At 44.0% G+C, this 72,089-nt stretch overlaps 1 protein-coding gene across 9 annotated transcripts; it reads left to right on the forward strand.

Moving 5' to 3' along the window:
- Positions 1-28,499: 28,499 nt before the first annotated feature.
- Positions 28,500-54,167, forward strand: wdr31 (WD repeat domain 31). Of its 9 annotated transcripts, none has more exons than XM_041194609.1 (10): positions 28,500-28,758; positions 29,635-29,797; positions 36,996-37,125; positions 37,575-37,649; positions 43,127-43,271; positions 43,884-43,984; positions 45,785-45,852; positions 47,766-47,907; positions 49,368-49,530; positions 52,754-54,167. In XM_041194609.1, the coding sequence occupies exons 2-10, from the start codon at positions 29,751-29,753 to the stop codon at positions 52,912-52,914; spliced, it is 1,032 nt and encodes a 343-aa protein (XP_041050543.1). In that variant the 5' UTR covers positions 28,500-28,758; positions 29,635-29,750; the 3' UTR covers positions 52,915-54,167. The 9 variants fall into 9 exon arrangements, with proteins under 9 accessions (XP_041050543.1, XP_041050545.1, XP_041050550.1 ...); XM_041194611.1 differs by having other exon boundaries at positions 28,500-28,719; XM_041194616.1 differs by lacking the exon at positions 29,635-29,797.
- Positions 54,168-72,089: the final 17,922 nt, after the last annotated feature.

Consider the following 72,089-nt stretch of genomic DNA (forward strand, 5'->3'; position numbering starts at 1 on the left):
TCCACTCCGCTTTCATGCCCACATGTCCATCCTTGGCTTGCTGCATTGTTCCAGTGAAGCTCAAAGCAAACTGGAGGAACAGCACCTCATCTTCCGACTAGGCACTTTACAGCCTTCCGGACTGAATATTGAGTTCAACAATTTTAGATCATGAACTCTCTACTCCATCCCCACCCCCTTTCCGATTTCCCCCCCTTTTTTTCCCAATAATTTATATAGATTTTTCTTTTCCCACCTACTTCTTTTATTTTTAAGTGTATTTCCATCCATTGTTTTATCTCTACCTTTTAGCCTTTTTTGATTCCTTCACCCCACCCCACCCCCACTAGGGCTACCTGTACCTTGCTTGTCCTGCTTTCTACCCTTAATTAGCACATTCCCTAGATAATATCACCATCTTCAACACCTCTTTGTCCTTTTGTCTGTGACATCTTTTGGTTATCTCCACCTATCACTGGCCCTTTATCCAGCTCTACTTGTCCCACCCCCCCACCCCCCTTAAACCAGCTTATATTTCACCTCTCTTCTATTTTTACTTAGTTCTGCTGAAGGGTCATTCAGACTCGAAACGTTAATTGTGCTTCTCTCCGCAGATGCTGCCAGATCTGCTGAGTTTTTCCAGGTATTTTTTTTGTTTTGGATTTCCAGCATCCGCAGTTTTTTGCTTTTATTTTAGTGGTTTTCACAGGAACAGTCTCTGAAGCCTGTTCTGTGATTCAATTAGATCATCAATGACCTGTCAAAACAGTGGCATTAAAATCCCAACAGCATACAGTAATTTACTTGACTCTACATTTAAATGACCCCCTTCATCTGTCCCCTTCAACCTGATTTCCGCAGATTAGGGAGACGTACAATTATCCCCCGTATGTCAATAAGTCAACAAAAAAGGAAGCTTCAGAAATCCCAGGTTAAAAGTGCAGAAATCTGACCTCCCTCATCTCTTGCCACCCACCCCTTCCCCACCCCCTTCATGGACTGCATGTGTTCAGCAATCTAGTTTGTGTACTTTTGGCATGCTGGAGAGTTAAAGTACACTGTGGGGTAGCACTCCAGAACAGCAGCAGTTTGTCAGCTTTCAGGGTGGCAGTCTATGTAGATATTTGAACTGATTCAGGACACCGAGTTTCATTTGCTCCCTGCTCCTGCACGAAATATCAATCGAGCGCTTGTTCTGCTCCAGTCATAAACTTAGAGACACTGAAAGTCCACCTAGTTTATAAAATGTCTTCAACATGTCCAATGACTTTGGACCTGTTTTCAAATCCCTCTGTGGTTTTGCACTTACTTAAAGCAGCAACCTCCTTCAGCCAACAACCCCAAGAGGTCTCTACACTCCTCCAATTCTGGCCTCTTGAGCATCCCTGATTTTAATCACTCTACCATTCACTTCCATGCTTTCATCTTCCTATGTCCCAAACTCTGGAATCACCTTCCTAAACCTCTCTTCTCTTTTAAGACATCCCTTAAAACCTGCCTCTTTGACCAAACTTTTGGTCACCATTTCTAATATCTCCTTTTATGGCTCAATGTTAAAATTCCATTTGACATTCACTCCTGTGAAGCACATTTTTCTATGTTAATTGTGCTGTGTAAGTGCATACTGAATCCTTGAACAAGAGATGGGTTTCTCCTGCAATCTGCCAATATCCCAGCTAAAGAGCACTGACGTGATGGACAGTGACACACCCAATCATGAATGGTGGTGGAAATTAAACAACTAGTGAGAGGAGGAGGATTCATGAATGTCCCATCCAAAATGGTGGTGGAGCTCAGCACATCAGTGCAAAAGTTGAAGCTTTTGTAATCAACTTCAGCCAGAAGTGCAAAATGGATGATCCATCTCGATTTCTTCCTGACGTCCCCAGCATCAAGTTCTAGCTTTTGTATTTCCAGTTCGAACTTTTCATTTTTCTTTGATTTTCTTTATCCTCTTTTTCTCTTTCCATCTCAAGCTGCTTCATCTGCAACTGAATTCTAGTCAACTCAACTGAATTGCTATCTGGATTAACTTTTCCTTCTTCCAATCCCAGGTGCTCTGCTATTACCTCAATTATTTCTGCTTTTTTAGCCCCTGCTTTTAATAACTTTGCTGCTAATGTGATTAACCTAGCTTTAGTTAATTGTGGAAAATCATTCAGGGACAAAACTTCCTCTTCTAGAAAGATCCTAGCAATTGACAAAACCATTTTGCGTTTCAATCAGTATAGTAAAATTCACCATTGAAATCTTATCAACCTCAACAAGTAGCAGCACTAATGTTTGTCTATGAATCCAAAATCCCACAAGAGCCCCCAATTTATGATCCTAGGCCAGACCCCTAAGTTTTTGGTAAGATCCCGTTAGGGACCAATAACATTTTGTTTAAAGTAGACAAAGGTACAGATTCAAGACACTTACTAAGAGAATAAAGCCACCAGATTCCATGGATTCTGAACAAACAAAAACACACTTTACTATACAAGGTCAGAAAGATAAAACAATTTACAATATCATTTTTTAATCATTCACAGGATGTGGGCTTCACTGGCTGGGCCAGCATTTATTGCCCATCCCTAGTTGCCCTTGAGAAGGTGGTGGTGAGCTGCCTTCTTGAACCACTGCAGTTCCTGGGATGTAGGTACACCCACAGTGCTGTTAGGGAGGGAGTTCCAGGATTTTGACCCAGCGACAGTGAAGGAATGGCGGTATATTTCCAAGTCAGGATGATGAGATACTTGGAGGGGAACCTCCAGGTGATGGTGTTCCCAACTATCTGCTGCCCTTGTCCTTCTAGATGGTAGTGGTCGTGGGTTTGGAAGGTGTTGTCCAAGGAGCCTTGGTGAATTCCTGCAGTGCATCTTGTAGATGGTGCACATTGCTGCTACTGTGCATCAATGGTGGAGGGAATGAATGTTTGTGGATGCAGTGCCAATCAAGCAGACTGCTTTGTCCTGGATGGTACCAAGCTTCTTGGGTGTTGAGGGAGCTGCACTCATCCAGGCAAGTGGGGAGTATTCCATCACACTCCTGATTTGTGCCTCGTAGATGGTGGACAGGCTTTGGTGACTCAGGAGGTGAGTTACTCATCACACGATTCCTAGGCTCTGACCTGCTCTTGTGGCCACAGTATTTATATGGCTTGTCCAGTTCAGTTTCTGGTCAATGGAAACTCTCAGGATGTTGATAGTGGGGGATTCAGTGATGGTAATGCCATTGAACATCAAGGGGCAATGGTTGGATTCTCTCTTGTTAGAGATGGTCATTGCCTGACATTTGTGTGGCATGAATGTTACTTGCCACTTATCAGCCCAAACCTGGATATTGTCCAGGTCTTGCTGCATTTGGACATGGACTGCTTCAGTATCTGAGGAGTCACGAATAATGCTGAACATTGTACAATCATCAGCAAACACCCACTTCTGACCTTATGATGGAAGGAAGGTCATTGATGAAGCAGCTGAAGATGGTGGGGCCTAGGACACTACCCTGTGGAATTCCTGCAGTGATGTCCTGGAGATGAGATGACTAACCTCCAACAACCACAACCATCTTCCTTTGTGCTAGGTTGAACTCCAACCAGCGGAGAGTTTTCCCCCGATACCTACTGACTCCAGTTTTGCTAGGGCTCCTTGATGCCACACTAGGTCAAATGCTGCCTTGATGTCAAGGGCAGCCACTCTCAGCTCATCTCGGGAGTTCAGCTCTTTTGTCCATGTTTTAACCAAGGCTGTAATGAGGTCAGGAGCTGAGTGGCTCCAGCAGAACCCAAACTGAGCATCAGTGAGCAGGTTATTGCTAAGAAAGTGCTGCTTGATAGCACTGTTGATGACCCCTTCCATCACTTTACTGATGATCGAGAGTAGACTGATGGGGCAGTAATTGGTCCCATTAAGCCTCCTTGTGGAGGAATAAAACACATGTATAATTGTGAAATAAAATACACGTATAATTGTGAATGAAATAAACTACACATATAATTGGGAAAGGAAATTAATATACATGTATAATGAAATTACTGTAGAATGTCCCCAGTCACACAGCCAGCACATAAATTAGCAAATCAAAGGGCCAGTGCTACCTTCCCAGACTAAGGGGCTCTGGATGTCAGATACGGTGGCAAAATCTAAGGGAAAAAAAAACTATTGTGTGTGCATTGCGCGGGATATGTAACCATTAACACTATCTATTTGCTGAACCATCGACATTGTCCTGTCTATTTGCTAAACCATTGACATTGTCCTAAACAAAAACAGAAGTACCTGGAAGAACTCAGCAGATCTGGCAGCATCGGCGGAGAAGAAAAGAGTTGACGTTTCGAGTCCTCATGACCCTTCAACAGAACTGAGTGAATCTAAGGAGAGGGGTGAATATAAAACAAAAACAGAATTACCTGGAAAAACTCAGCAGGTCTGGCAGCATTGGCGGAGAAGAAAAGAGTTGACGTTTCGAGTCCTCATGACCCTTCGACAGAACTTGAGTGAGTCCAAGAAAGAGGTGAAATATAAGCTGGTTTAAGGTGTGTGGGGTGGGGGGGGGGAGAGAGAGAGAGAGAGAGAGAGAGAAGTGGAGGGGGTCGGTGTGGTTGTAGGGACAAAAAAGCAGTGAAATATAAGCTGGTTTAAGTTGGGGGGGGTTGGGTTGGGGGAGAGAAGTTTGGGTGGGGGGGTGTGGTTGTAGGGACAGGTAAGCAGTGATAGGAGCAGATAATCAAAAGATGTCACAGACAAAAGAACACAGAGGCGTTGAAGGAGGTGATATTATCCAAACAAATGTGCTAATTAAGAATGGATGGCAGGGCACTCAAGGTACAGCTCTAGTGGGGGTGGGGTGGAAAGGCTAGCAGGGCATAAAAGATTTAAAAATAATGGAAATAGGTGGGAAAAGAAAAATCTATATAAATTATTGGAAAAAACAAAAAGGGGGAAGAAACGGAAAGGGGGTGGGGATGGAGGAGGGAGTTCAAGATCTAAAGTTGTTGAGTTCAATATTCAGTCTGGAAGGCTGTAAAGTGCCTAGTCGGAAGATGAGGTGCTGTTCCGCCAGTTTGCGTTGGGCTTCACTGGAACAATGCAGCAAGCCAAGGACAGACATGTGGGCAAGAGAGCAGAGTGCAGTGTTAAAATGGCAAGCGATAGGGAGGTTTGGGTCATTCTTGCGGACAGACCACAGGTGTTCTGCAAACACCTGTTGCCCAGTTTACGTCTGGTCTCTCCAATGTAGAGGAGACCACATTGGGAACAACAAATGCAGTAGACTACGTTGGGGGAAATGCTGCTTCACTTGAAAGGAGTGTTTGGGCCCTTGGACGGTGAGGAGAGAGGAAATGAAGGGGCAGGTGTTGCATCTTTTGCGTGGGCATGGGGAGGGGCCATAGATGGGGGTTGAGGAGTAGGGGGTAATGAAGGTGTGGACCAGGGTATCCTGGAGGGAACGATCCCTACGGAATGCCGCCGGGGGGGTGAAGGGAAGATGTGTTTGGTGGTGGCATCTTGCTAGAGTTGGCGGAAATGGCGGAGGATGATCCTTTGAATACAGAGGCTGGTGGGGTGATAAGTGAGGACAAGGGGGGACCCAATCATGTTTCTGGGAGGGAGGAGAAGGCGTGAGGGTGGATGCGTGGGAGATGGGCCTGACACGGTTGAGGGGCCTGTCATCGACCATGGGTGGAAAACCTCGGTTAAGGAAGAAGCAGGACATGTCAGAGGAACTGTTTTTGAAGGTAGCATCATCAAAACAGATGCGATAGAGGTGAAGGAACTGAGAGAATGGGATGGAGTCCTTACAGGAAGCAGAGTGTGAGGAGCTGTAGTCGAGGTAGCTGTGGGAGTCGGTAGGTTTGTAATGGATATTGGTGGACAGTCCATCACCAGAGATTGAGACAGAGAGGTCAAGGAAGGGAAGGGAAGTGTCAGAGATGGACCATGTGAAAATGATGGAGGGGTGGAGATTGGAAGCAAAATTAATAAATTTTTCCAAGTCCCGACGAGAGCATGAAGCAGCACCGAAGTAATCATCGATGTACCGGAGAAAGAGTTGTGGAAGGGGGCCAGAGTAGGACTGGAACAAGGAATGTTCCAGATACCCCATAAAGAGACAGGCATAGCTGGGGCCCATGCAGGTACCCATAGCCACACCTTTTATTTGGAGGAAATGAGAGGAGTTGAAGGAGAAATTGTTCAGTGTGAGAACAAGTTCAGCCAGACGGAGGAGAGTAGTGGTGGAGGGGGATTGTTCGGGCCTCTGTTCGAGGAAGAAGCCAAGGACCCTCAGACCATCCTGGTGGGGGATGGAGGTGTAGAGGGATTGGTGAAGAGGAAGCGGTTGGGGCCAGGGAACTGGAAATTGTTGATGTGACGTAAGGTGTCAGAGGAATCACGGATGTAGGTGCGAAGGGACTGGACAAGGGGAGAGAGAAGGGAGTCAAGATAACGAGAAATGAGTTCCGTGGGGCAGGAGCAAGCTGACACGATTGGTCTACCGGGACAGTTCTGTTTGTGGATTTTGGGTAGGAGGTAGAAGCGGGCCATCCGTGGTTGGGTGACTATCAGGTTGGAAACTGTGGGAGGAAGATCTCCAGAGGAGATGAGGTCAGTGACAGTCCTGGAAACAATGGCTTGATGTTCAGTGGTGGGGTCATGGTCCAGGGAGAGGTAGGAGGAAGTGTTTGTGAGTTGACGCTCAGCCTCTGCGAGGTAAAGGTCAGTGCGCCAGACTACAACAGCACCACCCTTGTCAGCAGGTTTGATGACAATGTTTGGGTTGGACCTGAGAGAACGGAGTGCAATAAGTTCAGAGAGAGACAGATTAGAATGGGTGAGAGGAGCAGAGAAATTGAGACGACTAATGTCGTGCCGACAGTTCTCAATGAAAAGATCAAGAGAAGGTAAGAATCCAGAAGGGGTCCAGGTGGAGGGAGAATATTGGAGGTGGGTAAAAGGATCCGTTGAATGGGGAGGGGACTCCTGCCCAAAGAAGTGAGCATGGAGACGAAGACGGCGGAAGAAGAGTTCAGCATCGTGCCGAGCCCGAAATTCATTGCGATGAGGGCGTAAGGGTATGAAACTAAGTCCTTTGCTGAGCACTGAACGTTCAGCGTTGGAGAGGGGAAGGTCAGGGGGTATAGTGAATACACGGCCAGGGCTGGGATTGGAAGATGGGGTGTGGACGGAGGGATAGGCAGGGGTGGAGGGCCCTAGATGGGTGTTGGTGTTGATGAGTTGTTGGAGCTTGCGTTCCTTAGCACTTGAGAGAAAGAGAAAAAGTTTCTTGTTGAGGCATCGGATGAGACAAAGAATAAAATGAAACTGGGGGCATGCGCAGCTTTGAAAAAGGCTACGGCGGTGCTGCTGGAGGGAGAGGTCGAGTGTGTGCATATGGCGGCGCATGGCACTGAGTGTGGATCTCAGAATGTGACGGGAACAGCAGTCTGAAAAACGTTTTATATCCCGGAGATACCTGTAATCCTGAGTGGGTTCGAAACAAGAGGGATGGAATTTCAGTTGAAATTTACCACGTGGGGTAAGTCGGAGATGGAGACAGTCATTGAGAAAGGAGATATGGCTGTGAAAGCGGGTTTTAATAAACACCTTGTCAAACACCAGGAGAGAAATGGAAAGCAATGAGGGTGAACAAGGCAAAAGAGAACTATGGAAATCTTGTCGCAGAGAGGAACAAAACTTCTTCAAGGTAGGCATTCCTTGAAGAGGAGTGGCAGTCAATTAAACAAAGAGATAAAAACAAAAAACTGCGGATGCTGGAAATCCAAAACAAAAGCAGAATTACCTGGAAAACTCAGCAGGTCTGGCAGCATCGGCAGGGAAGAAAAGAGTTGACGTTTCAAGTCCTCATGACCCTTCAACAGAACTGAGTGAATCTAAGAAGAGGGGTGAAATATAAGCTTGATATTGACATTGTCCTGTCTAATTGTTAAATCATTAACACTGATTGCTATCCTTTGAAGCCATTTGAAACTATTGTAATTGCCCAAGTTTCTGTCACGAACCTTTTGCTATATCTACGTGTGTAAAGAGGTGTTAGTCAGAGACTGGTTCACTCCGTTGTATGCGACTAGGCTCTCCGTGATATCACAACTTTAATAAAGACTTCCTAGACAAGCCTCCAGGGTCTGAGTGTTCACTCCGTTTTTCCGCGACAGATGGCGACGAGAGTGGGATCCGACTGAAGTCCAATGGCCTCTTAAGTTGGAGAGACAACCCCTTAAGTTGGAGAGCTAATTGAAAACCTGGACCGTCGGATCTCTGAAAAAGAATCCTTGCGGAGAAAGGGAGAGACTCTCCTAAGTTGGGGAGAGTACCAACTGCATCTTAGCTGAAAGGGGGATTGCAGTGAATTAGCATCCCAGCTGAAAGGGGAACTGCGAGTAAAAAGGGTAGCTACTGACCAAAAAGATTTGAAAGACCCAAAGAGTTGGAGGACTTGTTGAGGAACTCTTAAACACTGGTGAGTGCATAGATAGGGAAAACGCGCTGCGCTATTTAATTGTGTTTCCTTTCCAGATAAAATGGGAAATCGTAGCAGCAGAGGCATCTGCCGCATCCCCAGCTCCACAGGAATTCAAAAACAGACCAAAGCCAGAACCCAAATCAGGAACTTTGAAGATGGGCAAGAAAACAGAAAAACGTATGAAAATGGTAACCAGGGCTCGGCAGAAGGTAGGAGACCTGCTGCCCCCCCCCAGGGTCGCCAGCCAACGTTGTTATAACAGAAACGGGAGATGACAGATATGCGGTGCCTTTCAGTAGTGATTTATATGGCTGGACACAAGGGGAATGGCCTATGGCAGCAGTTTTAAAATACCTCTCATCCAGACCTGGTGGGATGGAGTTGCAAATGGGGCCGGAGATCCTACTTGGGATTTTGATTATATGCTGGGTTGTTTTGAAAAATGGATGGAGGTAGCAAAGCGGCATCAGCCCCCCAAACAAAAGAATAAACAGGAGGGTTTGGCTTCTGATCATGAGACCCCGACCAACTGAGGGGGTACCCCGGATACCACCCTAAAGGAGAAAGAGCCTGAAAACCCCTCTGCCCCTCCACCTTATCCCACTAACTGCGGACTACTGGGGCCTTATCCCCAGTTCCCTAGACTCATGTCGCCCATTTCTGACAGCCCTTGTCAGCCTCCTCTCCCTGATATCCTGATAGAAGAACTAATAGGGATGGTAGCGGCTTGGAGACAGTCTAATAGAGTGGCGAGACCTGGTGCGAAAGCTGGAGCAGAGGCAGAAGCGAGTCCGGGGCCATCAAATCCCGTCCCGACTGATGACCAGCGTAAACACCCTTCCCGATTCAGGGGGAATCTGATAGTGAAAGTAAGAAAGCGACTAGGCTAAATGGAGCCATCACGCGAAGCCTCTCTATACAGATAGCAGCTGACTCTGCCTCTCATGCATTTCAGGCCCCTAAAATAATGATCGGAGACATGGCCATACTTAAACCTTGGACCCCAGCTGAGGCTCGCGCCATGGTAGCCGAGGCACCCAACCCCATTAAGCGTCCCGCAGCCTTCCTCAATTGATTGGAGCAAATGTGTGCAATTTATCAACCCCTTCCAGGCGACTTACAAGCCTTGTTGAAATTTGCTTATGGTAGCTCCTGGGCCACTGAAGGATACCATTCCGGTGCCACCTGGGGAAAATGGGGATTGGCAGTCCGGTGAGGAGCAAGCTGAAACGGGAAATGAAAGTTTAGAGCATTGGTTGCGTGTGAGGGGACGAATTGCCATTATGGGGGCAGCACAGAGACATGGGGACCTGGGGGAAGTAACTCGGTGTTTGCAGAGGAAAGATGAGGGCGCCCCTGATTTTATTGCCAGATTCTGTAATACCTGGGAAGAGTATACAGGTGTTCCCTTGGAGGGCAACAGGCCCTTGGCTATTCAGACGCTGCTGAACTGTATGCTGCCCCAACAAGCCCAGGCCTTTAAGATGCAGAATCTAAATTGGCAAACTATGCACTGGTCCAAAATTACCACTACTTTGGTCAATATGGACCGCGAGGGACTGTTCGCCAGCCCCCGGGAGAGCCCCAAACAACAAAAGACCCAATTCAATCATCAGGAACAGGGCAGATGTAAGGGACAGGCTAGGGGTCCGAGACAGGACAAATCCCGCAAGTGCGGGAAGAAAGGGCACTGGGCCAGGGACTGCCAATCTACTCCCCACAAGGAGCATGCTATGCCACACAGGCAGCCGATAACCGCGGTTCCCTCCTTTACTTATAATAACCCTTTTCCGCAAGATTAGCGGGGCCCAGGGGAGGTTATGGTACAGGGAGCGGTTATATCACTTTCCCAAGACTCGGAAGCACAACCTATGGTAACCCTTAGAATAGGAGATACTCATTTACGAGCCTTGGTGGACACTGGCGCTACCCTGTCCTCTTTACCCCCCTCCCTGGGATTAGCCCTTAGTCTGAACAGGGTAATGACTGTGGGAGTGTCTGGTGTTCCTTTATCAGAGCCCCTATCGAAACGGGTTGTTTTGTCATTAAAAGACAACCGTGTAGAGGAGACACTGATAGTATCAGCAACCACTCCCTTACCCCTGCTAGGACGCCAGAGCCTGTGCAAATTAGGAGCCACTATCTACTGTACCCCTCAGGGCATGTATATGGAGGTACCCTCGCCCCAGACCCATCAGTTAGCATCCCTACTCCTTACCCCCGAAGCTGAGCCCGAACCGACCTTATATTGCTGGCAATTTGAGGGTAATCCTTATGCGGCAAAGATGGGCCGCTTGTGGCAGGAAATTGATAAGCTGCCAGTTTTGATTCCTGTTAGGACTCTGAAAAGCCTGTTACAGGTGGTGCAGTATTACTCTCGCTTACACTGTGCTACGTGGATTACAATGAAAGATGACCCTGAATATCGCCAAAGGGCCAAATGCTTTTGCAGGACAATCGACCTCCATCAGCCCTGACCCCTACCTTTATTTCGGGGAAGCGGGCATAGGCGTCCCAGTGCACCTAACCACAGAGCAGCAGCCCCTGTTCCGTATGGACCTTGATTCAGCACCCCACTTGACACTCGCTATTCAGCCCCCCTTCCTGGCAAAGCACATAGGTCCCATGATTAAGCAGTTACAGTCAGCCTCTACCTCTGAATGCATTGGATCTTTTGAGTGGTTTGGACCTGCTGAGGGTAGAATATACCTCCCTGGTATTTCCTGTCAGTTAATCGACCCTCTTGCGGAATTTTAGCGGCAGCAGCCCCCTGGGCAGCCCAGCCTTGTTGGCCCTCCAGCATTGGACATAATCAATAGCGATTTTTGGGCCCTGCACAAGACTCATGTAGGCCTAGTGCTCACCGCCCCAGACCACCGTGTCATACTACGAAAGGATGTTGTGCTGCCCTGCGTTTGACAGTACCGACTGACCCCTGAAGCTGAGACGGGCATCGCATCAGTCATAGACTCCCTGCTCCAACAAGGGGTTCTCAAGCCTACTGTCAGCACCTGTAACACACCAATACTGCCTATATCTAAAGTTGGACGGCCAGATGAATGGCGTTTTGTGCAGGACTTGCGAGCTGTAAATAATATCGTGATTCCCATAGCCCCGGTGGTGCCTGATGTAAATGTGGTTCTATCCTCTATCCCATCTGAAGCTGCAGTCTACACTGTAGTTGACTTGTGTTCTGCATTCTTTTCCATCCCTCTCCATCCTGATAGCCAGTATTTGTTTGCTTTTACGTATAAAGGATGACAGTATACCTGGACACGGCTTCCCCAAGGGTATACAGGGAGCCCTGCTGTGTATGCAGCTGCTGTGAAATATGATTTGGAAGAATGCTGTCTGAATGGAAACTCTACCTTGATACAGTATGCTGATGACCTTTTAGTAGCCTCACCTACCCTGGAAGACTGTGTAGAGGACTCAGTGACTTTGCTCCAATTCTTAGCTACAAGAGGCCACAGGGTATCGAGGCCTAAACTACAGATCTGCCAGTCGCAAGTCCAGTACCTGGGATTCAACTCGAAGGCTGGAACTCGGCAAGTAGGACCTGAGCAAGTACAGGCTATCCTACGAATACCCCCTCCTAAGACTAAAAAGGAAGTCCTTTCTTTTCTAGGCATGGTTGGCTATTGTCGACAATGGATACCCGATTATCGCCTGCATGATGCTGTCCTCCGTGCTGCTACTCTGAAAGAAGCACCCGCACTCGTTCAATGGACTCCAGAACGGGAGTCAGCATTCCAAGCCCTCAAGACAGCTGTAACAACAGCCCCGGCTTTGGGGCTACCTAACTATGCGTGCCCTTTTCAGTTGCACATCTGTGAGAAGGAAGGGAGTGCTTACATAGGACCATGGAGGAGGAAGGAAGTGGAAAGGACCCTATCTCGCGTTGCTAACAGCTCGGACAGCTTTGAAGATTGAAGGGAAGGAAGACTGGATCCACGTCACCCGCTGTAAAAAACATTGTCCGGCGATAGTATAGCAACTGTTACTAAGTGATTTAACTTGTATTATGTATTGGATACTGTTCTTTGTTATATTCCACGGGGTATACCCAAGGGACCCTCACCCAAACACCTTTTTGCCTCTATGCCGCACCTATGCTAGAGAGGTAGGACAGGGTGCCTGTTGGATATGCGCCCAGACTCCCCAACATGGGGGAGAGACGGGTAATTGGCGTGCTGTTCCTCTAAATGACATTGAGTATGCTGACGTTCAAACTTTTAATATTGTAACATCGCAGCACAATATGGTTAGGGCTTGGTTCCATCGCTCTCCACCTGCCAATGGGTGGAACTATACAGAACAGGGGATTAGAATTAGACCCCCACTAGAGCCGATAAACGCCACCTGTTGGTGTTCCAACCTTACACTCAGCACTTATGATCTGGGACGAAGCTCCTGTCATACTACAGTATGATACATCTTTGACCTACCTGTCCGAAAGCCCGCCGGTACTGAAAATCCACCAGACCCTCTTAATGGTACATACTGGGTTTGTGGAGATAACGCTTACCCCTGGTTGCCTGGGATGCCTCAACTATCCCTTTTCTCTAATGTCCCTGTAGGAAATTCGGAAAAGAACGAAACCACTCCCACCTGGAGTGGCTGTTGCTACCTAGCATATTTAAAAATCCCTATCTTCGCCATATGGGTAAATCAGATATGCATCCACATCGGCGCCTACATCACCGTGGCATCTCAGAATCTGAACGATTCTGGATGATTGTTTTGCCCTCTTATGGATCGGCTCATAATTCACGTGAAATTATCAACCTGGCAGCTGCGCTTGAAAAAGTCGCTAATTCAACGGCTGATGCTCTGATTAAAACACAGAAACAGATCTCAGCTAGCACCACTGAAATGATAGCATTATGCCTAACTGTATTACAAAACAGGATGGCCCTTGACCTCCTTCTAGCTGAAAAAGGTGGCACTGTGCTATGATAGGCTCAGAGTGCTGCACTTATGTACCCGACGTCTCTGAAAATATCACTGACTTGGGACAGCATGTCATGGACAAGGTACAAGAAATAAAGAAGGCTGGGGAAAGTTCGAGCAATTTTTATAAAAAAGATTCTCAGTGGTCTACAATACTAGGTTGGTTTTCCGGTTGGGGAAGTTGGCTGCTATACTTTTTAATTGGGATAGGCGTAGCATGTATCATAGGGTGCTGGGCGAGTGTTACTTTACGGATTTGCTGCGCCCAGATTATCAATAGTGTCTCTACTGGATTAGGGGGTGCCCCAATCATTCCCCAAATGATGCGCACTGGCCCCAGCGAAGCCCACTGGCAGGGAGAGAAAGTTTACCCCGGCAGGGACCAGCCTTTTCCTCATGGTTATGAACCCCTGTATGATGATGAAGATATTATTCCTCATGGTGTTAATCGAAAAGAAAAGATTAACAAGGAGGGACTGTGGAGGAATAAAATACGTGTATAATTGTGAATGAAATAAAATACACGTATAATTGTGAATGAAATAAACTACACATATAATTGGGAAAGGAAATTAAAATAAATGTATAATGAAATTACTGTAGAATGTCCCCAATCAGTCATGCAGCCAGCACATAAATTATCAAATCAAAGGGCCAGTGCTACCTTCCCAGACTAAGGGGCTCTGGATGTCAGATATGGTGGCAAAATCTAAGGGGGAAAAAAACTATTGTGTGTACATTGCCCAGGATATGTAACCATGAACACTATCTATAGAATTACCTGGAAAAACTCAGCAGGTCTGGCAGCATTGTTGGAGAAGAAAAGAGTTGACGTTTCGAGTCCTCATGACCCTTCGACAGAACTTGAGTTCGAGTCCAAGAAAGAGTTGAAATATAAGCTGGTTTAAGGTGTGTGGGGAGCGGAGAGAGAGAGAGAGAGGAGGGGGTTGGTGTGGTTGTAGGGACAAACAAGCAGTGATAGAAGATCATCAAAAGATGTCACCAACAACAGAACAAAAGAACGCATAGGTGTTAAAGTTGGTGATATTATCTAAACGAATGTGCTAATTAAGAATGGATGGTAGGGCACTCAAGGTATAGCTCTAGTGGGGGTGGGGAGATCATAAAAGATTTAAAAATATTTAACAATAATGGAAATAGGTGGGAAAAGAAAAATCTATATAATTTATTGGAAAAAAACAAAAGGAAGGGGGAAACAGAAAGTGGGGGGGATGGAGGTGGGAGCTCAAGACCTAAAGTTGTGGAATTCAATATTCAGTCCGGAAGGCTGCAAAGTGCCTAGTCAGAAGATGAGGTGTTGTTCCTCCAGTTTGCGTTGGGCTTCACTGGAACAATGCAGCAAGCCAAGGACAGACATGTGGGCAAGAAAGCAGGGTGGAGTGTTAAAATGGCAAGCGACAGGGAGGTTTGGGTCATTCTTGCGGACAGACCGCAGGTGTTCTGCAAAGCGGTCGCCCAGTTTACGTTTGGTCTCTCCAATGTAGAGGAGACCACATTGGGAGCAATGAATGCAGTAGACTAAGTTGGGGGAAATGCAAGTGAAATGCTGCTTCACTTGAAAGGAGTGTTTGGGCCTTTGGACGGTGAGGAGAGAGGAAGTGGAGAGGCAGGTGTTGCATCTTTTGCGTGGGCATGGGGTGGTGCCATAGGAGGGGGTTGAGGAGTAGGGGGTGATGGAGGAGTGGACCAGGGTGTCCCGGAGGGAGCGATCCCTACGGAATGCCGATACGGGGGGTGAAGGGAAGATGTGTTTGGTGGTGGCATCATGCTGGAGTTGGCGGAAATGGCGGAGGATGATCCTTTGAATGCGGAGGCTGGTGGGGTGATAAGTGAGGACAAGGGGGACCCTATCATGTTTCTGGGAGGGAGGAGAAGGCGTGAGGGCGGATGCGCAGGAGATGGGCCGGACACGGTTGAGGGCCCTGTCAACGACCGTGGGTGGAAAACCTCGGTTAAGGAAGAAGGAGGACATGTCAGAGGAACTGTTTTTGAAGGTAGCATCATCGGAACAGATGCGACGGAGGCGACGGAACTGAGAGAATGGGATGGAGTCCTTACAGGAAGCGGGGTGTGAGGAGCTGTAGTCGAGGTAGCTGTGGGAGTCGGTGGGTTTGTAATGGATATTGGTGGACAGTCTATCACCAGATATTGAGACAGAGAGGTCAAGGAAGCGAAGGGAAATGTCAGAGATGGACTACGTGAAAATGATGGAGGGGTGGAGATTGGAAGCAAAATTAATAAATTTTTCCAAGTCCCGACGAGAGGATGAAGCAGCACCGATGTAATCATCGATGTACCGGAGAAAGAGTTGTGGAAGGGGGCCGGAGTAGGATTGGAACAAGGAATGTTCCAGATACCCCATAAAGAGACAGGCATAGCTGGGGCCCATGCGGGTACCCATAGTCACACCTTTTATTTGGAGGAAGTGAGAGAAGTTGAAGGAGAAATTGTTCAGTGTGAGAACAAGTTCAGCCAGACGGAGTAGAGTAGTGGTGGATGGGGAATGTTCGGGCCTCTGTTCGAGGAAGAAGCTAAGGGCCCTCAGACCATCCTGGTGGGGGATGGAGGTGTAGAGGGATTGGACATCCATGGTGAAGAGGAATCGGTTAGGGCCAGGGAACTGGAAATTGTTGATGTGACGTACGGTGTCAGAGGAATCACGGATGTAGGTGGGAAGGGACTGGACAAGGGGAGAGAGAAGAGAGTCAAGATAACGTGAAATGATTTCTGTGGGGCAGGAGCAAGCTGAGACGATCGGTCTACCGGGGCAGTTCTGTTTGTGAATTTTGGGTAGGAGATAGAAGCGGGCCGTCCGAGGTTGGGCGACTATCAGGTTGGAAGCTGTGGGAGGAAGATCCCCAGAGGAGATGAGGTCAGTGACAGTCCTGGAAACAATGGCTTGATGTTCAGTGGTGGGGTCATGGTCCAGGGAGAGGTAGGAGGAAGTGTCTGCGAGTTGACTCTCATCCTCCGTGTGGTAGATGTCAGTGCGCCAGACAACAACAGCACCACCCTTGTCAGCGGGTTTGATGACAATGTCAGGGTTGGACCTGAGAGAATGGAGTGCAGTAAGTTCAGAGAGAGACAGGTTAGAAAGGGTGAGAGGAGCAGAGAAATTGAGACGACTAATGTCGCGCTGACAGTTCTCAATGAAAAGATCAAGAGAAGGTAAGAATCCAGAGGGAGGGGTCCAGGTGGAGGGAGAATATGGGAGGTGGATGAAAGGATCCGTTGAATGGGGAGAGGACTCCTACCCAAAGAAGTGAGCCCAGAGACGAAGACGGTGGAAGAAGAGTTCAGCATCATGCCGAGCCCGAAATTCATTGAGGTGAGGGCGTAAGGGTATGAAACTGAGTCCTTTGCTGAGCACTGAACGTTCAGCATCGGAGAGGGGAAGGTCAGGGGGTATAGTGAATACACGATTGGGGCTGGGATTGGAAGATGGGGTGGGGACGGAGGGACAGGCAGGGGTGGAGTGTCCTAGATGGGTGTTGGTGTCGATGAATTGTTGGAGCTTGCATTCCTTAACACTTGAGAGAAAGAGAAAAAGTTTCTTGTTGAGGCGTCGGATGAACCGAAGAATAAAACGAAACTGGGGGCACGCACAGCTTTGAAAAAGGGTACGGCGGTGCTGCTGGAGGGAGAGGTCAAGTGTGTTCATATGGCGGTGCATGGCACTGAGTGTGGATTTCAGAATGTGACGGGAACAGCAGACTTCTCTTGATCTTTTCATTAAGAACTGTCGGCGCGACATTAGTCGTCTCAATTTCTCTGCTCCTCTCACCCTTTCTAACATGTCTCTCTCTGAACTTACTGCACTCCATTCTCTCAGGTCCAACCCTGACATTGTCATCAAACCCGCTGACAAGGGTGGTGCTGTTGTTGTCTGGCGCACTGACCTCTACCTCGCGGAGGCTGAGCGTCAACTCGCAGACACTTCCTCCTACCTCTCCCTGGACCATGACCCCACCACTGAACATCAAGCCATTGTTTCCAGGACTGTCACTGACCTCATCTCCTCTGGGGATCTTCCTCCCACAGCTTCCAACCTGATAGTCGCCCAGCCTCGGACGGCCCGCTTCTATCTCCCACCCAAAATCCACAAACAGAACTGCCCCAGTAGACCAATCGTCTCAGCTTGCTCCTGCCCCACAGAACTCATTTCTCGTTATCTTGACTCCCTTCTCTCTCCCCTTGTCCAGTCCCTTCCCACCTACATCCGTGATTCCTCTGACACCGTACGTCACATCAACAATTTCCAGTCCCTTGGCCCCAACCGCTTCCTCTTCACCATGGATGTCCAATCCCTCTACACCTCCATCCCCCACCAGGATGGTCTGTGGGCCCTTAGCTTCTTCCTCGAACAGAGGCCCGAACAATCCCCATCCACCACTACTCTCCTCCGTCTGGTAGAACTTGTTCTCACACTGAACAATTTCTCCTTCAACTCCTCTCACTTCCTCCAAATAAAAGGTGTGGCTAAGGGTACCCGCATGGGCCCCAGCTTTGTCTGTCTCTTTATGGGGTATGTGGAATATTCCTTGTTCCAGTCCTACTCCGGCCCCCTTCCACAACTCTTTCTCCGGTACATCGATGATTACTTCGGCGCTGCTTCATGCTCTCGTCAGGACTTGGAAAAATTTATTAATTTTGCTTCCAATCTCCACCCCTCCATCATTTTCACATAGTCCATCTCTGACACTTCCCTTCCCTTCCTTGACCTCTCTGTCTCAATCTCTGGTGATAGACTGTCCACCAATATCCATTACAAACCCATCGACTCCCACAGCTACCTTGACTACAGCTCCTCTCACCCCGCTTCCTGTAAGGACTCCATCCCATTCTCTCAGTTCCTTCGCCTCCATCGCATCTGTTCCGATGATGCTACCTTCAAAAACAGTTCCTCTGACATGTCCTCCTTCTTCCTTAACCGAGGTTTTCCACCCACGGTCGTTGACAGGGCCCTCAACCGTGTCCGGCCCATCTCCTGTGCATCCGCCCTCACGCCTTTTCCTCCCTCCCAGAAACATGATAGGGTCCCCCTTGTCCTCACTTTTCACCCCACCAGCCTCCGCATTCAAAGGATCATCCTCCGCCATTTCCGCCAACTCCAGCATGATGCCACCACCAAACACATCTTCCCTTCACCCCCCCTATCGGCATTCCGTAGGGATCGCTCCCTCCGGGACACCCTGGTCCACTCCTCCATCACCCCCTACTCCTCAACTCCCTCCTATGGCACCACCCTATGCCCACGCAAAAGATGCAACACCTGCCCCTTCACTTCCTCTCTCCTCACCGTCCAAGGGCCCAAGCACTCCTTTCAAGTGAAGCAGCATTTCACTTGCATTTCCCCCAACTTAGTCTACTGCATTCATTGCTCCCAATGTGGTCTCCTCTACATTGGAGAGACCAAACGTAAACTGGGCGACCGCTTTGCAGAACACCTGCGGTCTGTCTGCAAGAATGACCCAAACCTCTCTGTCGCTTGCCATTTTAACACTCCACCCTGCTCTCTTGCCCACATGTCTGTCCTTGGCTTGCTGCATTGTTCCAGTGAAGCCCAACGCAAACTGGAGGAACAACACCTCATCTTCCGACTAGGCACTTTACAGCCTTCCGGACTGAATATTGAATTCAACAACTTTAGGTCTTGAGCTTCCTCCTCCATCCCCACCCCCTTTCTGTTTCCCCCTTCCTTTTGTTTTTTTCCAATAAATTATATAGATTTTTCTTTTCCCACCTATTTCGATTATTTTTAAATATTTTTAAATCTTTTATGCTCTCCCCACCCCCACTATAGCTATACCTTGAGTGCCCTACCATCCATTCTTAATTAGCACATTCGTTTAGATAATATCACCAACTTTAACACCTATGTGTTCTTTTGTTCTGTTGTTGGTGACATTTTTTGATGATCTGCTTCTATCACTGCTTATTTGTCCCTACAACCACACCAACTCCCTCCACTTCTCTCTCTCCGCCCCCCCCACACACCTTAAACCAGCTTATACTTCAACTCTTTCTTGGACTCGAACTCAAGTTCTGTCGAAGGGTCATGAGGACTCGAAACGTCAACTCTTTTCTTCTCCACCGATGCTGCCAGACCTGCTGAGTTTTTCCAGGTAATTCTGTTTTTGTTTTGGATTTCCAGCATCCGCAGTTTTTTTGTTTTTAACACTATCTATATGCTGAACCATCGACATTGTCCTGTCTATTTGCTAAATCATGACATTGTCCTGTCTAATCGTTAAATCATTAACACTGATCGCTATCCTTTGAAGCAATTTGAAACTATTGTAATTGCCCAAGTTTCTGTCACAAACCTTTTGCTATATCTATGTGTGTAAAGAATTGTTAGTCAGAGACTGGTTCGCTCTGTTGTATGCGACTAGGCTCTCTGTGGTATCACGACTTTAATAAAGACTTCCTAGACAAGCCTCCAGGGTCTGAGACAAAAACAGAATTACCTGGAAAAACTCAGCAGGTCTGGCAGCATTGGCGGAGAAGAAAAGAGTTGATGTTTCGAGTCCTCATGACCCTCGAAACGTCAACTCTTTTCTTCTCCGCCGATGCTGCCAGACCTGCTGAGTTTTTCCAGGTAATTCTGTTTTTGTTTTGGATTTCCAGCATCTGCAGTTCTTTGTTGTTATCTCAGGGTCTGAGTGTTCACTCCGTTTTTCCGCGACACTCCTCCAGTGAGTTGTTTAATTGTTCAACACCAATCACGACTGGAGGTGGCAGGACTGCAGAGCTTAGATCTGATCCGTTGGTTGTGGGCTTGACAAATATCCCCATCCTCAATGATGGGAGAGCCCAGCACATCAGTGCAAAAGGGAAAGCTGAAGCATTTGCTACGATCTTCAGCCAGAAGTGATGATCCATCTTGGCCTCCTCTACAGGTCCCCAACATCACAGATGCCAGTCTTCAGCCAATTCGGTTCACTCCATGTGATATCAAAAGATGGCTGAAGGCAGTGGATACTGCAAAAGCTCTAACACTTATGCTGTTTGACACGCAAGTGTTGTAGCTTCACCAGGTTGACACCTCATTTTTAGGTATGCCTGGTGCTGCTCCTGGCATACCCTCCTGCACTCTTCATTGAACCAGGGTTGATCCCCTGGCTTGATGGTAATGGTAGATTGGGGGATATGTCGGGTAATGAGTATGTGTTCAAGTACAATTCTGTTGCTGCTGATGGCCCACAGCGCTTCATGGATGCTTGAGTTGCTAGATCTGTTCAAAATCTATCCCATTTAGCACAGTGGTAGTGCCATACAACATGATTGGTATCCTCAATGTGAAGGACTTCATTTCCAAAGTGACTGTGCGATGGTCACCGATAATATATCTGCAGATGCATCTGCAGCAGGTAGGTTGGTGAGGGTGAGGTCAAGTATGTTTTCCCTCTTGTTGGTTCCCTCACCACCTGCCACAGACCCAGTCTAGCAGCTTTAGGACTCAGCCAGCTTGGTCAGTAGTGGTGCTACTGAGCCACTCTTGGTGATGGACATTGAAGTCCCACATTCAGAGTACATTCTGCGCCCTCAGTGATGTTCATACATCAGCTGAGGGAGGGCCGTAATCAGCAGATTTCCATCCCATGGCCTGGTGCCATGAGACTTATGCCGACTGTATACCTATCCTGGCTGGGACAGGACATATCCAAGGATGGTCTGGGGCATATGATTCTGTGAGGCTGACTATGTCAGGCTGTTGCTATGAGACAGCACTCCCGATTTTGGCACTAGCTTCCAGATGTTGCCAAGGAGGACTTTACAGGGCCGTTGTCGTTTCCAGTGCCTAGGTCCGGTTTCATTCATTTCATTTTTTGTGACTTTGTAGCGGTTTGTTACAAATGAGTGGCTGACTAGGCCATTTCAGAGTCAACCATTGCTGTGGGTCTGGAGTCACATGTAGGCCAGACCAGGTAAGGATAACAGAACCAGACTTTTAATTCCAGGTTTTTATTGAATTTAAATTTCACCCTCTGCAATGGTGGGATTTGAACCTGGATCCCCAGAGCATTACCCTGGGTCTCTGGATTACTATCCAGCGACAATACCACTGCGCCATCGCCTCCCTTCAATATCTATCTTATCCTTTAACATTCAGGGTTCGTATGAGGTACATGTGTCATGAAAATAAAATAATTTTCATAATATTATTGTGATTCATTGTAAAGTTAGGTTAATAGTAGGGTTTAGTTTAATTTCTCCGTCTGGATGTGTGTGTGGGGGATTTAATTAAATTAGAGCAAGCTGGTCTGGAGCTTTTGAGTGTTCAAAAGGGAAGCTAGGTTTGAAATGCTAAATATGGAAACATGGCGGAAGTTTTAGAATGAGATGTATGAGGAACACTTGCATTTTTAGATAAACCAGAGTAGTGAATTTTAAAGAGATGGTAAGGTGTTACATCTAGCCAACAGAGGCTAAGCCAAACAGTGTGTTTATTTTTTCCCAAAGATTATTGAAAATATGAATACTATGAAATATTTATATTATGGAAAAAGTAAAGTTGCAAAGACATATTGGAACAATGTGATTTACATTAAAATGGGAGAAACATGTATAAAGGAGCTCCTTATGTATAAGAAGAAGACATTCTAAGATCTAACACAAGCGTGAAAAGCCTCCAATCTTTATGCATCAAGCTGCTGTCTACAGGAACCGAAGCTAAGAAAACTTACTTTGAATATCACTCTCCAGGGTATTGTGTGCTTTGCTTTGGTCTGTTTAATTCTATTTGTTTAACTGTTGCCTTAATGGAGGTCTAACTGGGAGTCAGACTAATTAGGGAATATAGGGGTTATTATAGTAGCAATTTGTAGACCTATGTATGTGCTTAAAATCTTTTCTTTTATTAATAAATGTTTAATTTAGTTTTGTAAAAACCTCTAAGTTTCAGTGGACTTATAACTACTGAATTCAAGGCACTCACCTCGACATAAAGTACAAATTGCAAAACAGTCATGGCAGCTGTTTCAAGTTTCCCTCTGGAATTTGAGCAGCTCAGCATTTACCATCTGCTGTGCCGTAACAACATGTGAATTAACAAACTATAGTCGAATACACTGCACAGCATGATAAATGATAGGTGTGACCAAAACAGATTCCATGGATTTCTCAACAATCCACCCAGACGTAAGTAAGCACTGAGTCAACCAATCTCACTGAAACTTTGTCTTTCTCCCCAGGGATTCCAATCTTCACCTTCAATGATCTTGCCTTGGAATTTTCTCCAAAACTCGCTCCAACTCAAATGGCTTCAACAACAGCTCATCTCAGTGTTTCAATCTCCTCTCCGGAGATTGTGTTCCCCTGGATTCCCATGTACACGCTCAACCAGCAACTCACAAGGACAACTTCAGATCTTCAGCCACATTGAGCAGAATGTTACTGCTCCAAAGGGGTACCTTTGCTCCAATGGCCACACAGCAGAGTCATGAACTTTCAGCTGCCTTCTTGGATCTTCAGGGCTTCTCCTAGCTCTCTTCAAATACCAGAGCTTCCCTTGACTTCACTTGATTTAAAGTCTGCTCCCTGCAGCGCTTTCTCTAATTGGAGCCTTTTTCTCTGCTCCTCTCTTTCAACTGAACTTAACTGGGACCTGTTTCTGTCCCGTCTCTGTCCCTCACATGTCGTTATGGGGACCTCCCTCTCCCCGTCCCCTCTCTCCTTTTTGGGACCCCTCCCTGTCCCCTACCTGGGACACTTGCCAGCAATGGTACTTCACATCCATTCATCTACCCGAGTTTTCGTGCTGTTTTCCTTTTTTTTATGCGGAGGTATGCTGGGCCTATCCTGGGCATGGAGAACTTCAAGATGCAGAACTGTGCAGGTTCAGCCCGCTCCCAGCCTGCACATGCACAGCAAGTGCGAGGTCTGTCGGGAGTTGAAGTTCCCAACCTTCGTAAGAAGCTAAATTAGGAATGAGTTCAATGTTCTCTAAATAAGAAGCTAACAGCAGATTCTGACAAATACCACGAGAAGAGAGGTGCAAGCTTTGCACCTTGTTCATAAAACCATTTGGAAGATTCTGTTTTAACAGATTATCTTTTGAAATAACATCAGCACTAGAGATCTTTCAAAGAACGATGTCAAAACTTTTAGAGGGCTTACACAGAGCTGCTTGCCACATGGATGACATTTTGATACATAGGTCCACTCAAGTGGAGCATGACATGAGAGTGAAGGCAGAGCTGAGAAGACTACAACAGTATTGATATTCAACAGTAATGGCGAGATTTCATAGCCACCAATCAGGTTTCTTGGTCACATAGTGAGCGAATCAGGAATAAAGGTTCATCCACTGAAGACTAGAGTCATAAAAGAATTTCCAGCTCCAAGGAACATCACAGAGTTACCAGTGTACGTGGGAATGGTGAATAAAGTAGCAAAATTTCTAAAAAAAAAGTTAACAGAGTTCAATGAGCCATTACATCAGTTGTTTTACCAAGACACGAATGGTGTTGGGAAGAAGCACATCAGAAATCATTTTTAAAAAATCAAGGAGAGAATGATGTCATTTGAGATATTAGCACATTATGATCTGGAGGTACCTAAAATTATCACAATGGACACTTCCTCTACAGGACTGGGGGCATTACTTTTTCAGATACAAAGAGATGGAAAACGCAGACCAGTCCATTACACATCATGGTCATTAACAGATACAGAGAAGAGATACACAGTAATCAAAAAGGAAACATTAGCAGCAACATGAGTTAGCAAGAAATTTGCTGGCTATGTCTAAGATCTTCACATTATGATAGGGACAGACCATAATCCTTCAAGCACACTACTGAATTTGAAAGAGCTTGCAGTGATGTCATCAAGAGTTCAAAGATTTAAATTGCGATTGATGAGGTTTGATACTCATACACTACACATTCAAGGGAAATAACAGAAATAACAGAGCATACAGACACAGGATCACGCATTGAAACAGAGAATCCAGAAAGATGCGATATTGAATTTGTGGAAGAAGTCGAGAAGTTTGCTATTATGACAGTCCATACATTACCAGCAGCTACACGAAGATTGAGAGAAATCAGGAAGACTCAGAAATCAGATGCTGAATGTAAGCAGATCAGAGAAGTTTGTTTTAAAGGATGGCCAACATATAAACTACATAGTCCTATCTTGAGACCATATTTCGAGCAGCAAGTACATCAAACATGATTGATGATTTACTAGTATATGGTCTTTGTGTAGTAAGCCTAAGAGTACTGAGACGTGAGATCTTGCAATGCCTATATCAAAGTCATTTGGGTATCACCAAAAACAAAGCCAGAGCACGGTATTCATTTTGGTGGACATGTCTCTCAAACACATTGGGATAAATTATACCCTGATGTATCACATGTACAATTCACAAGCACAAATCAAAAAAACCATTAATGTCATATTTTCCTACAAGCCCATGGGAACATCTAGGAATGGATTTATTTGATCATAAAGGAAAAATGTTCATAATAGTAGTAGATTACTACTTGAGGTGGATTGATGAGGTGGAGTTACATGGTCACACATCAATGAAAGAAATTTTCACAGTCCATGGGATTCCTGATATTGTGATATCAGATAACAGTCCACAATTTGCAAATATGGAAGTTCAAGAATTTACAGAATCATTTGGATTTGTTTGCACAAGTTCACCAAGGCTTCCTCAGGCTAATAAAGAAGTGGGGAGGGGTGTCAGAACTGTAAAGGCATTACTGTAAAAGAATGAGGATTTTCAGCTAGCACTATTGAGTTATGCATCCTCACCCTTGCGGAATGGATTGGCTCTGTGCGAGTTACTCATGGGAAGGAGATTGCAGACACAGATTCCTATCCTTCCATATACATTGATGCCACAGGTCAAAGACACAGACTTAGAGAAAGTACGAGAAAGAGAGGAAACTTATCAAAGTAAACAGATGAAACACTGTGATAGTCATTACAGAACGAGAATGTTATCCGATCTTCGACCGGGAGAACGGGTTTGAAACAGAGATCGATTGGGATATGGAGAAATAGTGGAGAACTCACCACACTTGAGGCCTTACATTGTCCAGAGGGAACAGGACAAAGTCATTAAAAAGAAACAGGAGAGCGTTGATTGCATTGAGGAGCAGTGTGAAAAACAGATACCAGAGAGGTCGTAATCATCAAAAATGAAAGACGACACTGGAGCAGGTGATCCCAAACCATCTACCAGTTCTTATTCTGTTCAACAGGGCCCAGATGACTGACATCAGAATGAGAATACCTTATCCCCTACAAACAAGAGGAGGACTAGGTATGGTAGATTTGTGAAAGCACCACAGTTCTTATCTATGTAAGAGAATATGGAGGAAAGAGAAGGGAAAACAAGAAGAGAACATGGAGAGAGAAAGAAAAACAACATTTAGCTAAGAAAGCAAAACAAAGCTAAATTTCCCATAGGAATACAAAACACTGAAATGCTCAGAATGACCAGGAGACTGAAGTGTTGAGTTTCCAGGAACATCTGAGAACATTAAGCCTTAGAGAGAGACTTAGGGGGAGATGTAGTTTAATGAAGTATGTTAGACTAAGTCCCGTTAAGGGTTAACTGTAAGACTGCGATGTCATGGAAGGAAGTGAGATATACTCATGTGATCTGAGGCTTGAGGAGAGTACAATTGGTCAGAGCTAGTCTGGGGTGTTCTCATAATTGTAAATATGTTACAGTAAAGTTAGAGTGTTTAGCAGTCTGCAGTCTTTGAGAATATATTGAACTATTCCAAATCAACAACACTATAATATATTCTCCAGTCCTCTGGCATCACCATGAGTCTAAGGAAGACTGGAAAAGTATTGCCAGTGCCTCTGCAATTTCCGCTCCTATTTCCCTCAGTAATGGCTGACTGTTGACCTCATTCAACTTTCCCATTCTATCCCCATATCCTTTGATAGAGTCCAAAAATCTATTGATCTCAACATTGAATATATTCAATTGATTGCACATCCACAGATCTCTGAGGTAGAGAATTCCAAAGATTCACCACCCTCTGAGTGAAGAAATTTCTCCTCATCACAGTTTTAAATGATTGGCCTCTTATCCTGACACTATGCCCCCAAGTTCTAGACTCTCCAGTCAGTGGAAACCTTTCAGCATCTAGCCTGTCAAGCCCCTTGAGAATCTTATAAGTCCCACTGAAAACCACCTCTAAATTCCAGAGGGGAGAGTCCCAGAGGAAAACCCTCATATCCCAGGAATCAATCTGGTGAACCTTCACTGCACTGCCTCCAAGGCAAGTATATCCTTCCTTAGATAAGGAGACTTAAACTGCACAGTACTTCAGGTATGGTCTTACCAAAGCCCTGTACAATTACAGCAATAAAGGCCAACATGCCACTTTCCTTCCAAATTGCTTGCTTTATCTACATACTACCTTTCCATGCTTCTTGTATGAGGACACCCATCTCTCAGAACATCAACATTTAAAGGTTCCTTGCACAGGCACTTTTTTCTATATTTAGTGATGAAATATCAGTATGTTCCATCTGTGGCAGATTATGATAGTTCAATTAACATCTATAAATAGAAGCTCACACTTCTAGTATCTCTCTACACACTGTAATGCAAGCAGCTATTCTACTGTAACTCAGCATATAATTTAAAGAAGTCAGATTTATTTTTGGTAACTTGTAAACAATATTCTGGTAGAACAGGTGGAGCTGCCTGGACATGAATCAAGGCACTGAGGTACTGTGACAGGAACAAGGGGACACTAAGACAGCTTCTAGATTCCTTTGACTAGGACAAGGAGGAATCCAAGCTCTCTAAAACAGAAAGGACCACAGCAGAAAGAATAGGGATGAGAACTCAGAGCCATCTGAGAACAAACAGGGTCCCAAGGTTGAAATGAGAGTTCTTTTGCATCTGTAACATGGCAAACACCTGGCTAAGAAAACTTGCATTTATGAAACAGGCCAACATATGAGGACTAGAGCTTTTTAAGAGAAAGGAATATGCAGTGGATACCCAGAATCTGGTGGAGTCTAGGATGAGAACAAAGGCACAGTGGAACTCTCCACTGAACAGTATCGTAGGAGTACTTTCACCACAAATACTGCAATGGTTCAAGAAGATGGCCCACTGCCACCTCTCAAGGCCAACTAGGGATAGGCAATAAATACTAGCCTTGACAGCAGTGGTCATAGCCCGAGAATAAATAATACAAAAAAATGGTTTTTGAATAAAGGGACCTAGAAGAGAATTCCAGGTGGAAAGGACAGTCACCAAATGGATGTCAGCACTGATAAAAGATAATGGGAAGATGAACTTCAGTGTTTGAAGAACAGAAGGTGCTTCTGGGGTCATAAGGCATGCAAAGATCACTAAGGTAGAGTGGGCAATGCCATGGTGAAAAAAAAAGGTTTGTGATATTGTTACATTGGGACACAGGAGCCAGCAGAAAGGACAGAGGTGATGGGAGTGTGGGACTTGGTGCAACTGGCAGTGGCTTTGTGAATGACAAAGCTGGTGGAAGGTTTGAGGCAATAAGACTAAGCTAGAGAACATTTGTGAAGTCAAGCTTTCAGGTAATGCAGGTGTGTAAGTTGTATACAGTCTCAGCAGCAGAATGGGAGAAATGACATAGGAAAGAGCCATGTTGTGGTTTTAACAAATCATTAAAACCAGAGGAGACATTAGAGGAAGCTGAACAGTTAAGACAGCTGGTACCAGGAAAGCATCCCAAGGAATGGAAGGTTTAAATTCAAGAGAATGTGGTATTAAAAACAATGTTGGTGAACAAAACGAGGCTAAATCAGTTGTATGATCCAAAATTCTACTTGAAATTATGCAGACATTTACCTGTTACTACGTACTAACTTGCTTCTTTCATAATGTCTATCTCTGTAAAATTATCTCATAGTGCGGTATGTAAAAAAATAAAACCTTCTTTCTTTGTACTTCAGACATAATACTTGCTTCTAACTGCTATCAACTAGGGCATTCCAGCATGAAATACCCTCCACGCCGCCTCTCCTCCATTACACACCCTCGGGCTGGTGGGAGGGGTTAGATTGACGGACCGGAAGTGGATTGGGACAGGTTAGGGGGAGGGAACTCCTTGGATACCGGAGAGGCGTTGCCAGGTGTAATCCAGAGGGAAGTGATGGGAAGAGGTATAGGGAATTTCGAAAGGAGCAGAGATAAAGACGGATAATACAACAGAAGGGTGAATGTGGAGAGATAGCGGGGAAAGGAATGAAGCAGAAACAGAAAATGCTGGAAAAACCCAGCAGGTCTAACAGCATAATGCGAAACAATCCATGCATACAGTAAGCAAAGTAATCAACCTTAATCATAACTCTGCGAAGGTAAGAGCTCAGTGTCATCCCTGCAGGTTACTGATATAGAAACAACTGAGCTTATGTCACAATATAATTATGGATAAGGAAGGCTATTAAGAAGGTCCAACTTGATTCACCCATCCAGAGAGATCCTAGAACCTCAACAGATGGAAAGCAATGCTGATCTGAACAATCTCCACAAATAGGATTTGCATTGACAGCCTTTTGGTATAAAGCAACGTACATGGTATGGCCAGCCCCTGCCAACCAGATAAAATTCCTGGAGACACAGCATGCAATCAATTACTTCATCAGCCTATTGAACTTGGTACTAGTTTTAAAGCATATGTGAAGTGTAATTTTAAATCCATTTAATTTTTCTTAAAAAAATATGAAATTTCTGCTGTTTCCCATTTGTGGACCTGAAATACATAGGAATGGGATATCTTGGATTCAATTTCCATATTAGAAGCATTGTAAGGATGTTGGCACATGTTATAATCTCAAGTTTGCAAACATATTTGACTGTCTGGATTTTCTTTTTCTAGATAATTTGGATAAATGAGGTTCATTGATGAGCAGGCTTAATATATAATATAAAACCGTGGTTAGGATTTTGCATAATATAATGCCAACCTCTAACAGTTTCTATGAAATTATGTAATCATACAGGTTATGCTGTGGTTCAATGGAATGACCTTTTCTTTTTGATATTTTTCATGTAATTTATTTATAGTATATTTTCTGGCTTTTATACAAACTTGTTTCTGCAACATTTTCCAAAGATCTTTGGAAGCTGATATAACCCCAGCTTGCTTCAAGTGGCACTTTAAGATATGCATTTAATGAATGTTTTATAACTTCTTCAATATTCTTGCACTATTCGCATTTCCTTTCTCATAGGCTCTGGGCTCCACTATGTATCTGGTTTAAAAGCACTGAAAATTGCAGCTTATGTCATGCTGGTCAGTAAGCTCTTTACCTGACTATTAGATGCTTCCAGTTAACGCTTTGCTGCCATGGGGAAACTGCAGAGTAAACAGAAACGCAACATATCCCGATACAGGTACGGTGAATCTGTTGAATGCATGATCGAAGGTAGTAATACACTGCAATTAATAAATCTATCATCATGCTGCGGGTTGCACTTTAGTAATATGCATGTTCAAATTAGACCTTTTTAATATTTGTTCTTGAGATGTAGGCAATGCACTTTTATACTTATCCCAAGTTGCCCTGAAGGCATTAAGAGTCCACCAGACATTGTGGGAATGGGAATCACATATATGCCGCACATGCTAGGAGTGGCAGATCTGTCTTAATTTGGCAACTTGCTGGAAGCTTTCACAGGCTTTCCTGGCGCCAAACCATATATTTTGAGTTCCTTTTCGCCACTTGCCATGGTGGTATTTGAAGTCCTTAGCTTTTTGGCCTGCCAGCCCCATAGCCACAAGGCTGTTATCATGTTATCATTCAGTGAATCTGTAAGTTAAAGGACATCTCTGAGCCAAGGCCCTTCCTGGCCTTATGTTCAAGGATCCTCCTACTCCCATAATAACTAAAGAAAAAGCAAAGTGCTAATTTTTATACTACAGTGAGTGACCTAATCCAAGTTGTTTCCTTTTTAATCTTATAATCATGGAATGTCAAAAGTACAGAAGCAGGCCATTTAACCCATCAACTCTGTACCATTTTTTCTCCATATGAGCCACTTAGTCTGATCCCATTCCCCTGCTCCTACCCCATATCCTTTCAAGCCTGATTCCTTTTAAAACAGATTTATGGACTCTGCTTGAATAGCACATTAAGGCAGATAAATTCACATGTAATCACACATTGTGTAAGGAACATTTTTCCGTGTTCTTATGTTAACCACATCCTCCCTTTGATTGCTCTTGTAATCATAAGTCTGTGGCCTCTCATTACTGCCGATCATTATTTACCCTATCATCATCCTTCATAATCTTAAAGATGCCTATCAGATCTCCCCTTGACCTTAGTTGAAGTGGAAAAAGATGTAACTTCTCAAATTTGTCTCCATAACTTTTGTCCCTTGTAACTTGCAGCATCCTAGTGAATCTGTGCCACACCCTATCCATTGCCTTTATGCTCTTTCTACAGTGGGGTTCCTAACACTACACACACTGCTTTAATTGCAGCAGAAATTAACTCCTTTTCTACTTTTTATTATTTCTCATTGTATGTGAGCATTGCTGCCTAGGTAAGCATTTATTGCCCATTGCTAATTACCCTTGAGAAGGTGGTGATGAGCCACTTTTTTGAACCACTTTAAGCATTGCGGTTTGGTACAACTGAGTGGCTTGTTGGGCCATTTCAGAGAGTGGTTAAGAGTCAAACACATTGCAGTGGTTCTAAAGTGTTAATAATCTGGAACTTGTTGTCGACGAGGGTGCTAGGAGAGGAGACGACCGAAATCGAGGTGTTGCTTAACTCGGATCCAGTATAGGTCAGCGGTTGAGTGGGATTTAGTGTGAATAAGGACACAGGCAACAGCATTTTGGATGACCTCAAGTTTACAGAGAGCAGAATGTGGGAGGCTAGCCAGGAATGTTTTGGAATAGTCATCCAGAGGTATCAAGGCATTGGTGAGAGCTTCAGCAAAAAATGAGCTGAGGCAGGGTCAGGCAATATTACGGAGGCAGCCTTAGTGATGGTGCCAGTCTATGGTCAGAACTCATCCCAGAGTCAGATATGACACGAAGGTTAAAAACAGTCTAGTTTCAAACAGTTTCTAGGGAGAGTGATGGAGTAGATGGCTAAGTATGGAGCTTGCATTGTAATGGAAGACAATGGCTTTGGGCTTCCCAATATTGGATGTTGGACCAGCAGTCTGATAAATCGGCGACAGTGGAGGAGTTGAGAGAGGCGGTAGTGAGGTAGAGCTGGGTGTCATCAGCATGTAAAAACTAATGCTGTGCTTTCATCTGGCTTTGCTAATGAACCACTGTAGTCCATGTGATGTATGTGTACATCCACAGTACACTTAGGATGGGAGTTCCAGGATTTTGACCCAGGAACAATGATATAGTTCCAAGTCAATTTGGTGTGTGGCTTGGAGGGAACTTGCATCTGGTGGTGTTCCCATGTATCTGCTGCCCTTGTCCTTCTGGGTAGTAGAGGTGGTGGGTTTGGAAGTTGCTATCAAAGGAGCCTTGGTAAGTTGCTGCAGTGCATCATGTAGATGGTACACACTACTGCCACTGTGCATTGGTAGTGGAGGGAATGGATGTTGAAGGTGGTGGATGGGGTGCCAATCAAGTGGGCTGCTTTCACCTGGATGTTGTCAAGCTTTTTGAGTGTTGTTGGAGCTGCACTCATCCAGGCAAGTGGAGAGTATTCCATCACACTCCCAACTTGTGCCTTGTAGAAGTGGACAGGCTTTGGGGAGTCAGGAGGTGACTTACTCTGCAGAATTCTCAGCCTCTTGTAGCCACAGTAACTATACAGAACTATACAGCTAGTCCAGTTCAGTTTCTGGTCAATGGTGATCCCTAGGATGTTGATAGTGATTTGAGGGATTCAAACATGGGGTTCTGGAAAAGATGGGCACAGATTTGGGAGGTGACAATACGTTCAAAGTTTTGGAATGGAAAAGAAGATTGGAGATGGAACAATAGTTTTCAAAGATGGTGAAGTCAATGTTTGTTTTTGGAAAGGGGAATGATGATGGCAGATTTGAAGAAAAGAAAGAAAGAAGAAAGAGAAGCATTAACAATATCACCTAACATGGGGATCAGAAAGGGAGGTTGGATGGTCAGCAGAATAGTGAGAATAGGGTTGATGGAGCAGGAGTTGTGCCCCCTAGACACAATGACCTTGCAGAGAGTCTGAGGGGAGAAAGGAGAGAAACATGTGAGTTCAGGGCTAGGTTGGGGGGAAGCTTTAGAGGAAGTTTGATCCAGTGAGTTAGGGGAAGGGAGGGAAGTCGCAGAGATAGCTGATTGGATGATCATAAAGACACCCATGAGCTTCTTGCTCTTATTTTTGGAAATGAATGCCAAGGAGAGGGGAGAGGGTTTTAAGGAGAATGTTTGCAGTAGAGAGAAGAAATGGGGTTATTTTTGCATTTCAGGATGATACTGTGTGAGGGAAGAGAGTAATTTTTTTTTTCAAAGACGAAGGCATCAAATGTAGGGGTGAGGTTGCTGTTGAGCAGATCGTTACCTGAAGATATATAAAGATGAATGGAGGGCCAAAGGCAAGATGGTTGGAATTCTCAAAATATATGAATTGAGAGTAGTTTTTGTTTACCAGGGCCAGACACAGAAAGAAGTAGGGTTGAGGGATGTGGATGCAGGAGAATTGAAGCAAGTGGCCAGAGGTGGCCTTATCTGTGACTGATATGATGTGAGTATCTGGACCATGTGATATGGCAAGATCAAAGAGTTGGCTGTGAATATGAGTTGGGAAGTTGATATGGAGGAAGTGATTGAGGAAAGGTTAAGAAGGAGGGCACTGAACTCAGTGGTGAAAGAGTGTGATACTACATTAATGTTAATTAGAGCATGGTTACATAAAACAATGATTTGACAGCGAAATCCAAGCAAGCAGTATCATTTTGTGAAAAGCTGGGCCCTGTTAAACACTGACTAAATACAAAATAAAACAAAGCAGTGGAATTTTAGTAATGAGGTCTGCACCAGTACTGACTCAGCATTGCCATACAATGGTCAGACACTGAGCTCTGATTTATACCAGTAATCAGGCTTCATTTACTAGCAGTGGGACAATAAAATGTGATATTTCATAGCTCCAGCTCACTTCCCAGTGTCCTACTTCTGATCATTGATGAGCTGTATAATTAGATTAAGCAGTGCAGTTGGGCATTAACCACGGTGGCCCCTAATTCATTGCTGTGGTCTAGCTCCATGAGTGCCAATAGCCCACTATTATTTCACCCAAGTGACTGTTCTTCATGTATGAACAGAAACTGTCAGCTATTCTATCGTAGAGAGGGACGGTGGGGGAGTCACAATGGTGCCTAATCCTGTCCTTGTATAACTTTGCTACACTGGTCACTAGATGACGGTCAAGAACAGGAACCCTAGTTTATTATTTTTTCTCCTAAACTGCTTCATTGAAACTGAAACCTATTTTAGTGCCCTGACTATTGCTCTGGCTGACATCAGCTAAAAGACTGAAAATAAAATCAAATAACTTCAGTAGAGCTCAGTAGTGTAAGATTCATTTGTAGTGATTTATTTTAAAATAACTCTAAATAATGTAGGAAATAGAGTTCTTTTGTATACATCAGGATACAACATATGTCACATTGCCACTGTAATTCAGATCTTGGTGTGTATTCCGCAGGCACTATTTGTTACAATCTGTAGGGAGTTCTGGTCAATCTGGACTGTCACCTTTCAGAATCAGATGTCAGTTTGAATTATTGGTAACACTGTCAGTCATCTCTGCTGAGAAAGGCAGGAGTTCAAGCCCCAACTCCATGCATCTCAGCACTTGATCAAGGGGGAGCTCTGCAACCTGCAACTCTGGAGCCACATGTGTCTCTTTGACATCTCATTTGAGGCTCTCAACCTTTTCTAGTTGGATCATGTTATTGTGAAAAAAGCCTAAAAAAAAAAGTCAAGAAAAGTAAGCCATGTTTTTATTGTGAGGATAAAAGGGAAGAGCAACAAATGCCAGCGTCACTCATATCCCACGAAAAGAATAAAAATGGCTAATCATTTTGCTGCATTTTATGGTTTCAAATTATTATTTTAACGAAAAATATAATTGTGCTCTAAATAAACTTTTTGTACGGTATGGCTACATCATGGTTATAGATACTGCCAAATTTTCATCTTGTTCCCATTAGATTTTATTTTAGACAGTTTTAAAATGTTTTTTTGAAAAGGCTCATCAGGTAAAAAAGATTGCTGACCTGAGGCTAGATCTTTGATTCTGAAGTGGAAATTTCCCGACTCGGCAGACCCACTTCATTTTAAAGGGCCCGATTTCACAAATATTTGCTCTGGGGAAGCAAAGGCAGGATAGAGTCAGGCCTGTCGACCCCGGAAGGAGACTGTAGGTGGGCTTGGAGGCAGGAGGGTGCCAAGGCGGGCTGGTTAGAAATCCCGCCTCAGTTGCCTCGGACTTTGTCCCAGTTGTTTTAGAAGCTATTAAGCCTATAGCCCTCACTCCTCTCACCCTCACTACCCATGCCCTTTGCCCCCTCCATGACAACTTATGCCCTATGTCCATTCCATACCACCTCCACGCCAACTCCTGTCCCCACCCATGCCATCTCATACTCCCATGCCACCTCCATAGCCACCACCCAATATCCATCATGGGCAGACCTCAGAAGCCATGTGGAGATGAAAAAAAATAAACTTCTAACAGTCGAGTAGCGTTCTTACTCATACACACTTGGTACAGAAAAAAACTCTCATTCATGAAACACATTCAAAAATTTTAAACCTCCTCAAGTGTTATAAAAATATACAAACTTCTATTCAGTAACCACATCCAAGACAGCTAATTCATAAATAGCCTCTTTAAAATGTTAATCAGAATGTGAACTCAGCACCATCACCTCGCACCCCCCCCACCCAACACTGAGATAAGCGCTTCTTAAGCCTTTGAAACTCAGCCAAACATTCATAAAGCTGCTGCTGTTTGTAGCTACTCCTACCAGGAGACTTGCTGTCATGGTACGTACCATTCATCTGTTTTGCACCATCCTCACATATCCACCCTCTTCTGCAACCACTCTGCCATCTGTCATCCAATTATGCCTATTCGATCCCTCTTTCTGCTGCCCTCCACTTTGCCCTTTACAAGAGATCTCTGTAGCATTTCAGCTCTTATCAAATGGCCAGCATTTTCTTTTCTGGGTGTTACATATTAGAGTTCTTTTTGTTCTTCCAATCTCAAGCACCTCTTCACTGGTTTCATGGTCTGTAAATGGGATTTTTAGCATGCGTGTTAATGTCTACATTTCAAAGGCCTCCATTTTCTTCTACAGATTTTTTTTATTGTCCAGTTCTCTGAGACATACAGGAAAGTGGATAGAATGTACCATCTTATGAGTTTTTTCCTTGTTACAAGCTTTAGTTTTCTTGCTAATACATCTTTCACCTTCAGAAACTTACTTTTGGCTATCCCTATCCATCTAATTTTGGCATCATAGTGACCTCAACTGTAATAACAGCCCTCGGGAAATGTCAACAATGAACACAATGGAGACTGCAGGAAAAAATAATAATGGTTTTTTTCTATCCTACGTCAGATGGCCTGTCAATCAAAACAGTCCAGCAGCTGGTATATTTTTAATTCTGAAAGCTTTAGCTTTTTTTTGTTTTTAAAGACCTGGGGCTTTAAATACCTTCAGATCGCGACACTTAAACAGACTTTTTTGGCCCTTCAAGAGCATTTATGTCTACTCCATAAATTTGTGACTCCCGCACTGCGTATTAAGGCCCTTGAAACAGAAAAAATGGGACCTGTTTGAACTCCGCACCAATATCAAATGGCCCTGCTGAGTTCAGGTTTCCCTTCTGTGTGATTCACACACTGCCCCCTTCCCCTTGCCAGCAAAAATAGGATTTCTCGGAAATGGAGGCAGGACTTCCACATCGGGATCTAAAAGTCTGCAGATTCAGCTCGACTCTGAAAATCCGATCCCTGATCTAGGGTGAAACTTCAGTGCAGTACTGAAGAAACATTGCACTGTCAGAAGTGCTTTCTTTTGGTTGAGATGTTAAACCAATACTCCGTCAGCCTGTTCAAAGGAGAGATGGGGAGTTCTCCCAGGTCCTGGCCAATCCTTATCCCTCAATTAACAGCATTAAAACAGATTATCTGGACATTTAACTCTTTGCTATTTATGGAATCTTACTTTGAATAAATTTACAACCATGTTTACTAACAAACCAAGTGAATGCAATTGAGCAATGAGTTACTTCTGAAACATAATGGAACATCTTCAGGCCCCAGAAGGTGCTCTTAAAGTACAAATTCTTCATTCATTTGATACCCTAACAGCTAGATTCTTAATCCACGTCTTTGGTAAGACACAGATCGCAGAAGTATAAGCGGAATGTGTTAATCCACTACTCAGACCTCCTCAGCTTGAGCTATTTGTATCCTGGCCTAAAATCTACAGGATCCATTCATAGTTATTATATACCCACAATTTGTCAAGAAGGTAGAGAACAAATTCTAAACTAAATGACTTACACTAGAGTTCCCAGGTTGCACTGTGCATTATGCCTGAATTGTATTGTATTTTTTTCAAGGATTGATGGGGATACAGGCCACAGTTCGATCACTCAAGTGGTTCAACAGTACAGTCCTGCACATAATGATGCTGTGACATCATTAGCCTCCCTGACATCTGAGCACTGTGTGTCTGGAGGAAAGGACAAGGTGAGGTTTCCACCTCCGGAAGGGCAGAAATGAAGGGTATTTGTTTGAGCAGGATTTTACATTTGTATGCACAATAGTTTTGTGATGTCTTAATGTGTTGGTTTACACACACGTCCGCACGCGCGCACACAGATATGCACACACACAAATTGGACTTTCATAAATGCTTGGTTCTATGTCTCTTTGTAGCTTCCTTCTTTATCCAGGAAGGCAGGTACAGGCTTGGGGCTCCAGAAAGCAGTGTCCTGTGAGGTAGTATTCCATTTGTACTGTAAATGCTAGCTTATAAACTGCTTGTTCATTACTAAATACAAATGATTGGTATGATAGCTGTGTTTTTAAGTATGCATCTGTATGTACTTACATGTAGGATGTTTGGGTTCTAATTTAATTCAGTAGTGATGTCTGCTGCCTGTTACTGAGATGTACCCATTTTTACTGCCCTATAGACAGTGGTCATATATAACTGGAAAACTGGTGGTGTGCAGCAGAAATTCATAGGTCATGAACGTGATGTGACCAAGGTAAGAGCAATTTATAAATCATTTGGCAGTATATTTACTAATCATGATAGAGGCGGTAAGAAATGGAGGAATGCCATTGACTGTGCAAGTGGAAATGGCCCATCCTACGTTCTCTGGGGCCTAGTTTTAAAGTCTAGCCAAATGCAAGGGATGAAGATTATCCCTCTAGTAGATTGGCGCAGTACATTGCATTAATCATGTCTTTTACCTCTAAGGTCATGGTTCATAGAATCGTAGAATGGTTATGGCACAGAGGAGGCCATTTGACCTATCAAGTCTATGCCAGCTCTCCTCAAGAGCAACCCAGTTTGATCCTTAACATGTGGGAGTGGGACTAAGCACTAAGGTCCAGAGGTTTCAATAGACAGATACCAAAACCCCATTCATGAAGATCTTAAGGTGCTTTGAAACCCTGTAGCATGAAGACCTCTCATTGTTTTTGATGGGATTCTGAGAAATTGATTTCAACAAGTATTCTAGATAAGCCTAGAGTGGTCTTCAACCAAAGTGTGTGTTGTAAAAATACCCCTCTTCCCTTAAGCATGGTAGTTAAATTCATGAGTATATTGACTTGGCAGATTATGTGTGCCAGGTGAACCAAATCCACAAGGGAAACTTGGTCAAGCTATCACAACGGTTTTGCAATTTGTATTTATTACGAGAAGATATGTGCACTGAATTCATAGAGGTTTTAAACATTAAATTAAAATATTAACAAAATAAAAGATTTCAAGCACATACATAAGACTACAATTACTTACTACTATTACAAATCCTAAAATTCCTAATTGACCTGGTTCCCAGTTATACACCCATTTTGAGGCAACAGTTCAAAATAGATCTTAGATTTAAAACAAACCCAGCAAGTTAACTTGACAGTGGAGTTCCAAATGGTTTTCCCAAACTTCAGTTACTTTACATAGCAGACTTATGCACAAATGGCTGGAGGCTTCTTAAAGGCTGCTTCACACACTCCTGTTAGATCTTACATGGCCTTTTCCCACAGCCTTTCATTCTTCTTTATATGTGTTTTTCTCTCTTTAATTTGTAAATTTTGTTGTTCCATATGTCCTTAAAACTGTATCTTCCTCATAATATAAAAACTTTCATGTTGCTGATATTGTCAGCAATCTTTGGGAAAAATAAACACACTCCTTAGCCTTGCTTATCTGGCAAGTTGTACACAGACTAAGATCTCTTTGAAATCCAAACAATGCCTTCATTTATCGAAAAATGCAAATTCCCTTCACACCTGACATGCTAAGCCAGCATCCATGTCAAGCACATTTCTACATCTAGCTTCTTTTGATGATTTCAAGCTTGTAGTCTACTAGAATCCAAATGTAATTAAATCACACAAACAGACCCAATTATAATCACACCCATTATAGGTAAAAACCTACATCACAATAAACCAGAAAAATATCATGAAAATTATTATACTTTTGAAACAAGTAGCATAATATCCTTACAGTGAGTGCTGAATAGTCATGGAAATATGACTTTTAACTGTTCTCTCACTCGTCCACTATATCATTTAATACTTCAAAAGGAAGAGAAATCTAGGCAGAGTACTCAAAGTACGTAAGTCTGCACACCCTGCCCCTTCTCCCCTCACCATTCTATCCGTACAAACATAGAAATGTATTTGTTACCTGTCCAATTTTCTCCCGGTCTAAATCTGCCATTTTGAGCTCCTCCATTCATTGTAATGAAACACAATACTTCAGCCAAACCTGGGAGCTGACCTGGAGCCATCCACTGCCAGAACAGCAAACACCGGTTCTGCTTTTGTATTCTGATGACTTATTGCACCCTGGGGAGTTTTGACTTTGGGTGATGGTGTAAAATACAAAGAAAAGTACAGCACAGGAACAGGCCTTTTGGTCTTTCAAGCCTGCACCAATCATATTGCCCGTTAACTAAAACGTTTCGCACTTCCGGGGTCCGGATCCCTCTATTCCCATCCTATTCATGTATTTGTCAAGCTGCCTCTTAAACACCACTATCGTACCTGCTTCCACCACCTCCTCTGGCAGTGAATTCCAGACACTCACTACCCTCTGCATAAAAAATTTGCTCCGCACATCTCCTCTATAGTTTTCTCCTCTTACCTTAAACCTATGTCCCCTAGTGATTGACTCTTCCACCCTGGGAAAAAGCTTCTGACTATCTACTCTGTCCATGCCACTCATAATTTTGTAAACTTCTATCAAGTCGCCCCTCAATCTCCGTCGCTCTAGTGAGAACAATCCGAGTTTCTCCAACCTCTCCTCATAGCTAATAACCTCCAGACCAGGCAGCATCCTGGTAAACCTCCTCTGCACCCTCTCCAACACTCCATATCCTTCTGGTAATGTTGTGACCAGAATTGCACGCAGTATTCCAAGTGTGGCCTAACCAAGGTTCTATACAGCTGCAGCATAACTTCCCAGCTTTTATACTCAATACCCCTGCCAATGAAGGCAAGCATGCCATACGCCTTCCTGACCACCTTATCCACCTGCGTTGCCACTTTCAGTCACCTGTGGACCTGTACACCCAGATCCCTCTGCCCATCAATGCACTTAAGGGTTCTGCCATTTATTGTATAATTCCTGCCTGTATTAGATCTTCCAAAATGCATTACCTTGCATTTGTCTGGATTAAACTCCATCTGCCATTTCGCCGCCCAAGTCTCCAACCAATCTATATCCCGTTGTATCCTTTGACAATCCTCTTCATTATCTGCAACTCCTCCAACCTTAGTGTCGTCTGCAAACTTACTAATTAGCCCAGTTACATTTTCCTCCAAATCATTTATGTATACTACAAACAGCAAGGTCCCAGCACTGATCCCTGTGGAACTCCACTAGTCACAGCTCTCCATTCAGAAAAGCATCCTTCCACTGCTACCCTCTGTCTTCTATGACAAAGCCAATTCTGTATCCATCTTGCCAGCTCACCTCTGATCCCGTGCGACTTTACCTTCTGTACCAGTCTGCCATGAGGGACCTTGTCAAAGGCCTTCCTGAAATCCATGTATATAACATTCACTGCCCTTCCATTGTTGATCATCTTTGTCACTTCCTCGAAAAACTCGATCAAGTTAGTGAGACACAACCTCCCCTTCACAAAAGCATGCTGCCTCTCACTAATACGCCCATTTGCTTCCAAATGGTAGTAAATCCTGTCACGAAGAATCTTCTCCAATAATTTCCCTACCACTGACGTAAGGCTCACTGGCCTATAATTTCCTGGATTATCCCTGCTATCCTTCTTAAACAATGGAACAACATTGGCCATTCTCCAGTCCTCTGGGACCTCACCCGTAGCCAGTGAGGATACAAAGATTTCTGTCAAGGCCCCAGCAATCTCCTCCCCTGTCTCCCTCAATACTCTGGGGTAGATCCCATCTGGCCCTGGAGAATTATCCACCTTAATATTCTTCAAGATGCCTATCACCATCTCCTTTTTGATCTCAACATGATCCAGGCTATCTACACACTCTTCCCTAGACAAATCGACTGTTAAGTCCTTCTCATTGATGAATACTGATGAGAAGTATTCATTTAGTATCTCTCCCCTTTCTTCTGGCTCCACACACAGAATCCCACCTCTGTCCCTGAGTGGGCCTACCCTTTCCCTGGCTACCCTCTTGCTTTTTACATATGTATAAAAGGCCTTGGGATTTTCCTTAATCCTGGTTGCCAGTGACTTTTCATGACCCCTTTTAGCCCTCCTGCCTCCTTGTTTAAGTTTCTTCCTACTTTCTTTATATTCTCCATGGGCTTCATCTGTTCCCAGCCTTCTAGCCCATACAAATGCTTCCCTTTTCTTTTTGACTAATCTCACAATATCCTTCGTTATCCAAGGTTCCTGAAACTTGCCATACTTATCCTTCATCCTAGCAGGAACATGCCGGCCCTGACGTTTGAAAGCCCCCACATGTCAGTTGTTGATTTGCCCTCAAACATCCGCCTCCAGTCTAGATTCCTCAGTTCCTGCCTAATATTGTTATAATTAGCCTTCCCCCAATTAAGCACCTTAACCGGAGGACTCCTTTTATCCTTATCCACCAGTACCTTGAAACTTACTGAATTATGGTCACTTTTCCCGAAATGCTCCCCTACTGAAACTTCGACCACCTGGCCGGGTTCATTCCCTAATACCAGGTCCAGTATTGCCCCTTCCCTAGTTGGACTATCTACATATTGTCTCAGGAAGCCATCCTGGATGCACCTTACAAATTCTGCGCCATCCAAACCCCTAGCACTAAGTGATTCCCAGTCGATATAGGGAAAGTTAAAATCACCCACCACAACAACCCTATTGCTTTTACATCTTTCCAAAATCTGCATACATAACTGTTCCTCAATCTCCTGCCGGCAATTGGGAGGCCTATAGTAAACCCCCAACACTATGACTGCACCCTTCCTAATCCGGAGCTCTACCCATATTGCCTCGCTGCATGAGCCCACCGAGGTGTCCTCCTGTCGTACAGCTGTGATATTCCCCTTAATCAGCAGTGCAACTCCCCTATCTCTTCTACATCCCTCTCTATCCTGCCTGAAACATCTAAATCCTGGAACATTTATCTGCCACTCCTGTCCATCCTTCAACCAAGTCTCTGTAATAACAATAATATCATAGTCCCAAGTACTAATGGGCGATATCAGATGAGTTGCCTGGCATTAGAACATAAGAAAAGGGAGCAAAAGCATGTCATATGTCCCCTTGAGTCTGTCCCACTATTCAGTAAGATCATGGATGATATTTTGTCTCAACTCCACTTTCCTGCCCTATTTCCAAATCCTCCCAGATAGAGAATTCCAAAGATTGACAGTTCTCTGAGTGAAGAAATTTCACTTCACCTCAGTCTTAAATGGCCCACTTCTTATCTAAGTGTCATAAACTTAGAAATACTCTAAAGCCAGGAGCAACAGCCTCATAATATCTATACATGTCTCCTGATTTCAATATCCATGCCCAACACTGTTTTACGCTTTTGTTCGAAGTCAGAATGACCTTCCATATTAACTTGCCGTGACTCGCTTGGACTAAAGTGCAAGAAAAAGTCCCCTCCACACTTTTGTCAGCTGGGGAATGATACTTGATAGACCTCGAAATGGAGGCGACAGATTGGACAGTGTACAACATTGGCTGTTTTCCTTCATCAGATAACACACTCGATTAATTCTCATGTGCCATTTTCATGCAGCTTGAACGGTTCGCCTGTAGGACTGGAATTTTACCAACTGTTTGTACTGAGATGCAGTTATAGAGCTGACTTGTGTGAATGTGGCCTGCTCCAATCTAATTCATGAGCTGTGGCTTTGGGTTTATTGCATCTGCATACGATGCACTGGGAGACCTGTGGTTCCATTCTTTGATCCTAAGATTGGTGGGAATCCTGACCTGCATTGAAGCCACCTCCATGTGAACAAAATGGTGGATGCTCACCATAATTTGGAATTGTGCATGTTGTTTTATTTCAGGTAACCTGCCTCTTTCAGTCAAACAGGATCTTCAGTGCTTCACGTGATAAAACAGCCCTAATGTGGGATATGTACAATAAAGTTGGACCACTGCAGGAGTTTACTGGGCATGAACTGGTGGTGACTGGCCTAGCTGTGAGCCCAGGTATGAACTCAGGAAGCCATCATTCACTGTTATATTTTAGAATTTTGTTTTTGTGTATTTCTCTTGCCACAATAAATTTAACCAGGTCATAGCAAAGTTATGCATTTATTGAAAAGGGAACATTTTCCTGTTTTTCTTACAGAAAGAAAAGGGAAGAAAGGAAGAGAGTCGGAGGCAAGCTGAGAGATAACAACAAAATGTGTCTAACAGAGAGGAAAAGACAAGTGGAGAAATATCTAAAGAATGATAATGCATTAGAGATTTGGAAAGGAAAAGAGCTGGCAACAGAATAAAGCATTTAAGAAGCTTGCACATAGGCAGAAAGAGAAGAAACAGGGAGAAAAAGTGGAAAACAGAGTAGACTAAAATGACGGTGGGCAACAAGCAGAGGCAGTGGCAGGAAGAGAAAGATGCTAGGTTTTTTTTACCTATTTTCTCTGTGAGCAACAACATATATATTACCTTATTTACCAATGTATCAGCATTTCTGGCAGAAGTTCTATCCCTTCCTCACTGACTGTGTGCTGGGTCAAGACATTGTGCCTGCTTTGGTCTTTTTCCCATTAAGAGTGCCATGATTGTGTTACAATATTGTATTATTGTCCTTTCCAGATGGTTTGCAACTGTGTACAGGATCCCGGGATAATTCCATGTGTATCTGGGATGTGGAAACTGGGAATTGTCTACAAAGCTGCTCTATTTCCAGGAATCTGGTAGGACAGATTGGTAGCTGATCGCTGGTTTTCCGAGTGCTGTTAGGGCGATACTTTAGCGCAATACTGAGGAAGCACTGTACTGTCAAAGGTGCTTTATTTCAGATGAGATGTTAAATTGAGGCTCTGTCTGCCCTCAGGTGGATGGTAAAGATCCCAAAGCACTACTTTATCCCCCTGTCCTGGGACAAACATTTGTCCTTCACTAATCCTAAAACAGATCAGCTGATTATTTATCATGTTGCTGATTGTGGGAGCTTGCAATGTATAAACTGGCTGTTGCATTTCTTATATTGCAACAGTGAATACAGTTCAGAAGTACTTCTATGGCTGTAAGGTACTTTAGAAAGTCCTGGGGAGTGCGAAATGCGTGTTATTTCTTTAGTCAATTTTCATTATGTTAGAATAGACACATTTAAACGACCATAACACTGCCCCTATCCATGTACTCGAGGTTCACTGGAACTGTGCTCCACCTTTCAGATTCAGTCAGTTACAAAAGGCATATAACACTGGTGTTCCCCATCTTATTTCACCTGATGAATATGTTGTATAGCATCTCAGTAATTAATTATAGAATGATCTGCTGAAAGGACAGACATAACTCATTAAGCAGACCAATAATCGGGTGATGATCCTTTCTTCCTGTACTGACAGAGGTATCACTGTCTCCTCTTTTCTCTCTTAAAGTCATATGACCTATATTTTCTTGAACGTTATTTGGAAGATTCAACAAAAGCACAAGATCTGACCCATTGTCAGTTATCTTTTAAAAGACAATATGGGGGTGGGGTATTTAACAGGAAACCGGGCAAGGGGGCAATTGAAATGGAACGGATGACTTACCCACTAACCTGCCACCCCTACCGATTTTAAATTTCAAGCGCCAAGAACAGCCACCCAAAGCTAGCAAGATCCTTGCTAAATAGGCAGATGTAACCCTGATGACATCATAGACCTCCAACTGTAATCTGGATTGAGATTCAGTTCAGTCGGGTCCTGACAGCCAACAAAGAGAGGAGATGCATCCCATCGCTCTCAGCTGCCCTTAAACTCAGATCCCCGGCATGAAAGTTCAATGTTCGATCAGTTCTAGAGTGTGAGATTTTTACTGGCATCTGTTTACTTTTCCACGGAATCTAAATTAGTGGCCTTGTATATAACTGCTCTTCTCCTTCCCCTTTTGCTGTTATCTGGTTACGTGGCAGCACTTCTTAATTAAATTCAATTCATAAAAAATCTGGAATATAAAGTTAGTTTTAGTGATGGTGACTATGACAGCCATCATTGATTGTTGTAAAAACCCATCGGGTTCATTAATGTCCTTTAGAATAAAGGGTTAACGTTTATGTTAATTAGACAATGATAATAATGTAAGCATGACATCAAATCAGATGACCAAGAGACTCCAAAGGAGCAGGCCACCGATCAGTCTGTGTAAAGAGAGTAATGTTTCTTACCCTGAGGTCTTGGTTGTTAATATATATTTTTGAGAAAAACTTAATACACTATGAGTGACTTGGACATAAGCTGTAAGAGGAACCTCATTCAGCCAGAAATCGACATGAAGCATAGGACAACAATCTAAACCGTTTAGGGAAGGAAACCTGCCATCCTTACTGGTCTGGCCTACATATGACTCCAGACCCACAGCAGCGTGGTTGATTCTTAACTGCCCTCTGAAGTGGCCTAGCAAGCCACTCAGTTCAAAGGCAATTAGGGGCAACAAATGTTGGCCTTGCCAGCAATGCCCACATCCCATGAAAGAATTTTTAAAAATTGTGGCTGACTCTTTTCCAGGTGACACACATCTGCTGGGTTCCTGCGGAATCACTTGTAATCCAGACCTCAGAGGACAAGATGATCAGGTGGGTAAATCATGGCTCAGTTTAACCAATGATCACTAAGTAGCGATCATTATATTGATGTTCTGTATGCAGTAAACTGGCATAGAAGTTCAAGGTGTATATTTGATATACTCCCAATCATTCACAAACCTCAAATAAGATCAACAGCAGTAGTTAGACCTTGTCTAAATTCATTAAATAACTCTAAAACCTTGCAAAATGATACACCAATGGCATGAAGCATATTTAAGGTGGTTAGGATAGGTTCTTTTCATAGGTCAAGCGCTTCTTATTTTAATATATCCCCCCAATCTATCTTGAGCTCCAGCCATTGATGGAAACTAGCTGTTAAACTGTACAAGCTCCCTTTATCCTCAGTGTTGTCTTTGGGTACTCATTATCAAAGACCTTTTCCGTAGCTCGGGTTTACTGTTTCGTTAAAAGAGAGTCCTGGCCGCATAATGAGAACTAAGAAGCAGTTTTACATCTTTTTTTTAGGGCCCCCACTGTTACTTTGTTTTGATAGTTGTTATTTAGGCACTGAGTGCTGGTTAACTCCATTAAGGATCTAGATTAGTGGAGATTTTCAGCTCGACACTACTAAGCAGCTGGATTAACTTTAGTAGGGATGGTCATTTATCTATCTGAAGGTAACAAAGAAAACCTTTAGGGAATTAGGTTAAAGAAGGTAGGCTGTTTTTCATTTGAGCAAAGGTACATGGCTAAATTGAGAATATGTCTAAGCATTTGTCAGGGAACATAGCAGATGAATTTGAAGTTAAATTGGCGGAGAGTTCAGGATATTTTATTCTCAGAAGGGGAATGTGGGGCTATTTCAGGGAGGTACAGAACTGTTTTGGAGGCTCTGTAAAAATGCAATGCTACAGTGACAGTTAGTCTGTCATAGCTATCTCATTCAGGAAGTGACAGTTAGAAACTGACTGTTTGCCCAGCAGAAATAACTGAAAATTGGACAGAGTTACATCAGGGATTGCTCTTGTACACCTCCTGGTTTCAATTATGCACTTGCGAATGGTGCATGTTGCAAGAATTATTTTTAAAAGGTTTTAAAACTTGGTGATAGGTTATCTTTGTATTTAACAAGTTCTGTCTGTGTTGCAGTAGATGGAGAAGCTGGTTGCTGGCAGAAATTAGGTACCTTTATCCAGTTTTGATGTTCAATCATGGTACATAAGCAGGTTTTAAAAAGCAGCTGCAGTTCAGATGTGTGTGTCAAGCTTATCTCAGTATGTTACAAGTCTGTCTGTTACCGGACAGTCAGAATAATAAATAAAAATTAAATACAACCAACTGTAGATTCTTAAAAGTTTTACTAGTGTACCCATGGGATTCCAGGAATGCTTTTCTGGGATATAAAAGGATGAATCCGCCTGGATTGCCGGATCAATACAGAAATCTCAGAAAAGGCACCAGCCAATTTGAAGGTCCCAAAAAAATCAGCTTGAATTTCCAAGAAACCGTTTTAACTTAATTAGACTCCCTCTTTTGTTTAATATATTTGCAAAGTGTTGGCTCAGTTCGTTTTATTATTTTGCCAACTCTTTTAGAGTTGGTTGGAAGGATGCCCATTGTAAATATATAACTCATAGTATTTTATCTGCTTATCTTTTGTCAAATAAATTTGCTTGATATTTTAAATGATGCTTTATCATTGGAGATTGAAATGAGATCTTCTAGAGCATTAGAATAGTAGCTAAAATAATTAGGTGGCAGTGTTTGCTGTTCATTTCATGCTACTGAAATTGCAGCTAGATCTGAAGGTAAGAATTGACACTCCTAACAGAATTGGAAGTTGTAACTTTCCTGTGAAGGTGCCTAAGAGAACTGAAACAATTAAGAACATGGTTCGAAAAGAGCAAGAAGTGTTAATTGATGGCTTCCTTGTTGGTGTTTTTTTTTTGTTTCCTTGACAGGATCTGGGATAGTCGGGAACTCCAGGTGACCCACACTTTCCCAATAAAGCAGTACATCCAAACACATTGTGACGCCAGTCCTGATGGGCAATATTGCATCACTTGTAGCAATGGTTTTAGTGGTGAAGGCTGCGAGGCCACAGTACGTAACCCCCATTTTGGCCCAGCTTAAAGAATGCACATGGTCAGACAGAAAGTTTATCTTAAATAAAAAACCTGCTTGTGGTGAAAATAGCATCTTCTGAGTTGTTGACTGTACAGCAGAGATTTGGTCAGGAACTGTGGCCACGTGTGCTTGACGTCGAGTTACATCAAGTCTAGAGCATTGATATTTGTTCCAGTAGGTCAGTGTTGGCATTTCAGCTGCATCCCAACCTCCTCCCACCCTCCCTTCCTCTAACTCTATCAATGTAGCCTTCTATTCTTTTCTCCCTCATATTTATGTAGCATTCCTTGATGCATCTATAGTATTGGCCTCTACTCCTTGTGGTAATGCATTCCATGTTTTCACAACCCTCTAAATAAAGGAGTTTCTTCTGAATTCCTTATTGGATTTATTAGCACAATCTGATGTTGAGGGCTCCTATTTTTGGACTGCCCCACAAGCAGAAACATTTTCTGTTCAAATAACCTATCATACCCTTTTATTATAAAGATCTCTATCATGCTGCCATTCAGGGATCTTCTCTTATCTAAAGAAAAGAACCCCAGCATGGCCAGTCTTTCTTGTATCCTCTCAGTTTTTATACAACCTTGTGAATCTTTTTGTACCTTCTCCAGTGCCTCTATATCTAGATTGCATAGTACTCCAACTTCTTGGCTTTTCAATTTTATCCTTCTACAAATGAACCCTAATGTTTGGTTTGTTTTTTTTTAATGGCAATCTTTAACCTGCATCTCTACTTTTAGTGATTTGTGAATGTGCACTCCTCAATCTCTTTGCTTCTGTAACACTTACTATTCTAGCAGTATGAAGCTTTTCTTCTTCCTATTAAAAATGTACCCACTCACACTTACCAACATTGACATTTATTAATGCCGTAATATATTCATTGCTATTTTCTTTTGTGTTAATTATAAACCCCAGTTTGGTGTTGTCTGCAAGTTCTGAAATTATACTTCTGATTCCTGAGTCAAAATAATTAATGTGAACTGCAGTGCTTCCAGCACAGCCCCTTTGGAAAACCACTTTACCTGGAAAGGTAATCTGGATAGATACCCTTTACCCCTACATTCTGTTTTCTGTTTTGCAGTAAGCTTGCTGTTCAATTTTCTGCCTGACCTCTGATGCCATAGCCTTAGTCATGAGCCTACCAAGTGGTACCTTATCGAAGGCCATCTGAAATCCAAATATATTACCCCTAGTGCATTATCCTTTTCTACCCTTTCTGTTGCATCTTCAAAAAATTCAGTAAGGTTGTTAAGCTTAACATTAGTGGTAGAAAATATTATAGATCTTTACCCAAGTATAACATTGTAAAATATCTAGGACTAAAATATATTGAATTTCAAAAGAGAAGGTCATGCTGCATCTGCAAGTGTTAGCTGCTGAGGGAGTTTTATGAGAGTTGCTAACAAGACTGTTTTCCTCTCACTTTCCAGCTCTGGGACCTGAGGCAGGCAAAACGTAAGGTATGCGAGTACAAGGGACACCTACAGACCACTGCAGCCTGCATCTTTCTCTCAAGTGCAACTTCCACACTCCCCTTGGTTGCAACCTCAGCACATGACTGCACTGTGAAGATCTGGAATCGTGACACTGCAGGTACTGTCATTACAAGAGACAACACACCACAATTTTGTGACACTAACTTCAGTCGGTCTCTCGTATCTTGGTTGTACTGTAATCTGCAACCTTTCTCAGGAAAGATTAAGCAGGCTGGGGCTCTTTTCTCCAGAAAATAGGAAGCTGAGGGGTGACCTAACATAGATCTTCTAAACTTTGAAGGGGTTTGATGGCGTAGACCTGGATAAGACGTTTTCACTGTGGAGCAGACCAGAACTAGGGCACACAAACATAAGATAGTCACTAGTAAATCCAACAAGGAATTCAGGAGAAACCTAGTGAATTATTAGAATGTTGAACGCGCTACCACAGGAATAATTGAGGTGAACAGCATAAATGTGTTTAGGGGGTAGGTGGATAAGCACATAACAGAAACAGAATAGAAGGTTATGCTGATAGGGTGAGATGACAAGGAGTGGGAGGAAGCTCCTGTGGAGCATAAATAACATGCGGACTAGTTGGGCCAAATGGCCTCTTTCTGTGCTGTAAATTCTATATAATTCTATCTTGGTGATTGAAATAACTTAAAATCCGAGTAACAATATGTATTGTAATCATAGCAAACTCAGGGGAATAACCAACGATTAACCCGCAGTATGATTCTGGAGCAGCAGAAACCTGGGTTCCAAAAACTGGAAATTGATGTAGGTTCCAGTCTGCTTTGTTTTGTGGTGAGACTGATGTGAGGGACTCAGTTTATACAGATGGGTCTCGCTGCCCAAATGTAACACATTGAAACATGGCCAGAATGATTGCTACTAGCCTGGCCCAGGAAATAAATTTGGTACCAACAATTCCATACAAGCAAGTATATTGGGCAAAGTCAGTGCCTGTCATCAAACAGTAAATCTAACTGTAGTCACATTCCAATAGAAGAACAGTTTTCTCCTCTTGATGCTTTTAAAAAATTCATTCATAGGATGTGGGCGTCACTGGCTAGGTCAGCATTTATTGCTGGTGGTACTGACCAGGCTCTGCAGCTTTACTATGAAGTTTCTGAAATTGTTTATGACAAAAGCCAATGTAAGCTTCGATGTCATATGCTGATGCCCCATTCAGCACCACCAATAACATGTGCCAAGAAGGGAGAATATGGTTCCTGTCACATGCTGAGTTCCCAATCTCAGCCCTTTCATTGTGTGTAAATCATGAATTAATACCTTGTACTTCCCACAGAGTGGAAAAGATGGTGCTCCCTGGGGTGCTCTTATAGGCTCAACATCTGACTTTGTGGCATTAATGAAATTTTGCTTGTAGGTCATCCTCCCTGTTGAAAATACATTATTTCAAACTCTTTAAGTTGCACTTGTAAGTCTTAAGTTCCATAGCTTTGACATTCCTATCCTTACTGAGGGAGTGCTATACTGTTGGAGGTACTACCTTTCAGGTGAGATGTTAAACTGAGGGCCCTGTCAGCCTCTTCAGATGGATGTAAAAGACACCATTGCACTATTCCATGAGCTGATGTCTTGGCTGACATTTAACCCTCAATCAACATCACTGAAGCAGCTGACCTGGTCATTTATAGCACTGCTGTTTTGTGGGAATTTACTGCATGCAAATTGTGTGCTGCACTTCATATTGCAACAGTGACTACACTTAAACTATTTTATTGGCCATAAAGCACCTTGGGATATCATGAGGTTTTGAAAACCACTATATAATTCCAAATCTTTCTTTCTATCAGCATGTTCTAGATGGATGAGTGTTGGAGTAATAGGCGGTTACACCAATGCATAACTCAGAGGAAATATAGGGAGGGCATCGAGAATCAGTTTAACTAGTTGTGATGATTCTCCACCATAGGCTCTGAACTGGCCCAGCAATTTTTTTAAGCTTTCTTTCATGGTGTAAGACCCAATTATTAAATAAAACATAGCAAAAGATGATGAATATAAAGAGCTGCTCACTCTGTCTGAAATTGTGATGTAATGCACTGTTCCAAATGGGAAAAATGAGAGAAGATGGAGCTCCCCCTGAGTAAGTGTTTCTTTCAATGGTGTTTGCTGTGGTTTCAGTGAATGAACAGCACTGCATAGAGGAACCTATAAATGGGATTTAAGTATGGACTGATACAAACTGGGATAAGTACTTGCTATTCAAAGTGCTCTTGCTGTTCTGTTTCCCTTTCAACAGTTATAAAAACCCTCTTGAGTATCATTATTTGAAAGCACTTACATGCCTACTAGTTTAGCTTGTGTGTGAAGCATTCTTTTTTAAGTATATATTCCAATTTTTTGGAACTTTTTAATGCATTTACACTTTGGAATGTCCTGAGGTAGTGAAAGGTCCTATATAAATGTACCTTCTGTTTCTTATTGAACTCAGTTTCAAGTAGCGCTTGAATAAACATGCAGTTTAATGGGGAGATGATTGTGTAGTGGTAATGTCATCGAACTAGTAATCCAGAGGCCCAAGCTAAAGCTCCAGGGACACAGATTCAAATTCCACCACGGCAGCTGGTGGAATTTAAATTCAATTTATAAAATCTGGAACGGAACACTAGTCTCAGTAATGGTGACCATGAAACTACCATTGATTGTCATAAAAACCTGTCTGGTTCTCCAATGCCCTTTAGAGATGGAAATCTGTCACCATTACCTGGTCTGGCCTACATATGACTCTAGACCACAACAATGTGGTTGACTCTTTATTGCCCTCTGAAATGACCTAACAAGCCATTTGGTGTGAGGGCAGGCAACAAATGCTGGTACAGTGACACCCTCATCCCATGAAAGAATAAATTTTAAAAAGTCCAAATACTGTTGAGCAGACAGGGCAGACCCTGCCTTACTCCTTCCAGTGTGGAATGGCCCTGTTAACTGACATTTTCTGTTCTTGTACAAACATTTCACTTTCTATTTTCTGCCCTCTATGCTACGTTACTCCTGATTGAGAGAGTAACCTGCTGCAATCTCCTCCCAGCCTTCTCAGTCAGTGAGAGTGGCTCAGCCTCTTTATTCCTTTCAGCATTTCCTTCCAATAGGCCAGGCCAGATTAATAAGTGTGCATAGAATTGTGGAGAGCTCTAAACAACTGAAAATCAGCTTAAGACCTGGTGATTTTTTCTTTGAGGTGGAGAGGGAAGCCCCTCTCATTTTAAGAATCCTGTTGTGAAAGATATAGACCCTTTGTATTGGGTATTCTGATGGGAGGAGTCCAAAGGCTTAACCAACCTTAATTTTTCTCTTTCATGTTGTAGTCTGTGTGAGTTCCCTTTGCCTGGATGGTGCGGGACCCCTAACGTCATTAGCTTCCAGTGACGCTGTTAATTTGCTGTGTGGCAGCTTTAATACAGGAATTCACCACCTCCAAGTGAACCATTCAAACAGCTGCAGCCTGAGTGAAGTGGCGAGATTCTGAGCATGCTGAAAAGTCGGAGATGCGACGACATGGCGAAAGAGCTGGGACTGTTTGCGGCATGTCCCTAGTTGAGCAGGTGACAGTGGAACACAAGGAAGATACAGTAGGACCAGGCCAAACGTACAAGATTAGGATACAAAGCAACCAAAGAGTGAAAAAGCAACAAAGCTCTGTTTTTAGGCAGTTTCCTGTATGAATTGTGTCTGTGTGTAATGTGGATCTCAAGAATGAGGCTTAATTTATTATACTATCGGGATTGAATTGTTCTAGGTTCTGGAAGTTGTTGAGGCATGGAACATTGGATCATTGAATGCATAAATTGAAGACATCAGGAGGCAATGGGAGGGGTGGAGAGTGAGATGTCCTTTCGACTGCTCTAGGACAGATGGGATGAGGTGTACTACTTTCTTTTTTTATTGAAAACTTCTAAGATTCCATGAGGGAATGCTATTTTTGCCCACTAACCCTATTATCTCCATGGCATCATTGGTGCAAATGCTGCATGTTACGTATGGTTACACCAGTGACATAACCCGCTTGATTAGAGTCCTTGCTCTGTGGTATTACTCTAAGAGAGCAAAGCATTAAGAACTCTTATCTGTAAGTTCTGCCAATCCGTTGGTGAGTTCCATACAGTTACAACATTATTTAAGCTGGGCACATAACGGAAATAACATCTGCAGATGGGCAGTGGTGCTGATATAACACAGCAGCATTGTAAATATGCAATACTTCCTGCTGACGGCTTATCTCAGCCTGGAACTGTTTAACTTCCATATGTCTCCCCTACACCTAAAGACTGCTGAATAATTGATCTTAGCACAGAGAAAGCAGCGTTACTGATGTAAGAATTAGTATTTAATATGTACTTTCTATACCTTTTGAATGGAGCACATCTCCAATCTATGTGTAGTTTTCTTGCTGTATTACAATTGTGATGCTCTGTTGTGATATACCTGCTCTGGTCATGGGCACCAAAGCAAGTTACCTGTAATGGCTGGAAATTACACTGGGGTGTAAGGTGTAAATAATGTTATTTTAATGAATATAGAAATGGGGAAGATAAAAATGCTAATTGTAATCATAGTTTTTTAAAAATTGTAATTTATATAAACATCAAAAGAGAAATAGTTTTGGGAAGATTGATAGGTATTGCACCTGACTGCTTAAAAGAATCATGAAGGTGCTTTGTGACATTGTGCTATAAACAGAATTTGTGATAGGGACCATGGCAAATAAAATACATTCTTTACTGATTTGATCATGTGCTACCATGGAATAAAACCTAAGCGGTTCCAGTACAGCTACAACTTTGACACCCACCCAACAAAGTGCAAAATGATCTAGGTATTCCCTATTCACAGGAAACAGAATGAATCCAACCCAACAATTACCGCCCTATCTGCCTACTCTCAATCATCAGCAAAACAATGGAATCAGTTGTCAAAAGTGCTGTCAAGTAGCACTTGGAATCACCTTGTTGACACAGAAGGAGGCCATTCAACCCATCGAGTTCATGCTGGCTCTCTATAGAGCAATCCAGTCAGTCCCATTCCTCTAATCTATAACCGCATTGTCTCCACTTCCACTGTGGGCAACGAGTTCCTCCTTATTAATAATCTGCCCCTGGTGCTTGCTTTAGGTTTCACCAGGGCCGCTCATCTCCAGAACTTATCAGAATCTTAGTCCAAGCAAGTATACAAGAGCTAAATGCCAGAGGTAAAGAAGAATGACTACCCTTGACATTAAGACAGCATTTGAACCAGTACACATCAAAGAACCATAGTAAAACTGAAGTCAATGGGAATTGTGGGAAACCTTTGCACTGGCTGGAGTCATACTTGGCACAAAGGAAGATGGTTATGGTTGTTGGAGACCAATCATCTCAGCCCCAGGGCATCGCTGCAGAGCTCCTCAGGATAGCATTATAGGCATTACTTTCCCACTATTAAAATGTCAGAAGTGAGGCTGTTTGCTGGTAATTGCACAGTGTTTAGTTCTATTGGCAATCCCTCAGATAATGAAGCAGTTTGGCTCCATACCCTCGTAGGAAGTGCCGGACAGCATTCAAGATTGGATTGACAAGTAGCCTCAGGAGTTCCAGGCAATGTATCTCTCCAGCAAAAGACATTCACGGCATTACTGTCAATGAGTCATCCAGCATCAACAGCCTGGGGCAGAAACTCAACTGGATCAATCACAAAAATATTGTGGCTACTAGAAAAGTCCAAGGCTGGATACTCTGCAGCAAATGGCTTGCTTTCTGACTCTCCAAGCAGACATTTAAAAAGGAAAAGAGTAAGTAAATTGAGTGTTGGTCCTCTGGAGAGTGACACTGAGGAGTCAATAGTAGATAGGAAATGGCGGAAAAAATGAACAAATATTTTGCTCCTGTGTTCACTATAGAGGATACAAAAAACATTCCAGTAATAGCTTCAAATCAGAAGGTGAGAGGTTGAAAGGAACATGATGAAATTGAAATCACTAGGGAAACAATACTGAGAAAATTGATGGAGCTGTGGGCTGGCAAGTCTCTGGGTCCCAATGAACTACATCTTAGGGGATTAAAAGAGGTGGCCAATGAGATGGTCATTCCGCTGGTATAAATTTTCCAAAATTCACTAGGTTCTGGAAAGGTTCCATCAGACTGGAAAGTAGAAAATATGATCCCTTTATTCAAGAAGGGAGGGAGGCAGAAAACTATAAGCCAGTTAGCTTGAGGTCTGACGTGGAGAAGTTGTTAGAATCGATCATTAAGGAGGTTATAGCTGGGCACTTAGAAGAGCTAAGGCAATCAGAAAGAATCAGCATGGTTTTGTGAAAGGAAAATCATGTTTAACTAATTTATTGGAGCTTTTTGAAGGAATAACATGTGCTGTGGATAAAGGGGAGCCTTTGAACATGCTGTACTTGGATTTCCAGAAGGCATTTGATAAGATGCCACATCAAAGGTTATTACAGAAAATAAAAGCACATGGTGTAGGGGTAACAACATGGATAGAAGATTGGCTGGCTGGCAGAAAGCAGAGATATGTTTAAATAAGTCTTTTTCAGATTGGCAGGATGTGAAGAGTGGAGTCCCACGGGTCTGTGCTGGGGCCTTAACTTTTTTACAATTTACATTAATTACTTAAATGAGGGGAGCGAAGACATGGTAGCTAAATTTGCAGATGGCGCAAAGATAAGTAGGAAAGTATGTTGTGAAGAGGACATAAGGTTGCAGATGGGTATAGATAGGTTGAGTGAGTGGGCAAAGATCTGGCAAATTGAGTTTAATGTGTAGTTGTTCACTTTGGCAGGAAGAACAAACAAGCAGAATTTTACTTAAATGGAGAACAGCTGCATAATTCTGAGGTGCAGAGGCATCTAGGTGTTCTAGTACAAGTTACAAAAAGTTAGTCTGCAGGTACAGCAAGTAATTAAGAAGGCAAATGGCATGCTATCCTTTATTACGAGAGGGATTGAACATAAAAGTAAGGATGTTATGTTTCAGTTATACAGAACATTGGTGAGACTGCACCTTGAATACTGTGTGCAGTTTTGGTCTCCTTATTTAAGGAAGGATGTAAATGTGTTGGAGGCAGTTCAAAGAAGGTTTACTAGATTGATGCCTGAAATGAGTGGGTTGTCTTATGAGGAATGGTTCGACAGACTGAGCTTATTTCCACTGGAGTTTAGAAGAGTGAGGGGTGATTTGATTGAAGTATACAAGACCCTGAACAGCCTTGACAAGGTGGACATGGAAAGGATGTTTCCTCTTGTGGGTGAGTCCAGAACTAGGGGGCACTGTTTTAAAATTAGGGGTCGCACTTTTAGGACAGAGATGAGAAATTTTTTCTCTCAGAGGGTTGTACGATTTTGGAACTCTCTGCCTCAGAAGGTGGTGGAAGTGGGTCAGCGAATGTGTTTAAGGCAGAGGTAGATAGATTCTTGTTAGGCAAAGGAATCAAAGGTTATTGGGTGTAGATGGTTATGTGGAAATCAAAACGCAAGATCAGTCATTATCTTATTGAATGGCAGAGCAGGCTCGAGGGGCCGAATGGTCTACTCCTGTTCCTATTTATTATCTTCTCCACAACCTCCTCCACAAGGCACAAGTCAGGAGTGTAAGGGAACCTTTTCCACTTGCCTGGGTGGGTACACATGCAACAACACCCAAGGTGCTCAACAAAATCTGGGACAAAGCAGCCTACTTGATCGACACTCGATCCAATCACGTAAGCAGCCATTTCCTCCACCAACCACAGTGGCAGTGTGCCCAAGCCCATCATTGCCAGCATCTAGAAGATTAATAACAGTAGGTGCAAGGGAAAGCCATCACTTCTGAATTCCAATCTAACTCGTACATCATCCTGTTATATATCACCATTATTTCACTGGGTCAAAATTATGGAACTCCCTACCTCAGTATTGTGGGAATATCTTCACCACATGGACTGTGATGGTTCAAGGAGAAACTCAGCACCAAAATCTCAGGAGAACTAGCGATGGGCAATAAATGTTGCCTTGAAAACAGTGTTCACACCTCGAATGATGATTTTAAAAAAAGACCTTGATTTCCAGTTTGAGCATCGTGTGTGTAATAAGGATAGGAGCCTGAAATTGAGCATGCATGGGGCGCCGTAGATCTTCAGCATCAACAGAATTGTATTCCACCAAAATCTGAACCTCATGGCATGGTACATTCCTCACTGGCACATTGCCATCAAACCATAGACCATCAAAAGACATACCAGATGTAGCGCCAGGCATACCACAGAATAAGGTGTCAATTAATGAAGCTACAACACTGCCTACCCATATGATAAACAGCAAAAGTAGATAACCAAGCAGTTGCATATCAGTGCACCAGAGCAAAGTTCTGCAATCAATCTACATCCAGTTCAGAATGATAGTGAAAATTTAGGCACTTAACAGAAAGAAGAGGTCCCATAAGCATTTCAAGCTTTAGCCATGGCACAACCTACCAATTGAGTGCAAGAAGTGAAGTGTGTTCAAGTGATAGTATCATGGCTGCTGTATTGCAAATCATCATAGCAGGACCTGACCACCTCCCAGCCATGACTTCCCCTAGCTAAGCTGTTCCAATATAATTCAGGTATTGGTATCCACCTGATGATGTGGAAAATTACCTGTGTGTGTTCTATAAGGGGAAAACAGAACAAATCTAACACAGCCAACTACCACCCTACAGCATCCATCTATTCGTCAGCAAAATGTTGAAAGGAGCTGTCAATAGTGGCACCAAACGGCACCAATTGCCTGCTGGCCAGCACTTAGTTTGGGTTCTGCCAGAGCGACTTGGCTTTGCAATTCATCACAACTTTGATTTAAACATGCAACAAGAACCGAATGCTAGAGGAGAGATGAAGGTAAATGCCCTCAGCATCAAGGCTGTATTCAACCAAGAACAATGCCACGGAAGCCTAATAAATCTGAGATCCAGTGGAAAACCCTCCAGTGGTTGGAGACATACCTGATACAAGGACAATGATTGTGATTGTCAGAAGCCAATCATCATAAACCCGGTATGTCACAGCAGGAGTTCTTAGGGAAACATCCTTGGTCCCGAACAATTTCAGATGCTTCCAACAATGAGCTTCCCTCCATCATAGAATCAGGATTAGGTTCATTTGCTGATGACTCCACATCCAAAAATGTGTCATGCTACAGCAGAAATTTAGCAACATCCATGCTTGAACTGATAAGTGACAGGTAACATCTGTACTACATAAGTGCCAGGCAAGAGAAAGAGCATTCATCACCCCCTAACTTTCAAAAGCACAACCATTGCCCAGACCCTGACCATCAACAAACTTGAGGATCACCAAAAGGTCAGAGATATCAATTTTGTGGCTAGAAGCGCTAGACACAGATTAGGCACTCTGAGACACGTGAATCAAACCCTGACTCTTCAAAGTTTTTCCAGCATCAAAAAGGCTCAAACAAGGAGTATGATGGAGTGTTCCCAGTTACCTGGCTAAGGGTCACTGTAATAACACTCACAAAACTCAATACCACCCAGGGCAAGAGTAGTTAGGCTTGATTGACACTGCTGCCTCTGGACTCAATATCTGCTTCATTCAAAAACAGCATACTGTAGCTGCAACATGTAGAGAAAGAGCTTACATTTATATAGCACTTTTTCTGACTTCAGGGTACCCCAAATAGCTTTACATCCAATAAAGTACTTTTGAAGTGTCATGTAGGAATGGCAACGGCCATTTTGCACACAGCAAGGCATAACAAACAGCAATGAGATAATCAAAGATAGTCTGAGTAACGTTGGTTCATAGAATCATAGAAACTTACAGCACAGAAGGGGGCCATTCAACCCATCATGCCTGTGCAAGGTTGAGGGATAAATATTGTCCAGGACACCAGGGAGAACTCCCCTGTATTATCTACAGGATGCACTGCAGAAACTCACCAACCCTATGTCAACCTGCTTCCAGCCCACACCCTCTCATCTAAAAGGACAAAAGGATTTTCATCATGGTAATACTTCACACTTCCTGTTCAAGTAATGCACCATTTAGATTTAGATATATGTTGTGTTCCTTCATCGTCACTATTGAAGATTTCAGCATTCTTGATATTTTTGCCAGAGCAACTTCTTCATAAGGGCTGCAGTAATTGAAGATAAAAGGCCCAACACCACCATTACCCTCTTGGAACAACTAGGGATAGACTATAAATATTGCCTTGCCAGCATCACCCACATTCTGAGAATGAATAAAATGTTTTCTGCACCCGAGTTTAGGAACAACATAAGAAATAGGAACAGTAGACCATACAACCCATCGAGCCTGCTCTACCTTTCAATATAATCATGGCTGATCTTTGACCTTAACTCCACTTTCTTGCCCGCTCCCAATAACCTTTGATCCCCTGAGAAACCAAAAAAATCGGTCTATCTCGGCCTTAAATATATTCAACGATGGAGCATCCACAACCCTCTGGGATAGAGAATTCCAAAAAATCCACAACCCTTTTAGTGAAGAAATCTCTCCTTGTCTCAGTCCTCAATGATCGTTCCTGTATCCTGAGAATGTATCCACATTTTCTAGATTACCCAGCCAGCGGAACTAGAGAAATTGCAGTGTAGATTCACCGAGATGTTCTCAGGCATGAAAGGTTGCAGTTATGAAGGAAGACTTGAGCTGAGGAGTGACCTGATGGAGATGTTTATGATTATGAAGGGTTCATATTAATCCATCATTTCCAGAACTCAGTAAAATGGTAACAATAGCTGCCCAAATTTAAGATAATCATAAAAAGGTTTAAAAAGATTAGAAAAAGAGGGTGATAAACATGTGGAATTCTCTTCCGCAAATCATTGTTGGTACAGTGCCCGTAAATATTTTTAAAAACCAAATAAGGTAGGTGGCCTGAAAATGAGTAATATTAAAGGGTATGGGAAATGAGATTTGATAGTTGATGAAGGCTAACGCCAACTCAGACTGGATAAGCCTACTTCAGTGCTGCAACATTCAATGATTCTATCCGGACCACAGCTTGGCTCCTAGAGAGAGAGAGGCCTGAACTATGTTCATCAGGTGATGTGCCTGGCAATCCAACAGAGGGCACTGTGTGCAAAGAATTGGTCACGATGATTGTTCCCTAAACTAACTAAGATCTTTAAAATGTTTACTTTTGACAGATTAAAATAAATTGGCCACCAGATTTTTCAACAAATTCACTGCATCAGTTTTTTACTTCCACGGTGACCACATAAGCCCTTTTCCTTCACCCCTTCCAGGCAAAGGGTTAGGTGAGGACATTCAGCTTGTATGGAAACCAGTCTTCTCCAGTTCAATAGAGGGAGAAACAGATTTCACGTTTCAGCTGAAAGGCCATTGACCCTGAAGCCTGAAACATTAAGCACATTTCTCTCTCCACAGATGCTGTCTGCCTTGCTGAATTTTTTTCAGCATTTTCTGCTTTTACTACAGATATCCAGCATCTGCAGCATTTGTGTTCCTGTTTCCTCTCTTTCTCAGCTCATCTTCCTGACTCCCACTGGGGTGCAGCTCCACAATCCCCACTGACTTATCCAAGGTTCCATTTTCATCTGAGCACTGGCTAACCATCGCACCATAGAAGCCCAAGACTGATCCTGTCCTTACTGGATATCCACACGCGTACACTTTCCAGTACGAGTCACAGGATAGCAAACAGAATTAGAACCAGTTTCTTACCCCAACACCACCACACCTCCCCACCAGCGGCCCCACCCCCCAACCAATGCTCAGGCCAGTGGAGCACCTGTAGAACTAAGCACAGACTGGACATTGCACTTAGGATCATCAGGTCTGTCTGATTTAATGCTGCAACATTCAACATTTTCACCCACAAGTGAAGCTGGAAATTGATCCTGACAGATTACGTTATTTAACTCCTGTTGAGTCATTTGTGTACATAGTAAAGTCCCGTCATTCATGATTTCTTCTTTCACGAATTTGTTTACCCATACAAAAGTCCTTGTACACACAATCACCTGTTGCGACCCCTAATCTTTGCCTATCTGTGATTTAAACATTAAAAGTTTGTACCTGAACATATACTGACCCTGAAATAAAGAAAAACCAGCATTTAGAAGATAGAGAAGCCAAGGTTTCAATGGTATATTTCCCCAGTGGGAAGTGCGTATTGCGCATGTGTCATCTGTAACTGCAGGTGGGTTCCTGTGATTTACCAGACACACTAACTCCTGATCAGCCACTTCACCCATTCCCCCCACCTCCACTCTCAAGTACAGTATTTTGTACTGTAAGGATGACAAATTTTACATTGTTCTTGTTTTCTTGCTCTATTAAACAATTTCTCCAGTGAAGTTGTCTGGAATTTATTCAAAAACATAGTTTTTATTGCCTCTGTGCCTTTGAAAAGTCAAATTTTGGGATGGCTGGCACAAATTTTAATCACTTCCATTGTAAAGTATGTTCGCCATTCGCAATTTCGCCCTTTGCGAGAATTCACAGGAACGTAACCCCCTGCAAATGACAGGACTTTACTGTACATTACCAGGGCTAAGGGGAAAGACCAAGGGGAAAATGGTTAGGAGTAATTAGATGGGTGTTTCAAAGAGCTAGCAGAAGGATGATGGGCTGAATGGCCTTCTTCTGTTTCATTCTACATATAATTCTGTGATGCCCTTTGCCTCTTTGTGGAAAGTGCCTCATTATGCTCCCCCCGACCCTTTAAGAGACTGCTGCCATTTGGAAGCCCCCTTACAGTACATTGTGTGCACATCTTATTGAGTGCATTTTTTGTGACCTGTACTTCCTACCTAGAATTCATTGATACAATTCAGAGACAGTCAGAATTCTGTTTGGGCCATTTCTAAAAGCAGACAGACTGTATGTCAGAAAACACCCTTCAACTGCCTGTGTCCATGGTCCTTAGGAAAAAGCAAGATCAGGCTTCGTTCTGGTGCTGAACAGGCAGCCAGAGCTCACTGTTCCATCTTGCACAGAAAACAGCTACTTAAGTTAGGTAGTAGCAGGCTGGATGTCTGGGAAATTTAGGATTATAGTAAACTGGATGTGACTATTATTCTCTCCTCCTTTCCTGAAAGTGAAATGATTCATGTGAAGTATCAATAATAGCCATTTCCGGTTGACTATAACGGTAAGTAAATAAAGATGAACAAAAGGACGAGACATAACACTGCCTATAGTTGCTGTCACTAGAGCAGTATGACATGATGTGACATCAAAGGAGGTTTAAAATAAATGACAGTAACAATAATTTGCTCTGGTCACGGTCTAGTAGTGCAGATTGGAGCCTAGCTTCTAGCCAGTATCTTCCTGGGAAGAAATAGGAAATTGGAAATTCACCATCAGATCAACGTTGTACAACTTGTGCTTGAAGGAGAACAGTTGTCAAGGAGATGGGTGCAACTGACCTGTTCTCTCAATGCACATGGCCCTTGGAGTCATACAGGGGGAAATGTCCTCATGCAGGAAAGAGTAGCAATTTGAGCCTAAGATATTGTGTTGTCAAGGGAACCTCTTTTGCTTAACTTTTACATTGATGTTTTCTTATATGTTTTCCTTTTTATTGCATTTGTCTCCTGTTCAGAATATGTTTAAGCACTGGAATATAAAATGCCACATCTCCCATTTATAAATTGGCATTTGGGAGCCATCTTTGTGTCATTAATAACCCCTTGAATTTTGGAACATGGACCTCAAACACTGGCACCTGTTAACCATACTGACATCAATAACATTGTCATTTGCAAATACCCTAACAAAATGGTGGCATCAGCTCTTGTACACAAGTATGGTTCTGGACATCCTGCTGTGGAGGGACATCCTGGCTTTGGTCAGAGGACAAATAAGGGCAACTGAGTTGATAAATGAGATTGGGCACCTCTGCTAGCCAGAAAGACTGAGGTTGCTCACATTGGAAAATGATGCTTTAGAGGTGAGCTGATGGAGGTACTTAAGAGATTTAGGAGGACAAATAAACTGGAATGATGTTCAATGTTAATGCAAACTCTAGAGCAGTGCTCTGCATTGCAAGACCTGCGAGCCAGTGGCGGCTCCCATCGATGCTAAGTGCAGCTCCCCGACCAACCGTGTAGTGCTGCTGGAGCAGAGCTCTGGCACCTCCAATCAGGGTTTGGAGAGCAGAGTGCAGCAGAGTGGAGTGCCGGGGCCCCAGGGAGGAGAGACTGGCTGTGAGGCCCAGGAGTGAGCCACTGCAGAACGGAGCTCTAGGTCATGGAGGGGGAGCAGGAGGAAGAGGCTGACTGCTGAGTGTGTGTGTGTGTGTGTGTGTGTTATGAGAGGGGGGGGGGTTAGTGAAAGACTGAGGAGAGTGAGTGAGTGTGTGTAAGAGATCCATCTGTATCCAGGAAACAGGCCTGCTCCTTCAGGCTGAGCCATTCCTGATAACGGCCTCCACCCAGGGAGGCACCACGTGGCATTGCGATGCAGTCGGCTACTTAAGTGTTCAAGGGGTAGCCACCATCGCAGTGGGATGTAGTGTACAGGATTACACCACCAGCTCACTGGGAGCGAGAAGCACATTCTGCAGGTAAATCCTTCACCCCAGCAGTGAGGTGATGCCAAGTCAGTTCCTTCCAAGCCTGCATTCCCCCAGAAAGAAGAATGTATTCTGCTTTTCGATTAATGTCCTTTCTTCCTTTGTGTTATTGCAAGCAGGAGCAAATCAGGCAATGGTCTCTATTATAGTAGTCGATGTGGTTCTCACATTGCAGATTTTTTGCTAAAGTGGCCTTGCTTGAAAAATAGTGAAGACCACTGCTCTAGAACAAAGGTATGGTAGAGGCCTGAAATAATATTTCAGAGAACATGGGTACAAACTTCACCAGGGCAATTTGAATATTCGAGTTCAATTTAAAAATCTAGAACAAAGAGCTACTTCAATAAAAATGACCATAAAGCAGTTGGATTGCTGTTCGATGTCCCTGAGGGAAGAAACCTGGGGTGGAATCGTCCTGGATTTGCACTGTGTGGTAGCGAGCAGGTAAAACCACATTTAAAGTGCAGCCCTGCGCACACCTCTCAGTGCTTCCAGCCCAGGACTGCCACGTATAAGACAGGATGGCTCTGAAAGGCAAAAAGACTGCAGCCCCTGCTTCAGTGACAAGTCCCTCGAGCACTTTTTGAACGCTGTGGAGGCCTGCCATGATGTCCTCTACCCCCGCTCTGGTGCAGGATGGGCATCCGCATCACCAATCTAGCATGGAAGGCGGTGGCAGCGGTAGTCAGCGCCAGTGGCCTGCAAAAGAGGACAGCCACCCAGTGCCTCTACAGGATGAATGGTCTCATCTGTTCTGCAAGGGCAAATCACTCTTCTCATCAGTCTCAACTCACACACTCACAAACCCATCACACATCCACAGGGATCTCACACCTCAAGAGAAACACCACTAACTCTCACACTCACCCTCACATCTCCATCAGGCTCATATCCTCTCGAGCTCGCATTGTCATCCCGACCACGGCTCCGCTCACCACACAAACATTCCATGCGGTGCCATGCGTCCTGCTCACACTCTCTCCATCTGTTTTCAAGCAGGAGAAGCTGGCTCACAACAGCAGGAAGAGGTCCCAGAACAGGGGCTGGAGTGGCCCACATTAGGCCCCTCACTCACTTTGAGGAGCATGCCATCATGCTGACCAGTGAGGATGTGGACCGCGCCTGTGACAATAGTGAGGTCAGTAGTGAACACCCTCATGAGGATCCTGCACATCATCCCTCTCTCAACGCAACTGTGAGTGCTGTCTTTCCTGCTTGTGACTCTGCTGCCATGCACTGGTTTATCACTACTTTGGCTCCCAGGGAGCTCTGCCAAGCGACCAACACCCTCAGCTAGCCAGTCCCTCAGCTCCAATCAAGTCCTCACCTGCAGCCAAGAGGACATCTCCTCCATTGAAGAGCTAGAAATAAGCAGGCCAGAAGACCCGCACAGCGCTTACCCACACCCTTCACCAGCGCAGAGATACATACCTCGGTGGGACCTAGACCTACAGCAGGCTCAGGTTCACAATCTGGTGGTCACCGCACAGACTCATGTCCGCAGTAGGAAGAGGCAGGATCAGCCGAGCTCCTCAACACTCAGAGGACTGCTAGGGTAGAATCTTCTGTGAGGTCCAAGTCAGATGACGAGCCTCTGGATTCGGCCTCCCAACTCATGGTGGAGAGTCACCAGAAGGCGTGGCAACATCACACAAAGCTGTTGGAAGCCCTCAACAGAGTGGCATGCGAGTCAGAGGAATGCGTCCACCTGGTCTCTGATGAAGTGGTGTCCACATGTGCGTGTATGGAGGTGTCCTTGGGGCGGATAGCAGACATCATGGAGACCCTGGTCCAGCAGAACTCAGAGCTGTGCGGAGACCTGCACTCCATCGCGGGTGCCATGGGTGAGTTCCTGAAGTGGCAACGTGAGAGGGAAACAGGGCACCTTGACATCCATCCAGGAGTTCCTTCCCCTCAAGGAGTCAGGCCGGGGCCCCTGGGCACCTGAAGGGAAGAGGAACAGCAGCTAGACACGCCTGGGTCATCCACTGAGGAATCTCAGAGGCTGTCCTCTCCCTCTGAGTCCCCTTTGCCTGTGAGCCCCTCAACCTCATCCTCTGTCACCACAGAGGAAGCAGCCGGCCAACGAGTGATTCTGGAGGGAGAAATGTGTGTGTGTGGCAGGGCCTTTTGGAGCCTCATGCAAGCACTCTCCCAAGCACACGATCCTTCATGTGTCACACTCACCTCAATGTCCTGGGCATTTTGAATGCTGCCTGCTGGCCTATCTGAGCTGACCTGCATCTCCGCCCGCCCACTGATCACACTCCCATGCAGCACCTGCTGTCACCCACCATGAATCTTGTTTCACTTTCGATTTAGATGGCATGGTCTGGATTCACTTTTTCGTGTGCTCCCCCATCTTTTTCCCTCCCCCAGTCACCCATTTCCTTTCTCCCATCACTGTTGACCCCCCTGGCATCACTTTCCACCTCCCCTCTGTGACCTATCAGCCACACCCTTTTCCTTCGGGGATGTCCAGGTGAACATGCACATTCCCTTCCTTCCCGAAAATCCTATCCACATTCACATTCACCTCCCCGACCTCCTCTTTCCCAGCCCATGTCTGCCTCCAAGATCCCACCAACTACGCTCACCGTCCCTTCTACAGCTTTTGTCGAACCCTCACCCTCCCACCCTACCGCCTCACTCTGCCCTCGGTCATTCTCACCATTCTTTGTTCCACACCCATCCTGGGCAGAAGGCACCTCACCTTCTCAAGGGTAACTAGGTATGGGCAATTAATGCTAGCCCAGCCAGTGAGATGCCCACATCACATAAATGAAATTAAAAGACCCCAGTTCGCTCCCCAGGAGGCAGTCATGGACTCATCAGAGCCGTCCCTTGCACGTACACTTGGACATCCCCCACCTCTGGAAACCATTCCCCCTTCTGGACCTCTTCCCCTCTTGGAATCCCTTCCCCACTTGGAACCCCGTGCCCCCCTCCGGACTCCTCCCACCTTGGTTCCCCCCCAGAACTCCACCCCCGCTTAGTCCTTCCCACTTCCTGACCCATTCAGACACCTATATTTCTTCTGCCACCCTTAGTCCTCCCCCCCGAATCTTTCCTCCAACCTTTCTTCTTCCTCCAGCTTTACTTCCTCTTCCAGCCTTAGCCCTTCCCCCTTCCTGACTCCATCCCTTGCTCCGCACTCCTTCCTCCCCCTGGACTCCCTCCATTCTCCACACTCCTTCCCCTCTGAAATCCTTCCATTACACCTTCCACCCCACCTTACACCTACCTCCCCTGTTGCCAACTTCTACCCTGTTACTGCTTCCTCTCCCTACGCTCCCTCCTTCCTCCCAATCTCCCCCCGACACATTCATTCCCCCCTCCCAACCTCACCCCATGCTGACACCTCTTCCTCTCCCAGTTGATTCTAGACCTTCTTCTCCCACCACCCAGTACATCTTTCTCTCCCAACCACAGCTGGACCTTCCTCTCCACTCCCTTGACCATCATCCGTTGTGAGCAGACCCACACCAGTGACTTTCCACCTTCTGTGAGCTGCTTTGCAGCAGAGCCAAGTCCATGAGAATCCACCCAGCATGCCATGGACATTCCTCAAGGGTGCCATTGCTGTCGGGCTCCTGCATCTTCTGCTACTCGGAAGTCTGCAATGTTAGCAAGGCCCTGGCGGTAAGTCCCAACTTCTGCACATCACACTTGTCAAGACGTGTTCTGCACCAGCGTGCAATCACACCAACGTGGATGGACGATCCATTGGGGTTGGAGAATGATTCCTGTGAGCTGGCCTAATAATGATATGCAGATGTATTTCAATGAGGCTCCCGATGTCCGATGGCGGGAAACGTGGCATACAGCTAAGGTGTAGCTTCTCCATTAAAAAGGATAGTGGCAAACACAACTTCTACCCAGAGTGACAGTGGGAATCAAGGTTATTATAAATTTTAAAAGGATGCTGTTTTTTTAGAGAATATGCCTGGTGGAACATAATGGATAACCATAGCTACCTCGACTTCAGCTCCTCACAACCTACTTCCTGTAAGAATTCCATCCCATTCTCCAAGTTCCTCCACCTCCATTGCATCTGTTCCGATGATGCTATCTCCAAAGTCAGCTTCTGACATGTCTTCCTTTTTCCTTAACTGAGGATTCCACCCCCCTGCCCCCGCCATGGTTGATAGGGCCTTCAACCATGTCTGACTCATCTCCTGCACCTCTGCCCTCACCCCTTCCCCTCCCTCCCAGAATAACGATAGCGTCCCCCTTGTCCTTACTTTTCACCCCACTAGCCTCCACATTCAAAGGATCATCTTCCACCATTTCCGCCAACTCCAGCATGATGCACCAAACGTAGCCTCCCCCAATCCCCATCAGCATTCCGTAGGGACTGTTACCTCTGTGACATTCTGCTCCACCCCTAACTCCTCATCCCCTTCCCACAGCACCTTCCTATGCAATCGTAGAAGGTGCAACACCTACCACTTTACCTTCTCCTTCCTCACCATCCAAGGCCCCAAACACTCCTATTTGGTGAAGCAGTGCTTCACTTGCACCCCTTCAAATTGGTCTACCATATTCGCTGCTCCCAACGCGGTCTCCTCTATTTTGGGGAGACTAAACGCAGACTGGGTGACCGCTTTGCAGAACACCTTTACTCAGTCTGCAACCATGACCCAGACCTTCCTGTCAGTTGCCATTTCAACACATCATCCTGCTCCCATGCCCACATGTCCATCCTAGGTCTGTTGCAATGTTCCAGTAAAGCCCAACACAAACTGGAGGAACAACACCTCGTCTTCTGATTAGGCACTTTAATGTCTGCTGGACTTAACATTGAGTTCAACAACTTCAGATCATGAACTCTCTCCTCCATCTTTACCTCTTTTTAAACCCAATTTTTAATAAAAATTTTTTATTTTTATTTATTTATTCGGTTTTTAAATCTCTTTTTTTAATCCTTTTACCCCAGCCTGCCACCCTAACTACAGGGCCATCTGCCACTTGTTTCTATGTTGTTCCTTGTTCTGCTATTATCACATTCTGCTATCTTACCTTTATGCCACTATCAGTATCTTCTTTATTCTTTAACACTACCATTAACACTCTCCTTGTTCTGTGTCGATGACATCTTTGTCAATTTCTCCCACGCTTCCACCTATCCCTGACCTCCTATTTTGCTCTCCCTGTTCCACCTCCTCTTAAACTGTAAAATATCCACCACATTTCTACTTCGCTTTAGCTCTGAAGAAGTCAAGCGGACTCCAAATGTTAACCATGTTTCTCTCTCCACAGATGCTGCCAGACCCATTGAGTTTTTCCAGCATTTTATGTTTTTATTTCAGATTTCCAGCATCTGTAGTATTTTCCTTTTATATAAGAAAGGATACACTTGCACAGGAGACGGTAGAGTGAAGTTTCACTAAATTGGTCCCTGGGATGAGGGGGTTGTGCTATGATGAAAGGCTAAGTGAATTGGGCTAATATTCTCTGGAGTTTGGAAGAATGAGAGGTTATCTCATTGAAATCTACAAAATTCTGAAGGGGCTTGATAGGGTGGATGCTGAGAGATTGTTTCTGCTGGTTGGAGAATCTAAACACAGGGGCACAGTCTCAGGATAAGAGGTTGATCGTTTAGGACTGAGACGAGGAAAAATTTCTTCACTCAAAGGGTTTTGAATCTCTACCCCAGAGAGTTGTGGATGCTCCATCGTTGAATGCATTTAAGGCTGGATAGACAGATTTTAGGTCTCTCAGGGAATTAAGGGATATGGGCACTGGACGGGAAAATGAAATTGAAGCCCAAGATCAGCCATGATCATATTGAATGGTGGAGCAAGCTCGATGGGCCGTGTGGTCTATTCCTGCTCCTATTTCTTGTGTAAGACAAGGATTATAAACTTATTTACAAAGAGGGAGCCAATGCCAATTGATGATGACAGGACAAGTAATAAATAAGACATAATCTAAAAAAGACTGGAGGTGAATAGTGGAGATTTGGACAGATTGGAACTGTTGAGCATTAAAGATTTCAGCAGACATCAGGTTTCCAGCCTTTGTATATTTTCGCTTTTTACGTTAGAGCTTTACAGTTGTGAGTTCTGGAGGTGACAGAGTTTTAGTGATGGAAATGCTGGTGCAGAGGCAGAAGTGGGAGGTAAAAATAGCAATCTTGATGATTGATTGGATATGAAGTTTAAAGGAAGCTGAGGAATAAACAGAACACCAAAATTGAGAATGATCTGGTTCAGCTTGACACATAGGATGGAGGATGGGATCAGTGGCGAGACAGTGGAGTCAATGGCAGGGGCCAAAGTTGATGGCTTTGGTTGTCCTGATGTTGAGCTGAATAAATTTGTGATTCAGCCCAGACTACCACTCAAGCTACACAGAGATAGTTGAGGGTTCAAGGAAAGATGTAGAGCGGGGTGTCATCAGCATGCATGTGAAAGCTGCCCTGTGTTTGCGAGTGATATTCCCAAGGGTCAATGCATGATTAAGATAGAGAAGAGGCCAAGAATATTTCCTGGGGCTATTCCAGGGATAATAGTGCAGAGAGGGAAGAGAAGCCATTGCTGGAGATTGACTAGCTTTATTTGGACAGTTAGGAGTAGAACCATGCAAAGGCATTCCCACAGAGCTGGATGATAGAGGGGAAGAGTTAGACAAACATAACATGATCAACTGTATTGAAAATTATTGGAACATCAAGAAGGATGAGAAAGGTTAAGCTCTTAGGCTATAGACCATCAAACATAAAGGCAAGTGCAACAAAAAATAATTTAGATTTTAGAAGTTTCTGGACGCATTGCTGAAAAGCTAATACAAACCCAACAGGTGATTGACTGTAACTTTATTTTTATCAATCTCCTGCTACCCTCCTCCATTAAATGAATTGACCCCTGGCTGGGACATGGTTCCAATGTCTGTTTCCTTCCAGTTCCATACCCATGTGACCATTCTTCATATGTGAGTGTCAGCGTCTTCACCTGTGACCTGTTTAGGAAATCCCCTGCCTTCCCAGGTACATTTTGTTCAAGGCAATGGTGTCTCAGCCTAGATCAACTAATTCAACACAGACCAGGGATCAAATCTGGGGGTCTATTTGTTTAGTCTGGTTCATCTCTCACTGGATAAACTTGCTAAGCCATGGGAAGGGCCATGTTGATATATTTACGGTTACGTACAATGTAAGACTCTGTACTTAAATTATGAAATATAAAAATGATAAAACATGACTGACGATAAAATGAATTGAGAGCCAAGGACTTACCACCTTGAATGTGAGACCATGATTTACATATGAGAGAACATTAGTCACAGAATCAAAGAGTGTTAACAGCACAGAAGGAGGCCAGTCAGCACATTGTGTCTGCACTGGCTTTCTGAATGAGCAATTTACTTAGTGCCACTTCCCTGCTTTTGCCCCATAAGCCTTCTCATCTTCCTTTTCAGATAATAATCCAATTCCTTCTTGAAAGCCTCGATTAAACATGCCTCCACCACACTCTCAGGCAGCGCATTCCAGATCCTAACCACTTGCTGCATGAAAAAGTTTCTCCTCATGTCTCCATTGCACCTTTTGCCAAATACCTTAAATTTGGGCCCTTTTGTCCTCAATCCTTCCGCCAATGGAAACAGTTTCTCCCAATCTACTCTGTCCAGACCGCCCCATGATTTTGAACACCTCTAAACCTTCTCGAAGGAAAGCATTCCCAACTCCTACATTACTGAAGTTCCTCATCCCTGGAATCATTCTCGTGAATGTTATTTGTACTCTCTCTAACGGTTGCACATCTTTCCATAATGAGTAAGGAGATATATATGATTTGTATACACAATAAATGTACCACATTCTTTCCTTAGCACCCAGGATTGTACTGAACTGAAATGAAGTTTGATTCTTTGGTTGAAATCAGATAAATATCAGCGTTTTTCTTTTGCAAAGGAATCAGCCTGAACACTCAGTTTAAATGTGCATGCACATTTTAAAAAATTCATTCATGGATATTGACATCACTGGCAAGGCCAGCATGTATTGCCATTCCCTAATTGCCCTTGTTCAGGGGGTATTTAAGAGTCAACCACATTACTGTAGGTCTGGAGTTACATGTAGGCCAGACCAGGTAAGGAGAGCAGATTTCCTCCCC

Source organism: Carcharodon carcharias, chromosome 8 (genome assembly GCF_017639515.1).
Source record: "Carcharodon carcharias isolate sCarCar2 chromosome 8, sCarCar2.pri, whole genome shotgun sequence".
Lineage (NCBI taxonomy): Eukaryota > Metazoa > Chordata > Chondrichthyes > Lamniformes > Lamnidae > Carcharodon > Carcharodon carcharias.

Bases quoted from the DNA above. Each gene is read 5' to 3' on its own strand.
- wdr31 (XM_041194608.1), top strand. From the start codon at position 28,646: ATGAAGCAGAAACAGAAAATGCTGGAAAAACCCAGCAGGTCTAACAGC. The intron at 37,650-43,126 runs GTAAGAGCAATT...GTTTTATTTCAG, and splicing joins ATGAACGTGATGTGACCAAG to GTAACCTGCCTCTTTCAGTC. The intron at 43,272-43,883 runs GTATGAACTCAG...TGTCCTTTCCAG, and splicing joins TGGCCTAGCTGTGAGCCCAG to ATGGTTTGCAACTGTGTACA.